The 59,689-nt window shown below is 36.5% G+C and overlaps 1 protein-coding gene across 1 annotated transcript; it reads left to right on the top strand.

Annotated features, from left to right (window-relative positions):
- The first annotated feature begins 6,041 nt into the window (after positions 1-6,041).
- Positions 6,042-55,336, top strand: TMEM30A (transmembrane protein 30A). The gene is made up of 7 exons (XM_027852942.1): positions 6,042-6,531; positions 32,142-32,252; positions 45,143-45,250; positions 46,767-46,854; positions 48,938-49,075; positions 50,383-50,589; positions 52,565-55,336. The coding sequence occupies exons 1-7, from the start codon at positions 6,256-6,258 to the stop codon at positions 52,756-52,758; spliced, it is 1,122 nt and encodes a 373-aa protein (XP_027708743.1). The 5' UTR covers positions 6,042-6,255; the 3' UTR covers positions 52,759-55,336.
- Positions 55,337-59,689: the final 4,353 nt, after the last annotated feature.

The following is a 59,689-nucleotide window of genomic DNA, read 5'->3' as shown; positions in this document are numbered from 1 at the left end:
TTTGTTTAGGGTTCTGTCATTGCTTCTACCAGGGACTGCATGTTGTATTCTTCAAGAAGATATGGGGAAGTTTGCGTCAGCAAGCTGTACCAGGATAATCCAGAGCTTGGTCTCATCTTTGTCTTCCTGATCTGAACCCAGCAGGTTCCTGACCTCCAGTCTGAGTTCCGAGCATCCCAGCTATAGGTTCTAGTTGTCCATGTTCTTATCTCCCTGCTCTTGGGTACTTAGCTGCATATTCCAGGCTTGGGTCTCCCCTGGTCCCTATGCTGGAAAGCTTCTGTGCAGTGTGCTTTTGGAGTGAACTTTTCTTGGTAAAATCCTTTACTTTTGGTTATCTCTTTTGTGTCAACCTAAGCTGTAAAATGCAATATAATTTTTCTTTAGATTTTTTTTATCATTATTTGGTATGGTGCTAATTTTTCATCCTTGCTGAAGTAGGAAAGCTGGGCTCTTCTGCTCTCATTCATTCTGCCATCTTGAGGTAATCTCTTGAATAGGCAATTTTCAAAAGACTAAATACAAACTACCATCAACTACATTAAAAAATGCCTTTTTGTTGTTGCTGAGTCGTTTTAGACTCTCTGTGACTCCATTTGGGGTTTTCTTGGCAGAGATAGTAGAGTGGTTTGCTATTTCCTTTGACAGTTCACTTTACAGATGAAGAATTGAGGCAAACAGTTAAGTGACTTGCACAGGGTCACATAGCTAGTAAGTGTCTGAGGGTGGATTTGAACTCAGGTTCTCCTGACTCCAGGGCCAGTGCTCCATTCACTGTGTCACCTAGCTGCCCTAAAAAAAAATGCTACATTATCACTAATAATAGAAGAAATGTATGTTAAACTTTGAGGTTTTATCTTGTACCATAAGACTGGTAAATATAACAAAAGAAGAAAATGTTGCTATGGGAAGATAGTGATACTTGAGCTGTGAATTGGTTCAACTATTTTGGATATCATTAGGAATTAGACTAAGAAAATCACTATACTGTACATAAATATCAAAGTGAAGTCTATATACCATGTAAGTCAAAGGCAAAAGGAAATCTCTCATATGTACAAAAATATTTATAGTAGCACTTTTGTGGTGGCAAAGAACTAGAAGGAAAATTACTGCCCATCAACTAGATAATGGCTAAACAAATTGTAATATATGAATTTAATAGAACAATGTTTTACTATAACAAATGACAAATATGAAGAATTCAGAGACACTTGAGAAGTCTTATATCAACTGACAGGGCAAAGGAAGTAGGACCAGGACACAATTTACACAGTGACAACACTGATAAAAAGGATAACCACACTGAAAACTTAAGGACTTTGATCAATATAGTAATTGCTTTTGACCTCAGGAATGATGGTGAAGTGTGTCTCTTGCCTTTTGGCAGAAAAATAGCAGTCCACAGGGGTAGAAAAAGGCATGAAATTTTAGATATGACCAATGTGATAATTTGTTTTTCTTAAATGTGCTTATTTCTTGCAAGTGATGGTCCTGGCATTGAGAGAATCTTTGGGAAGGGGCAGCAATGTTAGAAGAAAAAGGGGAAGGACCATCAATAAAACATAAAAAAAGAAATAATAACATAAAAGGGGGGGAAAAAAGACTGGTGTGTTGGTGTGGACAAAATATGTATCAACTTGCAGCTAACCTGGTGATTTACCTTTCAAAATTTACCTAGGCTGCTTGAAAGGTAGCAAAGAGTTTGTTACTGGTTATTGTTGTTGAATTGTGTCTGACCCTGTGGACCATACTGTCTATGGGGTTTTCTTGGCAAAGATATTGGAGTGGTTTGCCATTTCTTTCTCCAGTGGATTAAGGCAAACAGAAGTTAAGTGACTTGCCCAAGGTCACATAGCCAGTAAGTGTCTGGGGTAGGATTTAAACTTAGGTCTTCTTGACTCCAGGCCCAGCACTCTATACACTCACTGAGCTGCCTAGCTACCTCTTGTTATTGTCATTGGGACCATACTCAAAGTTTTTATAGCTGGAACAAAGTTTGTGTTCTATTGGTATAGCTTTTGAGAACCCAGGGTCATTTCTATAATTAACTAGAAAAATGACCCTGATCTTTTCTTGCAAATCAAGAACTACTCAAATATTTAATATTTCTAGGAGAATTTGTAGAGTTCTGGGCCAGTGTGAAAGGGCAAAGATAATAAAAGAGGTGACAGTATATTTGATAAATGCTTTTTTCATCATTTCTCCTGGAAATATCAGACTATGACTTGATTGATAGTTTGTTGAGGTCTTCATAGATGTGGTTTAAAGGGCCACACTCCTAAAACTATTTTTAAAAAAGGACAATTTTTATTTCATCTCTGAAAATAAAGAATACAAATAATAATAAAAATTACAGCTGGTATTTATACAGTGCTTCAAAGATTTGCAAAGCATTCTACATGTTATTTTGTTTGGTCCTCACAACAACCCTGTGAGGTAGAGGTGTTATTATTTATCCCCTTGTTTATGGATACACATAAATAGGTAGGATATTTCTCCTCTTTCTATACAGGCTTTTGACTCCCTGACAGGATTTGGTTAAACCTCCTCCCTACTTTGCCCCTCCCCTCATTCTACAAATGAAGAAATTGAGGCTCAAGAGGTAGAGTCACTTACCCAAGGTTACTGAGGAAGTGGTAGAAATCCTGGACTCAAAATCCAGGTCAGCCATTAGATCCAGCACTCAATGTAACAAGTTTGTCTAATTTTTTGTTATTGTTGTTGTTGTTTATTTGGAGGCAATCAGGGTGAAGTGACTTGCCCAGAGTCAAACAGGTAATAAGTGTCTGAGACTACATTTGAATTCAGGGCTTCAGGACTCCAGGGCTGGTGCTCTATCCACTTCAACACCTAACTGACCCAAGCTGGTCTAATCTTTAGCCTTCCAGTGGCCTCACTTTCCTTAAAGCAAGACTAGCAGTCCTCCAAACTATTGGTTTGTAACTCAGCTAGAAAGGAATTTTGTATTCAGGGTTGTTATAAAGCCAATGCCTCATTTTCTAGTGAGCCCTACACTTCCCCTAAGGTCCCATACCAAACCTAATGGGCTGAGATTCCCTCAAAGAGCAACCTTTCACTTTGGGGTTCCTGGAAAGCAACCATGACACTTGCATAGACCAACCAATTCTTGGTTGTAGGAACACAAAGTTCTGCTTCGCTTCTCAGTCTTTTTTGGCTGCTTCTCCAAGTCCAGTTACATGCTTGCTCTTTTTCTTTTAGGAGGTTGGATCTAGAAGCCCCCATTATTCCACAGATACCATCTTTGAGGTCAGGTGATTGTCTCCCTCCTTTCGGTAGGAAGGAGCCAGTCGACAGCTTTCCTTCTCTGTATCATGGATCAGTCTTGATCCTCCAGGATGTGTGCTTGCTCCTCTTCTCTCTAAGCAGTCTGGTTTAAGAACTCAGGGTTTCTAAAACTCCCATCTCTTCTAAGAGGCCAGGTCTCAGATTTTCAAAGTGGATCTCTGCCCTCCCCTTAGGCAATATGATTTCTTCTCTGGGGCCTCTACTCACGTTTCTTGAGTCATGTGGCTCCCCTCTACTACTGCCACTTCTAAGTCTTGAGAAGGGATATCAATTCTTAAATCTCTAGTCTGTGCAAAACACATTCTGAACCTCTGGAAGATAAGCTTGTCTTTTTTATACGCTCAGGTCTCAGGGTAAGGTTCTGCTCTAAAATAGACTGATTCAATCACTTTAATGATTGTTCAGAAAAAATATTTAGTCCAAAAGTCCCCAAAACTTCATTAAGATTTAGCATTGAGACAATAGCATCTAACAGGCAGACAAAAAAACCAGTCTTCAACAAACGCTTAAAAAAAAAATCTCATGTCTTCTGTTCATTAGAATGGTGACTGCAAGTAACCAGAGGCTCTAAATATGTATATTGGAAATGAGGGTCATTTTAAGAAAATATTTATACTCATCTCTTTAGAAAAGTTTCTGAAATCATAAAGAGAAGAAACCTTCTCATGCAGTCATGCAAATGTGTTATTTTTGATAATTAAATTAAAATATGAGAAAGTACTAATTTCAACTGTCCTCATTTTTTGGTTGTCCAGCAAAGCTGAACTCAACCCATTCTTCTTTTCATATGCTTGTAGAAGAGCTTAAAGGACAATCACAAAGTCACCTTGTAACCTTGCTAAAATATATATGTATGAAATTTGCCAGAATTTTTATTTTTTTAATTGTGAGTCCTCCTATTGTGGATGTGAATGCTGACATTGTGTAAAGACTAGGATTCTGTTAGCTAATCTTTAAACTTGAAGAATAGAAATAAAGTAAAACTAGTATTCAGGCACATCAGGATTACACAGCATACCCACACACACATCAGGCAATCTGTAGACAAAAATAACACCATTTAAACACATTCATCCAGCCATTTGCTAAGAGTCTTACACCCACAGATTTAGAGCTACAAGGGCCCTTAGAGGCCACTGAGTCTAGTCTGTAGTGAGGGTAAAAGAAACTTACTGATACCTGCTGGATGCTTTATAATTGTATGCATTGTTACCGATGTAAAATTTAACAAAAAGAAATAAATGGTTATTTGCTTCATGCCTCCTCCCTTTGACTTAGCTATGTCACAAGTTCTGAAAATAGATAGAAAATATCTATTTTTTATATATAAATAAATATAAATAAAAAACATATTTTTATATTTCTATATATTTTATATATATTATATATGTAATTTATATATAATATATAAATGTGTATTATATTTCTGTATATAGAAAATAGATCCTGCCACAGTACAACAAGCTTTTTAGGAAACACTAAAAATTACAAGGGCCAGAAATGTAAGCCTCAAATTGGTGTAGACAACCAATCCCACAAAAGTCTTGCAGGCTATCCTATTTTACTTAAATATCTAATAGCCAAGTATTTCACACATGCACTTCCTCCCATTTCCCTTTCTTGGCCTTCCTTATCCAAAGAAAACAAACAAAAATTCCTGTCTTCCTCAAAGTAGAAGTTTGAGCTCTCTCATCCAGAAGCTATGCCCCAAACAGGCTGATTCTATAATGGGAAGCAAACAAGGAAGATCCTAACTGGTTTTCAGGAAGAAATGTAGCAGACAGAAACGTTGATTAAAACTTTTGTTTTAAGTCCAGGTTCTGTTCAATACAAATGTTTTTTAACAATACGTCACTCAATGTTTGCTTGCTGGCAGTGAGTCAACTACAGCAAGTCAGTCACTTGTCAACTGAAGGTGCAAAAATAGACTGTTTTCCAGCCCAGGCATTTATGGGTTTCTGCTAACGGCCATTCCCACGATGAAGCAAGAGTAAGTGGGGTGGGGGTCTCCCAAGGAAGGTGGATTGTCTGAAGGCTTCCTGGCCGATTGTGAAACCCAAAACTTACACTTCCTTAACAAAGGCAGCTAAATGGCTCAGTGGGTGCAGTGCTGGGCCTGGAGCCATGAACACCTGAGTTCAAATGTGGCCTCAGACACTTACTAGCTGTGTGACCCTGGGCCAGTCACTTAACCTGTTTGCCTTCATCCACTGGAGAAGAAATGGCAAACCACTCCAGTTATCTCTGCCAAGAAAATCCCACCGACAGTACGGTACATGGGGTGACGACGGGTCGGACACGACTTAACAATACTCTTCCCTACAAGGTTCTCCAGGCCATCAGCAGAGGAAGGAGCTTTGAGGCCCTGAGTTCGAATTCCAGTTCTGTCACTGACTACTTGTGAGGCACTGGACGAGTCACTCTCTGGGCCTTCGTAAATGGAGTTGGGGTGGAATAGCTGACGGCTAAAGACCCTTTAGGCTCTAGATCTAGGACTCCATGATCTCAGGGTCCAGGGGGGCGACTCGAAGCCTAGAAGGTTGGGAAGCGCCTCCAAAAGAGTACGTTAACGTGTGAGGTCAAGCAGGCGCAGGGCGTCGCGCTCCACGCAGGCGCAGTGGCCTGTTCGCGGCGCATGCGCCACGCCAGGCCCGTCTGTTTTCCGGCGGGTACGAACGTCCCCCAGAGTCCCCGGGCTGACGGTTAGCCAGAGCCCGCAGCCGCCCCTCCCCTCCGCCTCTTCGCCCTTCCGCCTTCCCTTCCTCCGGCGCCCCCAGCTGACGCCAGTTTCCGGTCAGTGGTCACCGGCGCTAGGGCGTCCCGCCCCTTCCGCCCCGACAGCAGCGGCGGCTGTTTCTCCTCCTCCTGCCGGTCTCCTGTCACATTCGGCGGCTACGTCCCCTCGGAGGCTCCTCCGCGTGACCGGGAGCCGGGCCCCAGGGGCTGATGGCGATCAACTATAACGCTAAGGATGAGGTGGACGGCGGGCACGGGTCGAGCCTGGTGGTGGGCAGCCATGCGGGGCCCGGGAATGCCATTGGGGGCAGCGGGCCGAAGAGCCGGCGACCGGACAACACGGCCTTCAAGCAGCAGCGTCTCCCTGCGTGGCAGCCCATCCTGACCGCGGGCACCGTGCTGCCGGCCTTCTTCATCGTCGGCCTCATCTTCATCCCCATCGGCATCGGCGTCTTCGTCACCTCCAACAACATCCGTGAATTTGAGGTGAGGGGCTGAAGGACGGAGCGGGTGGGGGTGGGGGGGCTCGAGGGACCCCCACAGCCACCTCCCTTACCTGCCTGCATGTCTGTTTATCTGTCCTTCCTCTCGGTTCCGCTCTCCTGTCCAGCTTGGGCTGGTGTCTTCCGTGGTTGCCTCCTGTCTATGACTAATGAGGATAATGATTGGACGAGTGTGATAGTGGAGGTTTTTTGGTTTTGTTTTTGTTTTTAAAGGGGATGGGGGAGAAAGCCCCTTTATTATGGAAAGTGTATCTTAACACTTTGCTGGTGGCGGATTTCTGAAGCCTTTGACTTGACCCGGCGAATTTCTTCCCTTCTGTATGGCAGATGGATGTTAACTGTTAACAGGAAGTGAAGAAAAGAAACGATAGGACGTGCAGAGGGAATTTAAAATGTCATAGTATAATTACTTGGCTGTAAGTTTGTCGTAGACACCGGGGTTAACAACTGGACTGTGGGGAAAAGGAATCAAAAACACATAGATATTGGTGATCTTCATCTAAAACATAAAGATCAGCTGTTAAATCAAATGCTGGTTCATGAAAGAGCATTGCACAGATGACCTCTGGGTTTGGGTATAAACAAATCTTTTTAGTTATAAGGTATGAGATTAATAAAACGTTGAAACGTCACTTGTTTTAAGGTTTTTAACGTTTTATACTGTAATTTAGTTCTGTTATTACTAATCCTGTACATCATAATCTTCAGAGATAGGATCTAAGTAGTTCTGCAGATTAAAAGAAAAGAAGACTGGTATTGGAGTAGGGGGAGAGCATCATCTTAAAGCAATGAGATAATTACTGTACTTTTGCTGGTCGTTTAGTAGCAACCTTTTATTGCTAAAACTCAGGATTATTTTCAAACAGCCAAGAACCAATTTCCCACTAATGACTTCTTTGAAAACAGTAATCAACAAATTTTTATTAAGTGCCTACTATGTGCCAGGAGCTGGGGATACAAATAGAAGTGAGAGAGTCTCTGCCTTATAAATAAAGGATATATATTTTTGAAAATGTACAGTGATATCAGGGCCACTATCAATTGGGGGAATAAAGAGGGACCTTGTAGGAGGTGACAGCAGCTAAGCCTTGAGGGAAAGTAGGGGTTCCAAAAGGCATAGGTGAGATTGCTGCACATTCCATGGTGGGAGGAGGCCAACAGATAACCTGTAAATCAAAGAATTAAGATATGAAATGTTAGAAAGGGGAATGGCAAGTGGGCCAGTTTGGCTGGAAGATAGAATATTTGAAAGGGAGTAATCTGAATGATGCCAGAAAAATAGGTTGGAGCTAGATTGTGCAAGATTTTAAGTGCCTAGAGAAAAATTTATATTTTGACCTAAAGGCAGTGGAGTGTTACTGAAGCTTCTTGAACAGAGGAGTGGCTTGGTCAGACCTGTACTTTGGATGTATCAATTTGGCAGTTGAATGTAAAGAATGGTTTGGAAGAGGAGAGATTAGATGCCAGGAGATCAGAGCACTTGCTTGTGTCTTTACATCTAGCTCTCTGTGTTGGTAAAAATGGGTTTAAAGTGCCATTTTAGAATCTCCAGTCCACCAGTAAATAAATTGTGTAACTGCTCATGTCCTGTGCAACCATATATTTTCTTTTTGCCCATTTGAAATTATTTTGTTACTTTTAAAAGGACAGGGATAGGGGCAGGTAGGTGGCCCGGGAGATGGAGCACTGGCCCTGAAGTCAGGAGGACCTGAGTTTAAATTTGGCCTCAGACAGTTACTAGCTATGTGATCCTGGGGAAGTCACTTAACTTTGATTGCCTCCCCAAAACAAAACAAAACCAAACCAAACCCAAAAAATAAAAGGAGAGATGAATACTGAAGTTTTTTGATTTCTCTTTTATTTTTTGTGAACTGCTTTATCTTACCATCCAATTTTGTAAAATAGTACAAACAGCTTTATAGATCTTTTGGGCTTGTATGTGTATTCTAGTAGGACTTTTAGGGTTATTCCCTTTTTTTTTTTTATATTGGTACATGCCTTATCAAATAAGGGCACAGGTGTCTGTTTTTCTGTTTGTAATTTTTTCTTGTTTAGTTGCTACTGAATTAACTGCCGAAAGTAGGTTCCATATATGTGTGTGCACATATATTTAATGTTTATTTCCGTGTTTATAATGTTGTGTGTGTGTGTATGTGTGTATACACACATATATTTAATGCTTATTTCTGTTCTAGTAAGATCATTATAATATAGAGCAGTGGTCTGGAAGTCAGGAGCGCTGGGTTACAGTATGGGCCCTGACACTAACTGGCTTTGTGACTTTGGAAAGTTACTTAAGGTCAGTGTGCCTCAGTTGCTTCCTCTGTAAAATGAGGGATTATGTGATTGCAAAAGCCCCTTACAGCTTTAAAAGGATATTTGACAGTGTGGCTAAGTAATTTTTAAAATCTTTTTAAAAAATGATACAAGTTTTTTGATAATGACAAATAATCCTTACATTTCTGTAGTGCTTTTAATTTTTCCAAATGTTTTGCCTACGTTGTCTAATATACTTAAAATTGCCCTCTAAGATTAGTAGGTGAGATATATCCTTTCTTACAGATAGCAAACTGAAACCCACCAGAGGTAACACAGCAAGATTATGGTACACCTGAAACACAGTCCTAGATTTCTGGATTTCTAGTCTAAGGCTCTTTCTAGTATTTCAGGATTTTATCTGAAATAACAGCATTTGTCTAGAAAATAGCATTTCCTAAAATTTTCAAAGTCATTGATTTCAAGGTGATGGGCAGTGACTTTGTAAGAACATATATCAGTTATGTTTCCTAGTGGTATTAAAACTTTTGTTGAGAATTGTAGGGGACAGCTAGATGGTGACACTTACTAGCTGTGTGAACCTGGGCAAGTCACTTCACCCCACTGCCTCACCAAAAAAAAAAAGAGAGAGAGAGAGAGGGAAGTAATTGTAACTACCATGATTATGAAACTGAAGTTCTCTTCCTATTTCATAGTGGCTCTTGGAGGTGACTTGCATCCTAGAAGGCATGTGAGACCCCAGGGTCTATGTGTTTGGCTGAGAACTTGGTTAGATAAATTCAGAGAGGTCCTTTGTAGTTCCTAGAGTCAAAAAAATCATCGCCAGGTAGGCAAGATTCTGGTAATGAATATTTTTGGTCCCAGAAACTCATGAAATTTTTTGTTTCAGGGACAGAGGAAGTACTGACATTAGTGAAAATGGGTATTACAGACAGTGAGTAGCAGAGCTGGAATTTGAACTCAAATCTACTAACTTCAAATCTAGATCTCTCACTACAATATGAAAACCGTTACAATCTTAGCTTTGGTTTTGTAGAATGAGAAAGTTGAACTAAATGGTCTCTGACATTCCTTTTAATTTGAATATTCTGATTCTAATTTTGGCTCCCTTTTATAGATTCTTTATTTTAAAATTTTGTTACTTTTGGAGATTTGAAGAAATGACAATAATAAACCCTCTCCTATCTCTTTAACATATAAAAATCCATATAATTTCCCCAAACACTGCCCATTATAACCGGGGTTTTTAATTTGCTTAACCAAGTATGTAGCCCAAAGTATGTTGTGTTTCCATGCAGTTGTGTAACAGGAAGTTCTTATTATCACTTAGAAACTGTAATCCTCCCACACCTTTTAAGTTTATTTGCTTATTTCTCAATTTCTTTGTCTTCATTTTGTTGTACTATACCAGAGTATCAGGGCAAAATAAACTTGGCACTTTTATATAGAGTTTCATTTGAAGATCAGGATGTTCTTGAAGTCTACTTCAGATTTTCAAGTCTGAGATAAAGTCAGTTGATAATAATCTGCCACCAAGGAATGTTATGAAAAGGGTAATTAATTGTTTATAGATTACCTTGGACTCTCCTGAAAAAGGTGCTTGTTCTTTCCACATTCTAATGCTTGTAACTGACAGCCTGCTTTTTCATCCCATCAAATATATGTACCTATGTTTTGTGGGTTTTTTAGATTTGCCTAGTATAAATAAAATAAAATTAATAGGAATAGTGCAATTGTTGATTTATATGCTTGCATACTTTGAGGTATATTCGTAAATGGATCTGTGTTTTCATCAATGTGTAGATACTCTAAATAACCATGCAGATATGACCCTTGTTCATATCCTCCAGTAAATCCTTTGCTATCTCTTACTCTATTTCTCTTACACAATTATTGATTGGTGCTTTTTGTAGTCTACTTACACCTGCCACATGACTCTTCATAAGAGTGAGCCTCAACTTAATTTATGTAATTCTTTGAAAATATATGGGCATTTGGGGTTAAGTGACTTGCCCAGGGTTACACAGCTAGTAAGTATGAAGTGTTTGGTCTGAGGCTGGATTTGAACTCAGGTCTTCTTGACTTCAGGGCCAGTGCTCTATCCATTGCTCCACCTAGCTGCCCCTGAAAATATTTTTAATGTTTAATCATATCACAAAAATTTGAAATATATCAAAGAATAAATTAGTATTTTCTTGGTAATAGGTGGGAGATAGTTAAAATTTTCTAAAATAAAAGTAATTTTTTTTGTTTGTTTTTAGGCCATGGCCCTCAGTGTTAGTTATGGCTCAAGAATACTGAATTTATAATGTAAGTTATATTGAGCTAACTTGGAGGAGGCTAAGCGAGAGTATTCTTGAGTTTAATGTAGATGTTAACTGGGACGTGGTTATGTCCTTGAATGTAGTTCAGTTTTAAGTTACTGTCTGTAACAAGAGTAAGAAGACATCAAGCAAGATTATCTTTGTAAACTGTGGTATAGTGGAAAGAGTACCTAAATTGGATTCAGAGGACTTGGATTTGAATTGGAGCTTTGCCACTTGCTGCCTATTTCACTTTGTGCAAATCAGTTAACCTTTCTGGACTTCACTTTCTTCCTTGTGAGGAGATTGGACTAAATATCTAAGGTCACATACAGCTCTAAATCTCTGATCCTATAAAAACTTAAAATGTATTCCGAATTAAGATGCCTTTTGACAACCTGCATTGATCCTTTTCATCTTCAGAGCTGTTTAGCCTCAGAGGACTAGTTCTCCCTGATTCTAATAACTTTTGTAGACCTGCCTCCGTGATCTCAAACTAATCATATTCTTTCCTCTTGTAACACTCTTGTAACACACCCAGATGCTTATAATTGGTTCTTTTGTATCTTTTTGGTTATTTTATCACTTGTGTTTAACAACACTCTTTTACTGGTATATGTATATGTGTGACTGGTCCCCAAGAGTCTCTTTAAGTATCATAAAAACAGGTTTCTTTTCTAACTGGCTTAGTATTTTAAAACAGTGCTCTATGCATAAGTGACACTAAAGAAATGCTTTTGACTAGGTTTCAGAAAAAAGTTACTTAGTAAAAATTGATCCTTTAAAATTAGGCAAAATTATTTTAAAGTGAAAATTAAGGCCACAGAATTAGACTCTTGCATATGCAAGATAATTTTTGAATATAGTTCTGTGACAGGTCTGTGTTCTGATTTTTTTTTTTGCTTAAATCTAATACTTTTTAAAAAGAAATTTAAATCTTACATTGATTATAAATGAAATATAATTCTGAGTATTTTAATTTTTTAAAACTTTCTACATCTGTTTGAGTTCCATCACCTTGTTTATATGTAGGAGAAACTATAAGACTAAATTAGCACCTATTTGGGGTCAGGTAACTTAAAATCTAGTGTTCTGATGATTTCATATTCTTTTATCAATCAGAAATTGTTCATTCAAACAGAATAACATTTTTCCATTCATCACTAAAATATTTTCATGAGATTGTGTGTCTAAGATAGGACTTAGAATTCCATTTTGATATTAATGTACTTAATTCTACTGGTAGCATATTTTGTTACTCAGCATTTTGTTGAGTTACTTAATACAGACCTTATATTGATTTCCTTTAGAGCTGAGTTACATTCAGAAATAGAAGTTTTCCACTACTTCTGCGCAGTGTAAAAAGTGCATAGCCTTTAATTCTACCTTTTCCATAGCATTGGCCTTATACTCTTTTCCTTAAGAAATAAAATACGTTTTTAGAATTACCAAAGAGAAAAATTCAGTTTGATTTAGGGGAACAATTACAATGGTAGGAAAACAAAACTCAGAAACCTGATAACTCCCTAGCTAATGTATTCATCCACATCTGTTGTTCTGTTTTGCTTCTGGTTTATTGTCTTTAAGACTTAAGCCTGCCTGGCAGGTAACTATTCAGTCATTGTATGCTGCATTGTACCTTTCATTCTTTTGACATTTAATAAGCATGAATTTTTTAAAATAATGGAACCTAAGCAGCTCTTAGAACTCCTTGATACCTGTTATCGCTCTGAGTACTTTTTTCTACCTATAATAGAAAAGATCTGACTTCTTATCTTTAGTACAAAACTTGTTTCATTCACAGGTATTAGATCCAACAGATTTCCTTACAAAATGGACTTTAGAGAGAACCAGTCACCCTTGAAGTTTCAACTAATGAAGAGTCCTATCCACCACTTGAGTAAGGGTGTTGATCTCTTAAATTTGTAAAAGATTTTAATCAATTAGTAAATATGTAGTGAGCATCAGTGTGTGTAGGCACAGTAGATACTACAAAGTATAAGACATGGTCCTTGGTTCACGGCACATAAATCTATTTGGTGACATAAGATATATACACTTAAAATCAGAAAATTGTGGAAGGGATCTTATAAGTCATCTAGTCCGTGTTAGTCTAAGCCCCTCATTTTATAGATGAAGAAACAGTGATTCAGATAATTTAGATAATTTGCTCAAGGTGGTATGTTAGTACAGGTGAAACCAGAATACAGTCTAATGCTATTTCTAGTATAGCATACTATAGGCATTTTTTTTAGCTATCAGTTTTCTCCTCAGGATAGAAATAGACATGAAATTGGTGAGACACATTGTTTTGTAAATTATTTATTCATTATTTTAAATGACTCCTTGTAAATAGTTGCCTCTACCAGGAGGCAGATTTTCATGTTAGCAGTAATAGCTGTATAACTATAGGCCAATAGTGTTTGCTCTCAGTTCTTTCCTTCCCTTTCTCTTAAAGAGGGGTGGTAGGATTGAGTAAAGATTTCTTCAGGTGTGTTTATAGATTGACTTCCAACTTTATAGGCTTAAATTCGGTCAAATTTCATGCTTGTGGGTCTGCCACTAATATAGTATAAAGTGTTCAAACAGGCTTAGTGTTCACATATTAGGGATACTGAAGAAGTTTACGCATTAAAGATGGGAAATTGGATGAGATGATGTGTAAAATCCCTACTGGTAAAATTCTAAGAGTCTAAGGCAGAATGTAAATACCAAACGAGTAAGAATTCTGAAATTCAGAAAAGAGCAAGAACTTGCTTCTTTAAAAACAAAATCTTATTGGTAACTATTGCTTTTATATCATCTCTCCCATCCACCGATTAGCCTTCTCTTGTGTTAAGCAAAACCAGCTGACATGTTAATCAAATTTGACAGTGTATTCGAAATTATTAACCCATAGTTTCTCACCTCTCTGACAAAAGATTATTATAAAGGTCATAAGTCTAGAGCCAGGAGGGACCCCATAGGCCCTCTAGTCCAACACCTTTATTTTATGTGTGATGGAGCTGAAGTCCAGCGAAGTGAAGTGACTTTGAAGAGGTCTAGAGGTTTGGGGTGCTTGGACCCCAAGATCGCCATGCAGGCCCTGCCTGAATAAATTCAACTCAAATCTTCTTCTAGCCAGAGAAAAAGTTTGTTAGAGACAAATCGTATAGGCCCGACTCTTAAGGAATCTGAATATTAGTAAGGCATGAGAGAGTTTCAGCCTTTTGGGCATGAGAAAATCTCAGCGTTTGAATGGGGGCCAGGGTGGATCTTATATACACTAAAGTAACTTTGGGTGGCCAAAGGAAGGGGGGGTGGTGGTGGTTGGGAAAAGGGTCTAGGTGAGAATTCCGATTGGAAAGTCTAAGAGATTGAATAAACAATGGGAATAGATAATGAAGGGCAAAAGGTGGGGCTAGGGCTTTCAAACGGAGATAAGAGGAGTCGATAAGGAACCTAAAAGTTTAAGGGTTTTCTGGGACCAGTAGACAAATGGGAGCCAGATTCTTTTTAGGGATAGGAGCAAAGGTGCATCTGAATAAGATCAAAAGGCGAGGCTAGGGCTTTCAAAGGGAGATAAGGGGAGTCTATAAAGAATCTAAAAGTTTAAGGGTCTTCGGGGTCTGTAACCAAATGGGAGCCAAATTCCTTTTGGCGATCTGAAACTGAATGATGGACCCATACCCCATCAACTTTTTCAAGTCTCATAGTAAATTCAGTGCAGTTGTTTTTCAGTCATGTTGGGCTCTTTGTGACCCCATTTAGGATTTTGTTGGCAAAGATAGTGGAGTGGTTTGCTGCCTTCTCTAGCTCATTTTACAGATGAGGAACTGAGGCAAACAGTGTTTAAGTGGCTTGCTCAGGGTTACATAGCTAGTATCTGAGGCCATATTTGAACCCAGGAAGATGAGTCTTCTCGACTCCAGACCTAGCACTCTATCCACTGTGCCACCTAACTGCCCTGATAGTAATAGCAGTGGCAGAATTTGAACCCAAGTCCTCTGACTTCAGAGTCTGTACTCTTTCCATTGTATTATATTGTTGCTGCATCTCTTCTCTATGGCCTGCATTGGTGATTAATTACACAGCTATTCTTCTTTGTTTTACTTTTACATTTTTGTTTAATTTACATTTTTACATTTACATTGTTGTCATTGTGTCCATCATTATGTATATTGTTTTTCCTGTTTGTATTTACTTTAGTCTGTATCAGTTTGTATGCCATCCCATTTTTCTCAGAGTTCCTTGTATTCATCATGTCTTATAGGGCAATAATATTCCATTACATTCATCTACTACAATTTTTTAAGCCTTTCTACTAAAAAGATCATTTCTGTTCACAGATAATTCGATAGTTGAGCTAGTTGTAGAAAGTCATATTGGATTTTGATAAAAGGGGAAATTATTCTGTATCAAGAGGTAAGGATATTTGAGGGTGAGGAGATATGAGTAAAGACACAACAGAAATGTGTGTATTGAGGGGACCATTTGACTGGAGTCGAAATTTCATGTTAGAGAGTATATTGTAAGGTATTGTTGGAGAAATTGGTTGAGGTTAAAATTAGTAGGAAGTCTTGAATGTGAAGATGAAGTACTTGAATTTTGTTCTGTGGACTATGGTGGGTGGTGTGGGTGGGAAAGAAAGCTTTTTTTGGGGGGGGTGGTTGTTTTTTTCAATCTGAGAGTGAATTGCCCAGCAATGTTTCAGAAGCTGAATTTGATTGAAATGTGCAGTTTAGATTGCAGAGATAACTTAAGAAATTATTGAAATGGAGTACATTGATAAGATCTTGGATTACGGTAGTGGCTGTGAGAATGGAAAGGAATAGGATGGATACCATTGAGGTTACAAAAGAAGAGTTAATAAGACTTGGTGACTGGTTTGATTTGACTTGTGGGAGTAAGAGAGAGGAGAGAGGAGTAAAAAATTGAGCCTCTGTGATTAGGAGAATAATGGTACTAATAACAGAAATAGGGAATTAAGGAAGGGAAGCCTTTTAAAAAATTATTGGGGAAGTGAGAGGTAAGGTGTAGTTGACTGAGCATTGTACTAAAAGTCAGAAGACACGAGTTCTGGCTTAAGTTCTGGGACCGACTAGCCACGTGCCTTTAGACAGATCACTTAGCTGCTCTATGCTTTGGTTTCCATATCTTTAAAATGAAGGAACTTGACTACATATATTTAAGGTCCCTCTCCATCTAAAAATTAATGATCACCTTGGTTTATGGTTGAACTTAAGATGACAGTAGGACATTGATTAAAAAAATGTATAGAAAGCTGTTGGAAATGCAGAACTTGTGCTTGGAAGAGAGCTCAAGGCTAGAGAGATATTTCCATTGTGCTTTAAGATTTACAAACCACATTTCCCATAAAAACCTAGCAATATAGGTAGTACAAATATCATTAGTCTCATTTTACAGATTAGGGAATTGAGGCTCAGGCAAGTTGCTCTCAACATCACAAAGCTAGTGTTAAGGGCTGTTAACCCCTGAACTTGTCTTTTTTGAGTTGCCATATTTTCCAGAAACACTAGATCCAGAGCATGCAGGAAGCCCTGAATGTGTTAAGGATGAAGCTCTCTCTGAGCTGACATAATTTGTTGTTGCACCCCAAGCTGGACTCCCTGTATGCCCTTGGGAGGCAGGACAGGCGCCTGTCAGTCTGTGCCAGGCTGGGATAATGCTGGTGCATCTGGGGTCCTTTGTAGATAAACAAACCCTCCTATCTTCATAGTCTAGCAGTTCCCAAGGAAAAAGAATGAAGCTTTTGCCATCACCTTGCTCCTCCCTGTGGAGAGTGGTTTTGTTTTTTTTTTTTTTCTTCCCACCTGTGCTGGACTATTCCCCTTCCCATGTCATGCCTTTTTCTGGTATCCCCTCATCCCTTTGTCCTGCTGTTATAAAATTGTAAACTTCTATAAAGACTGGGAACTCTTTGGGTTCCACATGCATGTTCATTTCTCTTATAATAAACCTGGTTTTCACATAAGTCTCATGACATTGTGATTGCCGGTTGACACTAGTGGGTGTTGAGGTTGAAACTTGAATGCAGGTTTTCTGACTAAGTCTATCCTTGGTTCCACTACACCAACTTTGTCAGCCAACTTCACCAGGATAATAGTCAAGGACACAGAATTGAGTGAGATATCAGAGAAAAAAAGAGAAGAACAGAGTACAAGGCTAAACCTTGAAGGAAAAGAAATATTTCAGGACATAGGAGGTGAGAAACAGAGGAGAACTATGATAATATATGGCCTTAGAAATCAACGGAAGGAAGGATTTCAAGAAATGAGTGAGTGATAACACGATGTCAAAAGCTATAGGGTATTGGAAATTGGAAAAAGACTAGGAAAAAGCCTTGTTAGGCAATTATTAGAGAATTTTGAGTGCAGTGTGGTATAGTGGAAAGAGTGCTGGGCTTGAAGTGAAGTAGAGCTGGGTTTAAATCCTGACTCAGCACTAGCTGTGTGATCTCCGGCAGTCAATTCCTCAGTTTCAGTTTCTTCATTTGTAAAATGGGAATAATAATGAACTACTTACTTTATGGAACTTTTGTGAGGAAGTTACTTTGTAAACCTTAAAGTGTTATGGAAACATAAAAGTTTTCTTTTGATATTATAGTTTCAGTATTTGGAGAGAGCAAAAGCTGGCTTATAGGGGATTAAACAGCAAAAGTAAGTGATGAAGAAGTTGAGGCAGCAGATATATAGATCAGCTATTCTTGAAAGTCTTCTAGTGAAAGGGAAGAGTCAGGGTCAAGTGAAGAGCTATTTTTTCCCCCAAGATAAATGATATATTCGAATATTTGAAGGTAGATGGAATTCACTGTAAAGAGAAATGGAAGATGCTAGAGAGATTAATTATGAGAAGCAAGTTCTGGGTTAAGTGGGAGGACATAGGAGCAAGGGCATGAGTAAAAAGATGAATCTTGGAAGGGATACCTTTTCCTCTGACATAGGAAAGAAAAGAGAAATGACTCAGGGGTGGGGAACCTGTGACCTCGAGGCCACATGTGGCCTTCTAGGTCCTTGAGTGCTGCCTTTTGACTGAGTCCAAGTTTTACAGAACAAATTCCTTTTATTAAAGGAATTTGTTCTGTGAAGTTTGGATTGAGTTGAAGGGCTGCAGTTGTGAACCTAGAGGGCCACATGTGGCCTTGAGGCCACAGGTTCCCCACCCCTGGACAGATGTTTAGAGGTAAAATGGCTAGTATAGAGAATTCATTCTTGATAACCTCAGTTTTTTTTTTCCAGTAGAAAAGGGTGAAATAATTTAGTCAAAGTGGAGTGTTGATGGAGACTTGAGAATAGCAGCAAATTTTGTCATCATTATGAACTTATATTTTTAATTATCAAGGAAAGAATGGGGGTGGGGTGAGAGAAGAAGTATTTACATAGTGCCTACTATATGCTAGGCACTGTGCTAAGCACTTTAAAACTGTTACCTCATTTGATCCTCACAACAACCCTGTGAGGTAGGTGCTATTATTACGCACGTTTTACAGCTAAGGAAACTGAGGCAAATATAGTTAGGTGACTGGCTAAGGTGGTGAAGTAGTTTCAGTCAGAGGATCTGGGTTCAAATCTTGCTTCTGATTCTTACTGTGTGACCATAGGTAAGTCACTTCATCTGACTGGGCCTCAGTTTCTTCATCTGTAAAAAATGTGAGGGGATAGGGGCAGCTAGGTGTCGCAGTAGGTAGAGTGCTGGGCCTGAAGTCAGAAAGACTCATCTTCCTGAGTTCAGGTCTAGCTTCAGACACTTACTAGCTGTGTGACTCTGGGCATCTGTAAAATGAGTTGGAGAAGAAAATGGCAAACCACTCCAGTATCTTTGCCAGGAAAATCCGTAATTGTGATTTTTGAGGGTTGAAGAGTTGATTTAGTGGATATGGGAAAGTAAAATGTAAGATGGTGGTAACTGGAGGAGGGTAGTTCCAAGTTCAAGATTTAGTGATTTGTTTATAGGTTTAGCAAATCTTTTATCCATATTATAGATTATTAATATAAACATGGTGATGCCCTTTAAAATCCCTTTATGACTTAAAAATTGTTATACCAATTACATGTTATTCTTTTTTATTTTATTAATTTATTTATTTTGATTTATCAATAATCACTTCTATAAGCTTTTGAGTTTTAAATTTTTCTCCCCCACCTACCCCCTCCCTTCCCAAGACACCTTGCAATCTGATATAGGCTATACATATACATTCCTGTTAAACATATTTTCACATTAGTGATGTTATAAGGAAGAATTAAAACCAATAGGAGGAACCACCAGAAAGAGGAAGCAAAGCAAAACAGAAGGAAAAAAATAGCAAATAGTATGCTTCGATCTGTATTCGAACTCCATAGTTCTTTCTCTGGATGTGGATAACATTTTCCATCATGAGACCTTTGGAGAAGTCTCAGATCCTTGCATTGCTGAGAAGGGCTAAGTCTATCAACGTTAGTCATTGCACAATGTGTCTATTACTGTGTACAACATTCTCCTGGTTCTGCTCACTTCACTCAGCAATTCATAAAAGTCTTTCCAGGTTTTTCTGAAGTCTGCCTGCTCACCATTTCTTATAGCGCAATAGTATTCCATTACATTCATATACCACAATTTGTTCAGCCTTTCCCCAATTGATGGGCATCCCCTCAATTTCCAATTCTTTGCCACCACAGAAAGAGCTGCTATAAATATTTTTGTACATGTGGGTCCTTTTCCCATTTGTGTGATCTCTTTGGGATACAGCCCTAGAAGTGCTATTGCTGGGTCAAAGGGTATGCACATTTTTATAGCCCTTTGGGCATAGTTCCAAATTGTTCTTCAGAATGGTTGGATCATTTCACAGCTCCACCAGCAATGCATTAGTGTTCCAATTTTCCCACATCTTCTCCAATATTTATCGTTTTCCTGTTTTGTCATGTTGGCCAATCTGATAGGTGTGATGTGGTACCTCAGAGTTGTTTTAATTTGCATTTCTCTAATCAATAGTGATTTAGAGCTTTCTTTTCATATGACTATAGATGGCTTTAATTTCTTCATCTGAGAACTGCCTGTTCATATCCTTTGACCATTTATCAATTGGGGAATGACTTGTATTCTTATATATTTGACTTAATTCTCTATATATTTTAGAAATGAGGCCCTTATCAGAGACACTGGTTGTAAAAATTCTTTCCCAGTTTTCTACTTCCCTCCTAGTCTTGGTTGCATTGGCCTTGTTTTAAGTGTTATTCTTGCAAGAGGCCTTTTTTAGGTCTCTCCCTCCCCATTTTACTATCTATATCTTATATATACATAGTTGTTTGCATGTTGTGTCCATTAGATAGTGAGCTTTTTGAGAGCAGGGAATGTGTTTTTGTTTTTCTTTGTATCCCCAGCTTTTAGCATGGTGCTTGGTACATAGTAAGAACTTATTGTAAGTAAGAGCTTATTGAGTAATTATCCATTCATTACTCCAATGAATCTTTAGTCTCACCCATGTGGATATTCCTTCCAGTAGTATAGATGCCACCCATGAATACTTGTCCATTCTTTGTGACTCTTGTCCACGTATTTCCATAAGTTCACCATAGCAACTCTACCCATTGTGCTGGAGGCCTTTCTTCCTCATGGTGTGGATACCAGCGAAGCATGTAGGCTGCCCATCGGTTATCTCTTGCTCTTATTACATTACTGGACCATGAAAAGATTAAATTGATTCTGTATAATTTTTTTATTGATTCCGTTTGCAGTTAATTGATTTTATCCTGTAACTGCCCAAGTCATGATTCTTTGTCTCTGAACTTAGCTCAGAAATTCAGCTGGTCTGTAAGGAGTTAAATTTAGAAATCTAGTTCTTCTGCTAATTGCTGTTCTATTCTTGTCCCAAGGAAATCTGCTATCCTTGAGGGATGCAGGTAGACACAAGGGAGTCTAGTCTAGTATCTTTACACTACTAAGCTATGCTTCAAGGATGTATGATTTGCTATCCAGAGAAGTGTGGCCCACTATGTTTTAACCTTGCAGGTGGACTAAATGAACTTTTCTTAGTCACTGGGAGGGTAGGAGGAGGCTGTTGCTAGCCCCTCTTTTTCAACTCCCAACCAATCATATTGTCCCCCACATTTCAGCTGTGCAACTAATTATGTTATCCCCAACCATGATAACACCTACACGGTTCTGTTCTTTGTTGTAACTTTATTATGAGTTAAGTCTTCATCTTGGAGTCTTTGGCATAAATCAAAACAAACCACTGATCCTTTTATTAATAGGTTTGTGCCCTGTTAATAAAACATTATCTGCTCAGAGAAAATATGCCTCAGTCTACTTTTGTTGAATTTTACTCACGACAGCCATTATTCTTTTTCCATCATGTTTCCTTGCTCCTTTCCTTTACATTGTTTTTTCAGTTCCTTGTTTATATGGTGTTGCAGCCTGCTTCTTCCCATGTGTCTACTCAATTCCCTTTGAGTGATGTTTGACTTAAGTTTGTTTGGAAGAACATTGATATTAAAAAAGATGGTGTTTTGTTTTAAAGAGATTCTTGGGGTCATTAAAAGCATTTTATAGTGTCTGAGTGACAGTTCACCTCAGTGTCTGTCTCTTGTGTAGCATACTCTGGCCATAGGCATTTTTTTTTTCTCCACTTAGTTTTTCCTATGGGGAGAGTTGTTAAACTCTTTAAGTGATTATGGATCTCATTTAGGATTCAGAACGTTTTCTATCAAATCAAATACTTTTGTGTTCAATATATGTATTCTCTACATCTTTCAGTCAATTATAGGATAGAAAGATGTGGTCTACTATGGAATGTCTATTGCCAAAGCATATATATTCCCTGTACTGTCTTCATCAAGGATATCCTAGTTGTGTATGTAGATTATTTTCATAAAAATTTTATATAGCCAGGCAAGTAGATATATAAGCTAGGGGTTAATGATATTCTCTCAGTAATAAAGTTTGAGATTTTTCCCTACACCTTTGGTGTTTTTTTCTTTCTTTCAAATACCTTGAGTATCATTCCCTCACCACCCTCAGAATTATGTGGCCTACTGTATGAGCCTCTTCTTTATATACGTGGCCTAGACTAGTTGTTTTTCCCATCTTTTGTTTTCTTTGGGACCATGCCACTTCCTCAAAAGGTTTATCTGGGACTGTGAGGCTATATTTCAAATGTGATAGCTCCTCTGTCCTTGGTGATGAAAAGAATCATAAAAATCTTTACACCTTTTTTATGTCTTTTATAACTTTGGTGTCCTTTCAGTTTCATCCATAAATACCCTTGGATGACTTTGCTTATTTAGTTCTCTCAGAGATTTCTTTAAACTTGTTTTCCCCACACTGTTTCTTGGTGTTTTATGAAGTGATATTACTCAAAATCTTTCATCATCCTCTGATGTGAAATTTTACATGTGAAGTTATATTCCAGACTAGTGTTGAGGCAGCTGGTGGCACAGTAGATAGAGTGCTGGGCCTGAAGTCAGGAACACCTGAGTTCAAATCCAGCCTCAGACATTTACTAGCTGTGTGGCCCTTGGCAAGTCACTTAACTTGTATTTTCCTCAGTTTCCTCAGCTGTAAAATGGAGATAATAATTATTAGTACCTACTTCACAGGGTTGATGTGAGGGTAAAATGAGAATAATATTTGTAAAAAGCACTTAAAATGGTGCCTGGCACGTAGTAGGTGCTATAGAAATGCTTCTTTCCTTCTCTTGATCCATTTCACATTTTTGGGAGTAAATGAATGAAAAAGCATTTATTAAGTGCTTACTATATGCCTAGCACTGTGTTAACTGGGGATACAAATATAAAGCAGACAGCCCCTTCCATTAAAGAGCGTACAATCCAATAGAGGGAGACAAGCTGTGTAGGGGAATGGTGACCAGGGAAGGAAATTTTGGTTTGGAAAGTTATAGGATCTCTTACCTTTTTTTGTTCTCATTTTATATTCATATTTTTAAAGAAATCAGACTTTATCATTCAGTCTAGTGTTCTTTTAAGATATTTCATATTCATAAAGGGTATGTTATATAAGTAAAATATTATCAAAAGGGAACTTGTATTTACCACACTACCAATGAGAGAAATGATTATTAATGAACAATGATTTTGGGAGATCCAGAGTTCCCTTCTTTTTCTAAACCCCTGATTTCAAAAGTTCAGTCTCTTGAAGGATATTACTGATAATGAAATTGGATTAACTTTCTTGACAATCTTGTTCAGACCCCACCAAAGTGGGGAAGCCATTGTGCTCTACTCAGGTTTGGGTGGGATAAATTCTTTGAATAGATTGCCCAAAGGGTCTCTTTGAAGTGGTGTCACTCCAAGACCCTCATTGTAATATTCATTCTCTCATTAATTGTTAACCAATCTGAATTGATTGCCACCCTCGGGAACATCCTTTTCCAAGGTTACATAAGCTGTGAGCCCACCACCATAATTGTCTTTGGTTTAAAGAGAGATGGCCAAATGACCATACCTTTATTAACAAAACATGCCAGCGTTGTTAGTAAAATTATTAAATTACCTCGAAATTATGTCTCTTGAACTTTTTAAACTTCACACCTCAGTGGTAATATTACCTCTCCTACCCATTCAGTATGGTCTTCCCACCTGTTCTGGGCCTTGATGATCTCATCAGATTCCATGGGTTTAGTCTATGCAGATGACTGCCAGATTTGTTTATCTCTCCCAGGTCCTCTAGTCCCTCATTACCAACTATTTGCTTGCCATCTCTGCATGGATATTCCACAGGAATTTTAACATGTCCAGTTGTAATATGTCTTTTACCACTTTTTATATCCCCTGCACTTAGCACAGTGCCTGACACATAGTAAGAGCCAAATAAATGTTTGCTGATTGATTGAAAAAATGGAACTTACTATATTTCCTCACAAACCTAACCTTCCTCAAAACTTGTCTTTCCTTGAATCTTTCCTTTCACTCCCTCACCATATTCAGTAATTTACCAAGTCTTGTTGCTTCTCCAGCCATGCCATCATTTTCATCAGTCCTCTTCTCTCCAGTCACATACACATAGCTTTTACCTCTATTCCTTACAGAGAAAACTGTAGTAGCAGACCCCTTGCTTTAAGTTTTCTCCCCCTCCAATCCATCCTTCACATAGCTGCCAAATTAGTACTCTTAAAGCATAGATTTGGCTATAATGCCTGGTGTATAGTAAGCACTTAATAAATATTTATTGACCAATTGACCATATAATTCATCACCTCAAAATCTAGAGTGGCCTCCTGTTATTTCTAGGATAAAATATAAAAATCTTCAGCCTAATATTTATAACTCTTCCCAGTCTGGGTCCCACATGCTTTTGCAGACTTATTTCATGTTATTTCATTCCTCCCATTCTGGTCAAACTTGCATGCTGGCGATTTTCCATACATATTGCATTTCTCATTGTGCTTTTTTGCACAGCTAGTTAGTTCAGCAGTGTTTACAGTGAACTCTAGAATCTCTAGCTTCCTTTAATATACAACTCAGGTGTGTTTTTTCTACAGGAGGCTTTTCTTGACCTCCCCCCCAATTATTTTTACTTTGTATCTATATGTGTACAAGTTGTATTTCTCTAGTAGAATGTGAATAAACTTCTGAAATATCTTTTGTCTTAGTTTTCTCAGGCCTAGAAGTATTGCCTAGCTCATCAGGACACTTCAATCTAAGTGTCCTTTAAAGCTAGAATGAGGAGTCTGAAACAGGACCTTAGTGAAGGCTACTTGTGATGCTTAGCTCTTAATTGTGGGTTGGGGGTGGAGGGGTAGGGAGAGAGAACCAACTTTTATTTGAAATAATAAAATTTGTGGTTGTAGGGAGCCCCTCTCCATGAGGAAACTTCTACCAATGTATGCTGGCACCTTCTCTGCAATAATCAATCATAGAGAGTTGCCCCAAACCTAAGAGGTTATGTGGCTTGCACCGAGTCACATACCCTTTGTATGTCAAAGTGGGGACTTGAACCCTAGGTCTGAGTAGCTCTGAGGCTGGCTCTCTGTCCACTGCCACATTGCTTCTCATCTAACTGTAGAATCAGAAATTTAGAACTAGGAAGGGGCATCTAATCAAACCCACTCACTTTACAATTGAGGATGCATGGGGCCCAGAAAAATGAAATGACTTGTCTAGGGTCACACTAGTATTAGAGAGCAGAGGTTATCCCATTACCATAGAACTCTGGCTGACCCATATTAAGAATAGTCAAGATGTAGTATATTGGGAACAACACAGGATTAGGAGTCTTAGCCTTTCCTGGTCCTAAACTGTGGGCAAATCTCTTAACTATTTTGCTATTATTTGCTTGTCTTTCTCTATAAAATGGAAATAATAAGTACCTTGTCTGTCCTCCAGGAATGCTATGAGGATCAAAATAGATAAAGAATGTGAAAGCACTTTGGAAAGCTTTACAAATCTAAGATGGTATGATAACAAATAATGACATTTTATTAACACGTGCATAAACAACTTTCACTTGTTAAGAAGCATTCAATGTCTCTGCATTGCCTATAGGATAAAGTCTAACTTCCTAGCTTGGTAGGCAAGGACTTGTGTAGTCTGACTCCCAACTTTTCTAACTAATTTTATTAAGTACTTTACTTTATTAACTTACCATTTCAGCCAAACTGGTCTTAGGGGATCTAACACCTCTTTCCCGCTTCCCCCAAACAAAAGGAAAAGAAAACAAAACGAAAAGCAAACACCTAAACACACCTAAACGATCCAGTTCTCCTACCTTTGAATTTTTTTTTTTTTTTGATGGGGTAAGTGGGAGTCAGGACTTATGTATGAAAACTCCACTAGTGAAGGTCAGTCAATGACTCTCCATTCTTACGTTAGTTTTAGAGAGTTGCCTGGGGCACTGGGAATTAAGTGATTTGTCTTTGGTCTCACAACCACTACCTCCTTACACTTAGTAGCACTTGATAATTTCAAAATGCACTATTGATATGCACTATTCCATTTGATTCTTATAATCCTATTAAACATTTTTGAGAAGAGAAAACTTAAGCTATAAGTAATTAAGTCATAGAGGCAGCCCGTGGTACACTCATTGAACCAACTTTGGTTCTCTGAAGAGCAGTTCTGTTTCTACCACATCGTGATAAATGTTGTCCCTCCTGCTTGTCTTTTTCTCTCTACCTACCTGTATCTTTGAAGATACAGCTCAGATCCTATCCCTTCTGAAACTTAACTAGTCCCAATAGTCTATTTTCTGAGCTTCTTTAGTTAGCACTTACAGTTTCTACTAGCCATTTGGCATTCTGCTCCCTTATATTATTTAGCTTTGTCCTGTCTTGCCCAATTATCTTTTTGAGGGCGGGAGTCATATATAATAGTACCTGCACTGTGACTTACAAGTAAAGATGCTTAGATCTTTGTGATTGTACATTATGTACAGAGGTGTTTGACACCTCTGGTCTAGACCACCACAGTCCTTTTCTCTGACCTCCTTATTGTTTAACTTTAAAAAAAATTTTTTCTATTCCAAATTCTTTCTCCCTCCACCCTTCCCCTACCCATTGAAAAAGCAAGAAATGTGATAGCCATTATTCATATGAAATCATGCAAAAACATTATATTCTTTCTAAGTTTCTGCATCGCACTCCCTTTTAAGGCCAGTCCTCAGGCCAAATTTCTGTTTCCTGGAAACTTGGCTCCCAAGTCATTGGTTAATTATGAACACACCCTGGGAGCCCTAAATAAAAAAAGTAGAAACCTTTTCCTGATCTTTTTGATTATTCCTTATACCTTCCTGATGGCTTAGAATGAGTATAAAGAGCAGTTTTTTTGTGTTCTGGCCAGAAACTCTGAGGATCTTCCCCTCCCAGATGGATATCTTAAGTGGAGTCATTTTTTTGTCTCTACTTACCTATCCCTTAGTCATTGAATGGGCATGACCTCAGACAAATTGTGACCTGGGAAAGACCTTAATTTAAAAAGGCCAGCATCACCCATCACAGACTGGACCACTGTCAGTCATTTTGACCTTTGTCTTACCACTGGATTTTAGTGTCTCTGGAGGAGAGGGTGAAGCTGACAACTTTGCACAGTTTTGCCTCACTTGTACCCAATTCACCGAAGTCAAGAGATCACCCTCATGTTGTCATTGATTGTCTTTAAGAACGAAGGGACAAACAACAATAATTTACACAGGGAAAAAATGGATGAAAATAGTCTTAATGGTTAGACCAGGGGTGGGGAATCTTTTTAATAATTCCCTTAATAAAAGGATTTGTTCTGTGAAGTTTGGATTCAGTCAAAGGGCCACACTTGAGGACCTAGAGGGCTACATGTGGCCTTGAGGCCACAGGTTTCCCACCCCTGGCTAGACTTCTGATACACATTTGGAAGAACATTCAAATGTGTTAGCACTTCTGTATGTATTATAACCAGGCCAAGTACTTCACAATGAAGATAGGAAGTTTAGTTCAGTACTAAAAAGGGGAAGAAAGTAGGCTAGACTTTATTTGGGAAATGAAGCAGTACTTTTAACTACTTCAAGCTTCTACAAACATTTTTTACTACAGACATTTTCCTGGTGATGCTGTATGATTACAAATCTTGGAACATTATAATCTCTGAAGAATCCAAAGTTGTTAATCAGCAACTCACTTTGAAAATTATTTTGGAACTCTATCTGAAAAGTCACTAAACTCTGCATAGCTTTTTTAAAAAAATTAAACAATTAAAATTATTTTAAAAAATTTAGAGAATTAAAAAATTATTTTGATTTATCAACAATCACTTCCATAAGCTTTTGAGTTTTAAATTTTTCTCCCCCCCCCCAAGACGGCGGATAATCTGATATACATTCCTATTAAACATATTTTCTCATTAGTGATGTTGTAAGTAAGAATTAGAACCAATAGGAGGAACCACCAGAAAGAGGCAACAAAACACAACAGAAGAAAAAAAATAGCAAATAGTACTGCATAGCTTTTGATTCAGTGATTCTACTACTGGTCACATCTCTCAGAGAAGAAGGAGAAGGACCTCAGTGTACAAAAATGTTTTTAGTAGCATTTTTTTCTTATCACAAAGATAGAAAGTGGGTGTGAGTACCCTGCATCTTATTTATAATGACCTATATGCAAGCAGTGATTTAAGGGATACTCTGTACTAGAATACTCAAATATATCCCAGAGTTTATCCATGTTATTGTTTCTTGTAGTGAAGATTGCAAAACCTTTATGCCCACCTCATGGCAGTAGGCCTACCCAGTGTGTTAGGGGCCACCTTTGTTTTCTCTTAACATCACCAGCATTCCAGTGGATTACGTGAGCTTTCCTCCATGTTATCCCTTGCTCTTTGTTATATGAAGTCACATGACTCAATTTTCTATTAACTTTCTCCCTCAAATTTTACAGTTGGATTTATATTCTAGGCCAACATTGTCCTTGATTGCTGTATTTCTCCCCTTGCCAAGTCAGTCAAATGTGTACTGATTAATATACTTTTTTAGCTTTTTTGGTTTCCTTATTATGGTCATTGAGTTTATATTAGTTAAACTTTTATGTGAAATTATTATTCATATTGTCATTTCTTCCATTGATATTGTATGACTGGGAAAGGAAGTAAACTAGCCATGTAGCAAAAATGAGAGTTAATAGATGGATAATTGGAGTACTGTGATGGTGACCATGAAATATAATTAGATCTAGAGGATAAATTCTTAGCCTGGGGTCTGTAAACTTTTTTAAAAAATATTTTAGTAACTATTTCTATATATAATTGATTTCCTTTGTAATTATAGGTACTCAATATTATGCATTTAAAAATATTCAGAGAAGAGATCTATAGGTCACCATGTTTCCAAAGGGTCCCATTAAAAAATAGTTAAGAATACCTGATGGGAGAAAGGCCTTTTGCTAGTAGATCATCTGTATGAAAAAGAAGGGCATCAGTAAATGCCAACTATAATTTTTACAAGTTTGCTACTTTTATCTTGCAAAGGCAGTAATAAACATTGTTTCATAGGATATTTAATTATTTTAGGCTGAAGTGCTCATGATAAGCTTTGGCCACTTTTTACCTTTCTGATTTTCTTTCACTTTATTCACCTCCTTGCATTCTGTGATCTATTGGACTATTCACTGTGCTGCAAATACTACAGACACTCTTATCTCCCACCTTCATGACTTTGTACTTACTGTACCCTATGCCTGGGAGGCACTTCCTCCTCACCACTAGTCTTGGAATCCCTCTGGTTTCATTCAAGACTCACTCACCTCAAGGACCTACTTCTCCACGAAATCTTTCCTGGTTTTCCTCAACCATAGGTACACACTCTCCCAAAACAACCTTATATTCATTTTGTACATTCTTTGTCTACAGGTTGTATTTCCCACTAAATGTAAGCATCTTGAGAGCAAGAACTTGTTTTCCTTTGTTTTTGTATCTCCAGTACTTAAGCGTAGTGCCTGGTACACAGTATGCACTTAATAAATGTTTGTTGGTTAATAAACATTTGCAGTAATACTGATAAGAAAGTAATGACAGTTGCTATATCAATATATATATATTTTAGATGATGAGAAGGTAGAGAAATTCTGTGAAGTTCTATAAAGGGCTTAAGAGATCCTTGGAATGTAACAGTACACATAGAAGAGGTTGTTGAAAAATTCATTGGAAAACAGTCAAAATTAAGTAACAGATGAGATGTCAGTTAATTTATCAATAAGCATTGTTTTTTGTGCAAAAACTTTTAAATTTAATGTAATCAAAACTATCATTTTGCATTTCATAATGTTTTCTCTCTCTCTCGTTTGGTCACAAATTCTTCCCTTCTCCATAGATATGAAAGGTAAACTATCCCTTGCTCTTCTAGTTTGCTTGTAGTATCAGTCTTTATATCTAAATCATGTACCTATTTTGATTTTATCTTGGTATAGGGTATAAATGTTGGTCCATGCCCAGTTTCTGCCATACATTTTTCCAGTTTTCCTAGCAGTTTTTGCTAAATAGTGATTTCTTATCCCAGAAGCTGGAGTCTTTGGATTTATCAAGTAGTAGATTAGTATAGGCATCGACTGTTGTGTCTTGTATACCTAACCTATTCCACTGATCCACCACTCTATTTCTTAGCCAGTACCAAGTAGTTTTGATGATTGCTGCTTTATAATACAGTTTAAGATCTGGTATAGCTCGGCCACCTTCCCTTGCATTTCTTTTCATTAGTTCTCTTGATATTCTGGACTTTTTGTTCTTCCAGATGAATTTTGTTATTTTTTCTAGCTCTATAAGATAATTTTTTGGTAGTTTGATTGGTATGGCACTGAATAAGTAAATTAATTTAGCCAGAATTGTCATTTTTATTACATTAGTTCGGCCTTTCCATGAGCAACTGATATTTTTTCCAGTTATTTAGATCTGACTTTATTTGTGTGAAAAGTGTTTTCTAATTGTGTTCATATAGTTCCTGGTTTTGTTTTGGCAGGTAGATTCCCAAATATTTTACAGTATCTACAGTAATTTTAAGTAGAATTTCTCTTTTTATTTCTTGCTGCTGGGCTTTGTTGGTAATGTATAGAAATGCTGATGATTTGTGTGGGTTTATTTTATAGCCTGCAACTTTGCTAAATTTGTTTATTATTTCAAGTAATTTTTTACTTGATTCTCTAGGATTCTCTAAATATATCTTCTTTGCTTATTCTAATTTCTTCAATTTCTTTTTCTTCTCTAATTGCTACAGCTAACATTTCTAACACAATATTGAATAACAGTGGTGATAATGGACATCCTTGTTTCACCCCTGATCTTATTGGAATGCTTCCAGCTTATCCATCAATAGGCGTTTATTAAGCTACTTCTATTAGTCTACTACTTATTAGACTATACCTAGCTAGGGATAGGAGTGGATAGGAGCTGAACCTGCAGTCAGGAAGACCTGAGTGTGAATATGCCTCAGATATTTTACTAGATGTATGACCTTGGATATGTTATGTAACCACTCACAGACTCAGTTTCCTTATCTGTAAAATGGAGATGTTATTTGAACAAGATAGTTGTATCAAATGATATAACATGTACAGTGCTTTTCAAACTTTTAAGAGCTGTATAAGTGCTATTATTATACCTTCCCGAATTTATTCTGTTGACAAAAACACGTACACCTGAAAGTAAATTCAATGTAAGAAGCTACTAGCAGGCCAGGGAATTAGGAAAGAACTCATATAAGAGGTGGTTTTTGAGTTGAGCTGTAAAGGGAGCTAGGGATATTAAAAAGAGGGTTGTGAAGGGAGCACATTTTAGGGCTAAAGGATAAATTATGCAAAGGCACAGTCATGAGAGATGAGATGTTAGTGGAAAGAACAGCAGGTAGTCCAGTTGGCTTGGAGCATAGAGTGCGTGAAGAAGAAGAATGAAGAATAAGCCCAGGAAGATAGACTGGAGTTATATTGTAAAGGACTTTGAAATCCAGACAGAAGAATTTGTATTTTATTATAGAAGCAATAGGAAACAGTGGAGCTTTTTGACTGATGTGGTTTTATCTGTGCCTCAGTAAGAATACTTGGTCCAGCACATTTATAGAGGATATATGTGAGAGAGAGAGAGAGAGAGAGAGAGAGAGAGAGAGAAGAGGAAAGAAGAAAAAGGGAGTATGCCTGGAAAAGGAGTAACTTGTTCAAGGTACAAAAAGTATTAATATTATATAAGTAGCAACTGATTTATTACTTTCATGTATTCTAAAATTCAGACATCTTAACTTATACTTTGTGTTTTCTGTAAGTATTTATAAACTTGTACATCTTATCCATAAATATGTTTTCACTAGAAATATTGTGATGGAGATGTATACAAAGGTAAATGTGTTTAACAACAGAAGTTAGGATGTATAGAATGTTTTTAGAATTTTTAAAAGTTTAATATTCTTGTTACTGGGTTTTTTTTTTCTATTATTGTCTACATGTGACAATGTTAAAAATTAGCACAGTGCTTTAAATTACTTGGTGTGGACTAATTTTCTCTCTTTGTAGTAAGGTATTTCAGTATTTTAGCAGCTTTTCCTTATTGGGTAGTGATTATCATTTTTCTTCTTGCAGATTGACTATACTGGAACAGATGAAAAAGATCCCTGCAATAAGTGTTTGCTCCGGAATGATACAAAACCCTGCATTTGCAACATAAGCTTCACATTGGAACAGCCGTTTGAGGTCTGTATTTCAAAGGAGTTTGAATAGAAAAACAAACTTTAAATTTGTGGTTTTATAAGATAAGAAAATAATTTTATATTTCAGTAATTCTTCCTCTTGTGGGAAAAGTACCTCATCTTTTTTTTAGGAAGCTAAAAATATATGTGGACCATATATTTTACTTTTTTGTTTAGTTGTTTGTACATTTTAGTAATCAATAGATATTAAATCAGCCATGAAATAATATGCTCAAATCCTGTTTTCCAAATAATACAATTATTATATTTTTATATTTTTTATCTGAAATGTTGACTAAAGGCAGCTTACTTTATTTAGATTCTCCTGTGCAAAAACTCTTTGTACTTAAAGTTATATATAATTTCTACTTGAGCTTTTGTTCATAATTTCTGTACTTTGTACTTGGCATTGTGATAAAAGTTTTAATATCAATGCAAATTTTATTTTAGAAAGCATATTGCTGTCTTTATTTGTATTACTTTTTTTGTTAAAAGTTAAAGCATAAGAAAAGAAACAAACATTATTGCTCTCATCTGCTTTTATAAGCAGTTGCCACTTACTTGTCCTGTCTTTTTCCCTCTCTGCTTTTCAACTTCACATCCATTTTTCTGATGATGGAGTTAACAAAAACAACAACAACAACAACAAAAAACAGTCTTCTTTGCAATGTCAGTGTAAAGGTATGGAACTTACTGTGGGATTGGAGAGCCAGTATTACCAGTTCAGTCTCCCTAGTCGTTTGAAAATAGAGCTTCAGTTGATTGTTTCCCAGTAGATCAAATTATATTCATAGTTCACATTCTACATTTCTGAATATGCCTTCTTGATTTCTTTGACTTAGAAACAGAAGTCATTTTTCTGTTCTTTAGAATTCTGAGGCATCTGCCCTCTCGTGGCTATTGATGTTATTGTACCAAAATGAGAGATGGATAATAATAACATCTCAGGAAGCACTTGAAAAGTACAAACCTATAAAAATGGCAGAAATTTAAAGCTCTTACTATTTATCAACACTGATAACATGTAAACTCAACTAAAATGTTAATTTTTTCAAATGGTAGGCATATTGTTAAGGATTTTATATTCTTAGTATTGTTAGAGCAGCAAACCTAAGATGAAAGAGGATTGAATAGATTTTGAGGCTCTGGTTTCATATTTCTCCCCATTTAAAACACTTATTTCAGAACTTCTATTCTGCAAAGGTAATTATCTACAGATTCACTCTTGTGGGTTCTGTGTTCCATCACAAGCCCTAAGCAGACTTTGTGAATTGGACTAATGTACTGTCAGATCACCAAAACAATGCAAGTAAGTTATTTTGTCTCAGTATTCATTGGAAAGTGCTTGATTTTTTTCTTTTACTAGATTAAATTTACAGTGCTGTTTCTAAAATTGAATTTTTTAATAGTTTTTATTATATAATTTCATCACATCATAGTTTCATGAATATTTGTTATAAAATTTTACTATAAAAATTGCAAGGGTTCCTTTGAACATTTTTTTTTTCTCCAGAAAGCCAAGGCTTGTATAATTTGACAGTTTTAAGTGGAAAACTAAACATCTTTTTAAATATAGGAAAATGTTAGAGGAATAAGACCTCATATATGCAGTTAGAATTCCCCTTTTTATGGAATACAAGAATTTTGATAGTGCAGTAGGAACTAGAAAAGAGAAAGAGACTCAGTATTTTTATAAATATCTATTCTTTTAAGAGAGATTCTGGACAGTGCCTCAATAGTAATTTAAATAATTCACTTAAAAATTATTTTGTTTCAAAGTTGGCTTTACTGAATATATTAAAGTACTGTTTTATTTTGCTCATTGTTGAAGTATAATATTAATTTTTATACTTATAAATATTCTTATTTAGGAAATTTATCTACTATACATATAGATGTGGGAAGGAATGATAATAAGACTGATACTGAAATAAAGTAAAACTTTTCTGTTTGGGCCAATTGGGGAGAACACTCAGTTGAAATTAGAAAGAATCAGGAACTACATTATATATTTTTAAGATACAGTTTAAAAAGTTTGATTCAGGTGCTTCATTGTTACATGTATGGTAACCCTGGGTCATCAAAGATTCTGCTGGTAGAGCATAGGCTCTGGCGGGTTCTGCCATGCTGAGAAGGCTTTGAACATACTTCTAGGGACAGATTATATTTGCTTTTTAAGAAAGGGCCTAGCTTAATTACAGAAAATCTCAGTACCAGTAGCCCAACCAATTAAGGAACTTTTTAGCCATGGCAAATCATGAAACAAAAATACAAAATGGTCTTCTATCCTTTGTAGCTCCCTTTCAACTTGTGTAATAATAGTGGCAAAGTGGTGGATGAGGAGGCAATAGGTACTATGTCTTGTAGAACAAATATGTCAGACGCTTGGCTTATGGGCCAAATGTAGCCCACCATATACTTCAAAGTGCAGCCCAAACCATATTAAAATATAATTGGGAAATATTTAACAAAATAAATGAAAATACAATAAAACATAGATAATGATAGTATGTGGTTCTGTTAAGTCAATATGCAACCGTGGGGATCCTTAAGTATTGTTAATTTGAATTTATTTGTTTATATTGTTTATTTGAATTGGATATCACTATGGTAGAGCATCTGTAAACCATAACTTTAATGTTGGTATACTAAATGTGAGATTCTTATCCATTGATTGCAGAGTAGATAGATGTACTGTTTAAGGAATTGAATTATGTTGATCTTGATGTTCTTGCTAAAGATGAAACCAGAAGACAAAAGATAGTTGCAGGTATGTGAAAGGATGGCTTACAGGTTTTCTTTGGAGAGTCAATTAAAGGAATTGATAGAGTTGGTTTATTGTGCAATGAAATATATCATTTCATGGGACATTTACTCATCTAGTATTTCAGTGCTCCTAGTGAGCATTCTTTTTTTGTTTTAAATTTTTGTTGATCTCTCTTGTTTTTGTATCGCCTTTATTCCCAAATGTATTCCTCCCCTTTTCCTAGGCAGCACGTCATCTCTTGGAATAAAGAATAAAAAAGAAAGGGGGAAAGCAGTTGAACAAAACTAACATATCCGTCAACCAGCTGTGATTATATGTATAATGTTATATAACCTTAGCCTGTAACCTCTGTAAATAAAAGGATGCTGGTACATTTCCTCATCTTTGAGACCCAGCTTGGTTATGATAACTATACAACATTCAGTTATGGTTTTATATTGGTAATATTTATATCATTGTAGTCCTTGTGTATATTGTTTTCCTGGTTCTGCTAAGTTTACTTTGTATCAGTTCATATACATTTTCCTGTGCTTCTCCAGATTCTTCATATTCATCTTTTCCTAAGATAGAGCAATATTCTATTACATTCATGTAACCATAATTTGTTTAGCCATTCTTTACTTGATGAGCTTCTACATTGTTACATGATCAGGATTTACAAATTGTGATGAAGATAGTTGCTGCTCATGTCCCACCATCTTTTGCAGAGGATGAGGCAGAGAAAGGATATGAAGAATTCTACAAATCCTCCAAATTAAATCGACAAATTTGATAACCAGTGGTTTCAGTGCCAGGATAGGCATAAGGGAATGTAGCTAAACTATCTTGGAAAATATGCTTCTGGAGTAAAAAATGAAAGGCTAAAGGCTTTTTAAAGTCTTTATAGAAAACTCATGTCAAAGTATAGCATGCAGTTAAAACAGTTCTAACATATCAATTTAAATGAGTTGTTGATGCTAAAGTGTAGGCTGTGACACAGGAATGGACTTTGACACAGATTAAAAACATTTCCTAAATAGAAGTTTAATTGATGTAAATCAGTTGTCATAACAAGGAGATCACAAAGGCAGCTAGAAATTGCCTCAACTCATAAATATTTGATCTCCTTACCAACTGGGGAGATATGGCAACCAAAATCAACTCTAGTTTAGAATAATTTTTTATTTCTAAAAGCAAATAGTTGAAGATCTTGAGCACCATTGCCTCCTAAAACAATGAGAAACAATGGAGGAAGAAACAGGTTGAAGGAAAGCTGGGCAAAAAACTTAATAAAGTCATCCCGAGGACATTTAAAGATAAAGGTGGAAGAACAACAACAAATAGGTCAAAATGGAAAAGATCTGTATAGATTTTTATAACAAATTCTTTTAACTTTCAAGGATAATGGAACCAACACACATGGATTACAATGTTACATTCTTTATGTGCTGTATAGAGAAAGAAAAATGGCGCTGAAGAAAACAAAGATGTGAAGATCAGCTGGTCTAGACCAAGTAAAGATATGTGCTTAGAGGAGAAACAATTATTGAGGGACCTGAGAGATCAGTTGACAGGGAATGTCTGAAATAGGGGAGGGGTATCAAAAGCTTGGAAAACAACTTAGGGCTTTTATTCTCACTTTTCTGTCTTTACAACATTTTTATAAGGATAATTTACACATGCATTGATAGCATTCTTGATGAATAAGTGAGAATGTAATAGACAGGCTTTTGTGAACATATTCTACAGCAGACCACATCTTCATAGTTCCAGAGTTCACTGAAAGGGAGAGAGAATACATGATAACACTTTACTTATTGTATTTTGTCTCCAATTACTGTGCTAGGTATTGGGGATACAAATAATTAAATAAACCCTGCTCTTAAGAAGTTTACATTCTAATAGGAGAGACCACAAGTACAAATATGTAAATATAAACACATGAAGTGAATAAATTCAAATGTATACAAAATTAATGCAAGGTAGTTTGGGAAGTAGAGAATCTGCAGTTGGAGAAATCAGTAAAGGCTTTATGTAGAAGTCGCAACCAGAGCTGCCTTTTGAAGGAAGAGAGGGACTCTGTGAAGCATAGATGAGGAGGGAATGTATTCCAAACATGGTAGGTACCTCATGTAAAAGTGTGGAGATGGGAGATGGAGTCTTGTGTATGAGGAACAATCAGTCAACAAGAATTTCTTAAGTACTTACCGTGTGTCAGGCACTTTTGTAAGCCCTGTGGTGAGTAGGAAAATAAATCATTTAGGGAGATAAGAAAAGATTGCCTTGCCGCAGTGAGAGTCAGCTGAGATTATGTAACAAATTTGTAGTGAACCCAGTTACCACAGTTTTCATAACTTTCAACAGCTCTGTTCAGCAGCATGTAAATCAGATGGTGGGTTGGTTTGATAAGGCATGATCAGTGCAAGGGCAGGCAGATGAGGGTAATTGAGCATAGAGAATGGTGTGGAGTTGAACTGATTCACCAAGAAATTGAGTCAGGGAAGGAAGGAAAATTCAGAGAGAGCAGGGGTGATGGCCTGGGAAAGAACTGAGAAGTGGAAGGATTAGAGGTCATGGTGAGGACAAAAAATCCCAACCAACCAAACAAACCCAGTACTGTTGGGGGTTGTAAGGTAAGGGGAAAGAGTATATGAAAAAAAGGTTATGGTGAGATAAAGGAATTTGGAGAGGTTCATTGACAAAGAAGTGGAAAACTTGTAGGTGATGGCAAGATTAAGGGTGTGACTGTGTATAGCTGAGGTGGGGTAGAGAAGTAGATAATGGGAATTGAGTGGATTGAAGAATTGGGAATTTAGTGTATGTAAGGTAGATCATTATGTATGTTGAAGAGTCCTAATATGAGCAGTAAGCCAGGCTCTGAACTCAAATGAGGAAGGAAGGAGAATATTCTGGGGGTTAGAACAGAAAGAGAGGGCCCGTTTGTGAGGATCACGAAAGGCTGAAGGGGAGGTAATGTACGATGTGGTTGGATAGATTGAGGCAAGGTTGTAAAGTACTTTAAATGTCAAGGAGAGGAGTTTATATTTGATCTGAGAGGCAGTGAGGAGCCTTTGGAGTTTATCAAGTAAAGGAGTAACAGTCAGATGTGTGCCTGAGGACACTTCTCTGTCACAGATTCCAGACCCTTCACTATCTGCTCATGGTTACCCTCTTTTGGATGCTTTCCAGCATATCAATATCATCCTTAAATTTTGGCACCCAGAATTGAACACAGTACTCCAGATATTATTTGACCAAGTTAGCGGAACTCTTATGCCCTTATTCCTGGATGCTATGCCTCAATGCAGCCCAAGTCTGCACTAACTTTGACTCTCCATATCATTCTGCTCACTTGTTATTAAAACCATTAGATTTTTCTCATCCTGTGAAAAAATTTTTCGGATCACGACTGTCATCCAGTATGTTATCTGTTTCTCACAGGAGTGTGTGGGGTATTTAGGGATGATTAGCACCTCTGGTGTGAGTGCTTGCCAATCCTTTTTCAGGGCTGCTCATCCACTGTTGGTGTCCACCTGGCACTCAACTCTCACTTGTGGTGCCAAGAAGCTGTAGCATACATAGTGGCCACACCCCAGTAAAACAATCTTGGCAGACAGCTGAACTAGATTGATGGTAACTGACAGGCCTCAAACTTGTTGGTGAGTTATGGGGATGTCTACCCCAAGCATGTGAATGGTGGAATGGGTATAAGAAAACAATTCGTTCTAACGGCCATGAAGGCAGCTGAAGTTGCTGTGGATTTGAAGATCCCATGGTCATCCACTGCATCCTGGGCTATTGCCAGTTGTGTTTGACTTTTGTCTCGCCACTGGACTTCGATGACTCTGGAAGAGAGAGTAAGGCTGACAACTTTATGCAGCTCTGCCTCACTTAAATCCAATTCACAAGCAAGTCAAGACATCACCCTGTGATGTCATTGGTTCTTTTTGGAAATAGAGGATGAACAACAGTATTTCTCACACAACTGCAAATTTGATAAGCATGTTATCTACGCCTTTAACATTGATAACAGATATTAAATAGCTCACAGCCTATCACTCCCTGTAATACTCGACTGGAGGTACTTTCCAAGTGAAAATTGAACTAAATGGGTAAAGAATTGCTTATTGTTCAGAGTATGATATATATCTGGATGGATCACCCATAGCATTTATCCATCTGGATTATATATTTTCCACCCCCTGGCTTCTTTTGAATGACACTAAATCCCTAGCCATCTTTAAACTGTACTTAATGTGCTCTTATACGTCCAATCTTAGTGGGAGAGTCAGAATGCTTCTTTTTCCTCATTGCCATTACCAGACTCCTACCACCATCATTCAGTAACATCTTCTCCTTTGAAGTTCATTCTGTCCAAATTTATAACCCAATTCCGATCTTGATGTCTGTTTTCTACTAACCCCAGGTCATTGTTCTTCCTTTTTCAATGAGTTTGTTGTCTGGCTCTCAGTCCCAACTCTCTATCCTGGATTCTTCCCTCATACTAGGGGACTTCAATATACTTGATGATGTTTCTTCAGATACTCTTAACTTCCCAGTTCTTCAGTCTACTCAGCTCTCATTACTACATCTCTGTATATGAATCCCCACAATAATATACCAAACAAGTGGTCATCCAGCTTCTGCTTGAAGAGGTGCGAGGAGGGGAAACGTAACCATTTTTTTGAGGCAAGTCACTCCACTTTTACCCTGATCTAATTGCTTCCTGAAATTGAACCTAAATTTGCCTCTTTGCAATTTATTTCTATTTGTTCCTGGTTTTATCCTTTGGAGCCTGATGGAATAAATCTAACTCACCTTCCACAGGCCAGCCTTTCAAATATTTGAAGATAGCTGCCATGTTTCCTTCCCGAGTCTCATCTTCTTTCACCTAAATATGGCCAGTTCCTTCAATCCATCCTCATATGTCATGAAGTCAAGACCTTTCACCATACTGGTTACCCTTTTCAGGATAGTCTCCTATTTATTGTTGCCCATGCTTCTTGAACCAGTGTCCAGAACTGGACATTACTTTCCATACAAGATCTGATGAGAACAGAGTAAAGTGGGGTTATCACATGCCTATTCCTGGAAACTATGCACCCTCTTAATGGAACCCAAGACTGCATCACCTTTTGACTGTCACATCATATCACTGATTCAAATTGAATTTGTACTCCACCAGGACCTGCACTCCACCAGGACCGACATATCCTTTTCAGAAGGAGACAAGACTTTACTTTTATCCCTATTGAATTTTATCTCACTAGATCTTTAGTCACTCCATCTCTCACTGTACTTTATAACTCTTAAACCTATGCTTCATCCTCAGGTTGACCTCTAAACCCTCTATCTGTGAGAATTTTCCTAGGTTATTAACCCTACTTTGTTTACATTCTCTTCCCTTCCCAATCTCAACTCCTTGTGAATCACTTCAATTCTATGCTGTTTTCTGTTCATGAATACCTTGTTCTGCTAACCCATCTAATCATACCTTGCAAAACCCAAAACCTAGATTAATCCAGGTTTTGTCTGCCTTCATTGCTACTCAAAAGTAGGTAAAAGGACCTGGAAAAAGTCAAGCAACTGTACTGACTGAAGCCACCACAGGTTTGTTAACTGGGCCCTCACTAAAACAAGAAAATCTTTTTACTCCTCCCTAATTGATTCTCTATTCAGCTCACCACAGTGGCTATATTAAGCTTCTCCCTTCAAGCCTCTCATAGCACCACATCCTCTCTCCTTAGATGAGGACCTTGCCCCATATTTTACCATGCAGGTCACATCCATTCACCATGAACTTCCTCTTTTCTCATCATCTCATATCCATCTGACACTATCCATCTGACACCATCCCCTTTATCTATTCTCTTACTTCAGTCTCTAAAGAGTTGTCCCTTCTTGGAAGCCTCGCTGTATGTACCCTTCTTTTTTCTCCTGCATAATGCTTTCTATTCTCATCCACTATCTAACTTCGGGCTTCTTTCTGACACCTTCAAACATGCCTGACTTCCCCCCAATCCTTAAAAAAGTACCCAGTAGTTAATCTTAGCTCTCTCCTCCTTTTCTTAGCTAAACTCCTTGTGGAGTGGGGAAGAGAGCCCACACTTGGTGCCTCTGCTTCCTGTCTTCTCATTGTCCTCTAAACCTCATGCTGTTTTGACTTCTGGTCTCAATACTCAGCTGCTCTTTCGAAAGCTATTAATGATATCTTAATTGTCAAAACTAATGGCCTTTTCTCAGTCCTTATCTTTCTTGACCTCTTTGGAGTATTTGGCATTGTTATACATCCTATCCTTGATATTTGCCTCTCTGGATTTTCTTGGGTTTCTTCCATCCTGTCTATCCATTCCTTCTCATTCTCCTTTGCTGAATCTTCATCTATGATTCAGTCCTTCTTAAATTGTGGGTTGCAACTCCATGTGGGGTCATGACCCGTGGTTTAAGAAGCACTGAAGGGGTTGCAAATGGAAAAAGTTTAAGAAGCACTGAGTAATGTTCACTGATTATGTGTGCTCCCAAGGCTTTGTCCTGAGTCCTTTTCTCTCTTCTTTCTAAACTGTCTCATTTGCTCATCTTCTGTCACTTCAATCATCATCTCTATGTCAGTGACTTCCAGATGTATATATCTAGCCTTACTCTGTCTCCTGAGCCCTAGTCCCATATTACCAGTTGGCTTGGATATATCACACTGAATGTCACAGGGTCATCTAAAACTAAACATGTCTAAAAAGGAATTTATTATCTTTCTTCCCAAATGTACCCATCTTCTAAACTTCTCTCTCTCTCTCTTTTTTTTTTTCCCCAAAGTCACTACCATGGTTCTAAGTACCCAGGTTTACAGCCTTGGCATCTTCAACTCTTCACTCAGCCCATATATTCAGTCAGTTGCCACATCACATCTTGTCATTTCTATTCCACAACATCTCAGACATTTATGTTCCCTTCTCTTTACTTACACAAACACTACCCTAAGTTTTGGCCCTCATCAACCCTTGCCTGAACTAGTATAGTTGACTAATTGGTGTCCCTCCTTGCCTCCTTCCCTCCCTTCTTCCCTCTCCAGTCCATCTCATACTGCCACCAAATGTACAGTTCTGACAGTATCACCTACCTACTCAGTAAGCTTCAATGATCCAATCACCTCTAGGATCAAATCTAATCTGGATTGTCATTTGTAGTCATATGAAACTTAACATGTTTTGATTCATCAACATTCAAAGCTCAATTTGACTACTTTCTGCTTTTCTAGTTTTCTTATACATTCCTCCTGTGACTGGTGAAAGAGGAAATGACTGGGGGCAGCTAGGTGGCGCAGTGGATAGAACACCGGAGTCAGGAGGACCTGAGTTCAAATCCAACCTCAGACACTTGACACTAGCTGTGTGACCCTGGGCAAGTCGCTTAACCCCATTGCCTAGCCAAAAAAAAAAAGATGAAATGATTGAGGAACCAAAGATTTGAGCTTCCAAGCATATATTGATTTATTAAACAATGTATGCCAAACAGATTGGGACCAGCTCCCTCAGCTTTGTCACTGAATCCAGAAAATGGGGAGACAGATTTTTATGGGAGGGAAAAAGAAGTGTCCTCTTACCTGTATTTAATCAGAGGAACACAGAAACAATAATTGATTGACCATAACAGGGCCAATTTTCATAGAAGACACATGGGTTGCTTGAGATGTATAATTGTGAGAAAACTCCGTGCATCAGTGTTTGGATCTGACCAGGTTTCTGGTCAGCATAACCTAGGTCCTTAGATAAGGATCTCTGGGCAGAAGGTAGAAGTTGTCCAAGCTTCCCAATCTCAGAGGGCTAGGTTCAAACAATGTAATAAAGTTTTCTCACATTCCCATAATTGAATAAAGTTTTCTCACGAGACAGAAACTGGACTAGATCCATAATTGAATAGGAAGAGAACTGAGCTAGCTCCAGAATTGAGTCACAAGATGGAGTTAGTATGGTTCACTCAATTTCCATTTCCACTTGTTCTAATTTCCTTACTTTTCTGCATGCACTATAAGGTCCAGTCAAACTGGCTTATTTGCTATGTTTTTCATACACAATGCTTCATGTCCCATCTCTGTGCCTTTGGACTGGCTATCCCCATGTCTGTAATGGTCTCTCCCCTCACTTCCACTCTTTGAAATCTCTGGTTTCCTTTAAGATTCATCTCAAGATCTACCTGCCTTCAGTGGGAGGCCTGTCCATGTTCTTTAAGCTATTAGTCCTTTTTATTAAGGAACTAATGTGTTATGCTAACAATTATTAAAATTATTAAATTATGTAAAGTTATATTTACATTTTATATGAATTTTGTATATACTTTAACTTTTAAACCTTAACAACATAAAACTACACTAAGACTTTTGGGACATCCTGTATATCTGCATATCTCTCCAGGTGGAATGTGTGCTCCTTGAGATTAGGTACTGTTTCATTTTTGTCTTTGCATCCCCTGTGCCTCGTACATAGTAGACACTTAAAAATGCTTTTTGTTTGATTGCACAGATTCTGAAAATGAACTAGGATTATGGTCCAGAATTGCATAGGAGGAGAGTAGATTAGTTTGTCTTTAAGAAATGGTGCAGTTCTTTTAATGGCTCCAAGTTTCTTCCTGAAACAAAGACCCATCTTTTTTAATATTAATATTTTCCTTGCATTATATGTCCTCAAAGAATTGTTGAAGCTGGAGATTACTCAAAGATCAGTAGTCACATGGTGATTATGAACAGGCTGCAACACATTACAAATGAGTAGTTTTGCAGGAGATTAGGTAAAAAGGATATTGCCAAAGAGATGTGTGGCCAGAAGATAGATGGGTCAGTTGTATGGTGAGACTGAACAGGCCACATGCTCCATTCATATCCATGCACTATCAAGATGTGTAGAAGAATATTCCTCAGCTTGCTGGGTGGATCCCTTGTGGTGAATTTCTGGGAGGATATGGATTAGAGTTGCATAGGATAGTAAGGCATGAATGGATTGCAATCAGCATCACTGGAGGGACTACCCACATAAGGAAGTCATAGATCTGTCAAATTGCAGGATTTTAAAATTTAATTAGTTAGTAACACAAACTAAGATAACAAAGTTTTCCCTGTTAGGACTCTTCAGGAGGGGTGATTTAGTGAACAGATGATTAATTTCTTTAATATCAGTGGATCTGTGAGCTCATCAATGTGGGTATTCCTTCCATCAGTGTTGATAGCAACTCATCCACACTTTCTCATCCTGTGTATTTCTTGTCCATATTCTATCATAGATCCTCCACAGAAGATCCATCCAATGTGCTGGAGGCCTTTCTCTAGGTCTTATACCATTTCGTGAGTACCAATGTAGCACTCAGGCTGTCCATCTTGTTATCTCTTTCATTGTATGACCGCTTCACCTCTTTTTCCAATCATGTATTCACCCAGTATCATCATTTATGTCACTTCTTGTACATAAGTCATCACTGGAAATAAACTGAAGCCTTCTTATGCCCATTTTCTTTCCATTAACCTTTGGGTCAACTCAACCCATGAAACAAAGATCAGTTGCTTACTGATGGCCCTTCTAATCTGTTAAAGGTTACTTTAAAACAGTTTTCTTTAAAATATTGCAAACATTTCTTTTCAGTCTTGTTTACTTGGTTAATTTGCACTATCTTCAAGGAAATAACTTGCTAAATAAAAGGTGAATTCAGCCCAGAACCTAATTAAATTATCTCAGATTCTGAATTAAATTGGAAGTGAGTGAAGTATGCATATTAAAAGTCATCTTTTGCTAACTACTTATTCAATGCTTCATTATGTGGAGGTGATCCTGACTTCTCAAAGCGATACCAGTGGTACAAAAGCCTTAGCAGGTCCTCCTGCACTGAAAGGGCTTCAAGTCTAGTATAAGTTTGGAGAGATGTCACCAGGTTTGGCTGTAGGATGATGAATTTTTCAGTCACAGCAACTCGTGAAGACCATATAGTAAAGAATAGGTGGTTTGCAGTCTGCATCAGTGGAGGCAATAACCATAATGACAAAATCATGGATCCTTGAAGTACAAAAAGTCATGCTAAACATAAGGGATCATTCATACTGAAATACGTATTTTGCTTCAAAATTTTCAGTCTTTGAAATAAAATCTTTTTTCTCCCTCCGATCTCCACAGGGATATGTGTTTATGTATTATGGACTATCTAATTTCTATCAGAATCATCGTCGCTATGTGAAATCTCGAGATGATAGTCAACTAAATGGAGATCTTAATTCCTTAGAAGTAAGTAAAAATAATGAAATACAAGCTAGTGACATTAGTGATATTACCACTTACAATTTAACAACCAAGAAAATATATAACAGTTTTTGTAATTAAATTTTCTAGAATTTGTGCAGATTAATGTTTTCTTCCAGGAAAGAATATTCACATTGTGGCTAGTACACTTTTGGGGGCTTTAACTGTTTCTTGTCATATTTTGTCCTATAATGTTGAAACCTGGAATTTGGAGTGAACCAGAATTCATTCTTAGTCTTAGGTTAGATTTAATGGTTACATTTTGGATGTTACCATCTATTTTAAAAGGTTTATGTAAATAAACTTGCAGTGATATTGGAAATTTTTATTAGAATTATACATGTACATGTGCTTTGTTTTCCAACTCAAGTGCAAATCAGGAGACCCTATATTTCTCACTATTCAACTTGCTTTAGTGATGTTTTGTGCCCTTTATATCCTATTCTTGACAGTTTCATTAGTGTCCAGAATACTGGGCATCTTGGGATGCTCTTATTGACCATGAGTTGAGACTTGAGAATATGAATTGGGAAGTTTGTTTTGGTCTTCTACCGGATCCTCATCTATAGAAAACCAAGAAGGGCTTGATTTAAGACCCTTTCTATATATTCAGGGTCCTGATTCAGTTTAGAACATTGAAGGCCCAGAGGATACTCCAGGGGATCCTTGCATCTCTTAGTTTGATGTAGGAGTGAAGAAGTCTTCTTAAGATACTGTGGGCAAAGTTCCCAGGTCCGTATATGACTTGATGGGTTTCATTTGAAGATTGATTATCCTTGCTTCTAAAAGTGGGTAGAAGGGATCTTGCCTTCTGACACTTTGCAGTAAGCAGATATTCCTCCTGTAAAAAGAAAAAATATCTTTTATTGATGTCTTTTTCATATCACATTTTTTTCTGATTGTGATGCTGAGAAACAGCATGGTGTGGTAAAGGACAGGAGAAGTTTGGTGATTAAGAGCAAAGATGAGAGGTGAGTGGTCCCAGAAAGCATCACAGATTTAGGGATTGCAGAAACCATCTTTTCCAGTCCCACTGTTTTACAAATGAAAAAACTGAGGCCCTGCAAAGTTAAGTGACTTTCTCAGGGTTATGCCAGTATTAAGTAGTAATGCTAAGATTCAAACCCAGTTCCTCTGATTATAAAGTTATGTCAATTCTTAATTCTTCTTGTTGCATAGATAAAATAAAAAACAATATTCAAGTGAAAGATATGAATGAAAAATTAGTGCATATTAGTGCATTTTTCATATTGTTTCAATTATTTTATAATAGTACCATACCTACTTTTTTGGGGGGAGTACTTAAAGGTAAACATGTTTACAAGCTCTTACCTAACTAGTATGTTAAAATTGGAATTATTTGGGAGTAATAATTACATGGTGGTATTAACTACCTACTTATTAATATTTTCTAGACAGATTTAGAGAATTTAGACCATGGTGTAGTCGATAATGTTTGTCTTTACATTTTTCTTTGCTCTTCTTTCTTTATAAAAATCAGAACCCCAGTAAGGAGTGTGAGCCCTATCTCAAGTATCAAGATAAGAAAATTGCTCCTTGTGGAGCTATTGCCAACAGCATGTTTAATGGTATGATCTTTTAAATTGCAACTTGTTTTGAAATCTTAGGACATTTTATATAGTCTGTTACAAATTTAATGGTCCAGTAACATGGATAGAACTGATAAATTTTAAGTTTTAAGTATAAAAATCTCCAAGGCTTTCTTAAATAGAAAATAACAATAATTTGTGTCTTTTCTTTTTGAGACTCAGAGAATTTTGAATGCTGTTGACTTTTAGCAAATTTTATATATGTGTGTGTGTGAGTGTGTGTGTGTGTGTATGTGTGTGTATATGAAGAGAGAGAGAGAGGAGTTGATGAATCTTTGCCTTCTTGTTGTATTTCTCAAAATATTGTAAAAACTTTAGTATTTTGTGACTTGTTCAGTAACATATTTCTCTATCCTGCTGGGAAGCCTTTTATCCATAGGGAAGGAGAGAAAGAAGGATAACCAGAACTTAGCAAAGAAAACACTTTGTTAGCCTTCTGTCCTATGGTAAATATAATTAAATGGCCTACTGACCATTAATACTACTAAATGAGAGGAGCAATGGATAATATAAATGCCATTTAACTTAGCAATCCATTATTGATTTTTTTAGGTGGTTTGGTGTGGGTGGGTGGATGTGGGTGTGAGTGTGTATTTACCTTGTTAATTTTCCTTTTATTTGGGTATTTAAAAAACAAAACAAAACACTTGAATTCTCTTTTTTTATCAACTAGTAATGTGAAGAAGTGTCCAGAAGTATACTTGTAATTGTGGGAAATTAATGTACAATAAAAAATGTATTACATAATATACTCCAAGAAAATACCTAAAAAGAAGAAAACAACTTTTTATATACTGATCTTTATAGTGGTATTATATGTAGTAGTGAAAAACTTGAAATGACTTAAGTGCGTAGTGGTTGGAAAGTGACTAAAAAGACTGTATTTTGTCAGAGTAATGTCTTATGTGTGTCATTTTTCAAAAATGATAAAATATCTTAACAGGTCAGAAATAGAGACAGTACTATATGAAACAAGCCACATTGTCAAAAAGAAGAACTAAGAAAACTGTAAATATTGACAGCAATGTTGTGTCAAAGAATATTATCAAGGATCTGTGATTTTGTAAATTCACTGTAATCTAGGATTTGCAATCTTAGAGAGTTACCCAAGGCTCAGGGAATTTCACTGACCTGCCTGAGAGGCAGAATGTTCCTACCAAAGATCCAGGTCTTTCAATCTTCAAGCACCACACTTTATCCACTATATCATATTGCCTTTCTCTTGAAAACTTTCTTGAAGGGTAGATTTGGGGATCAGAAAGGCATGTGTGTGTGTGTGTGAGTACTTATTGATAAGTTGCCATTGTAGGTTGTATATTTGTACTTTTATGATAAGATTAATTGAATACAAAATAAAAGGGCATTTATCTGATGTACCAGAGGTCAGAAACATTTTTTTTGTAATATTCTTAGAATATAGTTTTTAAAAATAAAGCACATATTAAATCAAGTGAACTGGATAAGAAAAAAAAATGCATCTATATTTTCGCTAGCCTTGAACTAAAATTTAACATTTCCTTTAATTTTGAGTGTAGATAGTAAAACATATACTGAGGAGTCCGTAGGCTTCAACCAGAATGTCAAAGGAGTCCATAACACAAAAAAGGTTAAGAACTCCTGTATTTAATATATTTGTTGTATGTCTGTCCTAATTGATTCCAGAGAGATTTTTACAACAACCTTATCTGTACCAATTTATAAATTTTAGTATTTCATTTAATAAAATACAACAGAAATAGCAGATTATTATTATTATTATTATTATTATTATTATCATCATCATTATTTCTCCCCATATTGTCTTTGTAAAAATCCATGGCCTGAAACTAGAGGAAGTTCCTTAAGGAGCTCCTACATCTTTCTTTTATTAGTTTAATGAGTTTAGCAAATTAGCTGAGTGTCTTCTTGAATGTTTGGGAGAACCTGACCCTAGGAGTATGAAGCATAGGACAAGAGAGCATAGAGAGAAAGGAAGCACAAGAACAATAATCCATGATGGGTTTAAAATGGGGTACTATCAAGTAAGAGCATAAAGTAGTTATCTTTTTTGTCTCATTTTTAGATACATTAGAGTTGTTTCAAAAGAATGAAAGTTCACTTATACCTGTTCATCTCCATAAGAAGGGTATTGCTTGGTGGACAGATAAAAATGTGAAATTCAGAAATCCACCTGGAGGTAACCTGTCTGAAGTTTTTAAAGGTAAGGTTAAAAAAAAAAAACCAACTTGAGGTTATTTTAAGATATAAATATTAAAATTTGTAAAACGAAAAACAACAGCAACAAAAAAAAAACCGCATTACCTGAGGAATGTTAGAAGAGTCATTTGCATTTTCTTATCTTGCCTGTTAAAGCTTAAATATCTATGATTTAGTAACAGTTTTGGTAACATAGAGAACTGGCCTTGGGCTAGGAAGACCTGGGTTCAGGTACTGCCTCTGATACCTACCTAATAGCTTTGTGATCCTGGGCAATTCAACTAATTTCTCAGTGCCCCAGATGATTTGGTAAGACTTTGTAAGGTTGCAGAGAAGTTACCAGCCTGCGCAGCTAGGAGTTCCTCACCATGAACTCCCTGTACACCCAGTCCCTGTCCCTGTTGTTAAAGGAATTTTTTTTTAATCCTGAAATTATAGTTATCCCTTCCACATTGCGACTTTCCCCATTGTGGTTTGATATATTGTGGGTTGACATAAGAAATTAAATGGGAATGTTTTGGGAGTTTTGCGGAAGCTGGAGATGACGCGCAAAGGCCAGCAGATGACAGAAAAAGTTTAGAGACACCGAAATGCATAAAATATATGTATAGTATTATATAATGCCAACATTAATACCATAATAATTCAGATTTCTTCTCTGGTATGAAGGGAGGGCCAAAAAATTTTACACGGATTTTCCGAATCGAGGGTGTGCTGCACCCCTAAAATCCCCACGATGTGGAAGGGATAACTATAGTTACTACTGTTCCATGATTATTCTGTGTTTTAAAGTTTAGATAAGTCTTTATACATTTGCTTTAGAGTTCACAGAATATTTTCCTCATAACAACTCTTGAGGTGTGGGTAGCATGACTATTATTATCTGGATATCACAAATAAAAAGCCAAAAATAAATTAAAAGACTTGTCCAAGTTCACACAGTTAGTTGATGTTGGAGTTGGAATTCAAACTCAGGTCTTCTTACACTTAAATTTAGTGAGGTTACTATTATATCATGCTGTGGCTAAGTCTTCTGCTAAAAATAAGGTACTCTAGTGTTTAATTTGCTTATTTTAGTGTTTTATATATCTGCTGTATAATTGGCTAAATGTCCATTCTTTTTTATTAAATTATTAATGTAGTCAATTTGTGTCTTGCAAAACAGGAAATTATGAATTATTTGGTATATGATTACATTTAAATCTTCAAGATTTAGAAAAAATATTTTAAATTAAGTATTTTAATTCTTTATATAATTTTTTGGATGAAACTTTTCTGATGGAATGAAAGTTTTACTCTTTTTTTTTCCAGATACTACAAAGCCTATAAATTGGCCTAAACCAGTGTATGAATTGGATGAAGATGAAGAAAACAATGGATTCATAAATGAGGATTTTATCGTGTGGATGCGTACTGCAGCATTACCTACTTTTCGTAAGCTTTATCGTCTGATAGAGAAAAAGGGTGGATTGCATCCAACTTTACCTGTTGGAGAGTACCTTTTGAAAATCACATACAGTATCCTTTTTTGCTACATTTATGGAATCCAGATCTATAAAAATACATTCTTGGCTAAACAAGCAACTTTGATTTTTAGTTTGTGTCACTGTAATATTATTTATTGGCTTTTGTTTTTATTTTGCTATTTGTTTTTATATAGATAAGATTATGTTTTTGTTTAAATTGTACAAATTTTAGCTTTCAGAAAAATTCCTTGAAAACCACATGAATGTATTCCCAGTGCTAACTTAGGGCTTCATGCATATTGCATGGCAAAAATACTTAAAATTTATCCACTCATAAACCAGCATGCTGCAAAGATCAGATATCTTAAATGTGTTGAAAATACTAGACTAGTTATGGTTCACAAGAACTATGAATGAGTTATGGATAGGGACTAGACTTGTGATTTCATTGATATAGGGAACTCTCAGGTGAGGAAACTTCCACCAGCAATGTAGGTTGGCACCTTCTCTACAATTTAGAGTTGTTCACAGTGTGAATAGGTCATGCTCAAGGTCACAGAGCCAATATATGTTAAGTATAGGACTTAACCCAGGTCTTTCTGATTCTCTATCCACTATATACTACATTGCTTCTTTGGATGGGTCATTTCATTTGAATGTATTTAACCTATTTCATATGTGCTTTGTTTAAATTTAAATTTTAAGAAACCTAATTTTTATTCTTGTATTGGTAACCATTACATCTCTAAAGTTTAAAATTTTAAGTTTAAAAATGTTAATTCATCCAAAGGATATAGATGATCCCTCAGTATTATCTTATATTCCTTACTAGTAAAGACATCTAGGTGGCACAGTGGAGAGATGGGCTTGGAATCAGGAAGACTGAGTTCAAATTTGTCCTCAGACACTTACTAGCTGTGTGACCCTGGGCAAGTCACTTAACTCTGTTTGCCTCAATTCCTAATCTGTAAAATGAACTGGAGAAGGAAATGGCAAACTACTCCAGTATCTTTGCCAAGAAAACCCCAACTGGAGTTGACTGAAATGACTGAACAACAACAAAATTTTAGAACGATTGTTCTCATTTAATTAATGCTTAGCAAAAAAAAAATTAACATTGTCAACAAAAACAATTACAATTCCTTATTTCACTAAGTACTAGCCCATTATTTAAATATATTTTTAGAGATTAAAAATATTTTTAAATGATTTCTACCCAAATTTACTGTTGGGCTGTCACATGAATCATAATATATATATGTGTATTTATACATAGATATATATAATTTTCATCAAGGACCATATGCTAAATGAATATATTAATGCTTTCAAGTGAAGTGCTTGCTTGAGTCCTTTATAGCCGGAGTGACTGGTGGAACACCATAAATCAAATATATTTTGTTGTAGAAATATATATGTGTGTGTGTGTGTGTGTGTGTGTGTGTGTGTGTGTGTGTGTGTGTGTGTGTATATATTCCTATATATAGAGACTGCATATTTGTTCAAAATTTCCTTGTTTTTTTTAAACTGAACAGTAAGTCCTCATTTAATATTAAATGCAGAAATTAATTTCTGAATATCAACCATATCCCCATGTTACAACCATCTTAAATCACAAAAATTAATATATTAAAGATGATAAACAGAAAATCTATATGAAAAAATTAAAAATAAGATATCTGCAGTATTGAAAGAATGTCATTGTTTTTACATGTAAATATTTTAGTAGTTACTGCTGAGACAGTCTCATTTCTTAAATCATTGTGTCAGAGTATAATCCTTGTGGTTATTGAAAATACCACAAGCTTGTTCATTTATATCCTTCCCCAGTCCCATAATCTAGCATGGCTGATAATTTTTTAGGAATCTCAGAATTTATTTTCCCTTAGATATTTGTTACATCATAGGGCCAAAGTGCAACAAGTTAATTGTGCTAATAAATTGTCAAAATGTAAAATGCCACTTTAAATAATGTTTTCAAAATAAGTTAACTGGTCATAGAAAAAATATTCCTATACTATCTTCAGATTATCCAGTACATTCTTTTGATGGACGGAAACGGATGATTTTGAGCACCATTTCATGGATGGGAGGAAAAAACCCATTTTTGGGAATTGCTTATATCGCTGTTGGATCCATCTGCTTCCTTTTGGGAGTTGTACTGCTAGTAATTCATCATAAATATGGAAACAGAAATAATAGTGCTGATATTCCCAATTAATTTTGTATTCTGAAAAGAAATCTGCATGTGCATCAAGGCCAGTCCAACTCAGCCTCGCTGTTGAATGCTAAATGTCTTCTTAGTATGTCATTTCTGAAGCTGGCTGCATAACTCTTTTTTTCCTTTAATTTTTTAAGAGCCTTGTCCCATGCTTTTTCACTGTGGATGACTTGTGAAAATATGACGGGTATATCAACTGAAATTAGCTATAGCTATATTGATCATATCAACACTGTGACTGCTGAAATGGCTTTTTATGTTTGCTTTTTATTGGATAGGCCACATGATATATACAACCTCTTTCCAATGTAATGTTATCTGCTGCTTTAATGTTTGTGCTCTGTGGGTAATATTATATGCACATATAATACTGTATAATGTATGCTTATTGTATGAAGAAAAGGATAACAAGATGTATAGGGATATATTATAACTTGGTATCCTTTCAGGAATCGAAAGGTTATGAGAAGGTAAAGAAAGCTAGATCTAAATAAAACATTTTTTCTTTTTCATATGTTGTGTGTATAGGCTTTAAGTACCATCTTTGTTAAGGTCGTTAATATATTAAATTTATCCAGTAGAGACCTATGTCAAGCCTATTTTTGATGTAGTAGGACATGTTTAACATATGTAGCATAGGAATAAGTTATTAGTCAAGCCTAAGATTAGGCCACTTACCTTCTGGATAGAATTTTAGAATTCTTACTTCCATTTCTTTAAGTCAGCAAAGCCAGGTATCCCAGCTAACTTTAAATGTTTCACATCTTAGTCATTTATTTCCCTTGGAGCTTCCTCTTCACAAGAGAAGAAAGAAGAGAAGCTGAAATGGGAAAATGGTACTATTTGGTGACAGAGCTATACCTTCTGCCTAAGGGTAAACCAGGTTTAAATCCTCAAAGGCTGTTAATATTTCATTATGGGAGATGTTTAGCATTGAGAAATTTGCCTAACCATTGGAAGTATCTCAGACTAAGTTTATTTTTACAGGTAAGTGTTTTGAGTTGTGTACTAAAGCTGTAGTTGAGAATACATTAAGAATATTAATCTTTTTCCCTAGGAATGATTCCATTTTCATAGATGTGAAGTATGAGTGTATGTTCAACCTCTTGTATAATTAAGATGCCAATTTCTTTGGTTGGTTTTCCTAGGAGTTAATTTTAAACAAAATTCTTTAAAACTTACTGATTAAATTCAGAGGAAGATTATGCATATAATAAATTATAATATATATGGTAGAAGTTATTTTATATGCAGTTACCTTGGTAAATTATACATATTCAATATTAAATAAGTGCTGTAATTTGTTAATGAAACTTATTCTTGAAGTGAATGTAAAGTTATTTTTTACATGCATGAAAAATGTGTTTCAATTAATAAGATGGCTTAATTGAATTCAAACTCTGTTTTTGTTTACTAAATTTAATCGTCAGTATATGTATCTGTACATTTACATAGAAAAAGATATGTTTATTCTGAATTTGTGGTTTAATCTCATGTTACGTTTTAAATCAAAAGTTTGGGTATTGTATTAATTTTCATTAGATATATGTTCATTAAAAATATAGTGGTTAATAGTATAAAAGGTGCCACACATCTGAATATTTTATATAAATATACAACTAGATTATGTGAGTCATACACTGACCTTATTCCTTCATAAGAAAATGACTTGCATGGCATCCTTAACATGTGACTATCACAGAAACTTTCAAAAATCTGACTCTACAGCTGTTTAATGTGTTCTTTCTATGGAAGCCTTCTTAAAAAAAAAAAAAAGCTCCCCAGATTTTGTCACTTGTTTTTAACATTTAGAATATCCTCCTCTACAAGTTATTTCTTTAGCAATTATATTAATAGGGGTTCTCTCTTTCTCACTTGTACAAATTGACATCAAGGATTGTAAGGAGAAATATCTTCAGTCTTTTAGTCTAATCTGAGGGACTTAGGGGTGTCATTAAAAGAACAAATGAAGAGCTTTTCCATGTCTAATGTGTATTGAAGATGGAATCCTAAAATGGCTTTTAAGTTTATTCATCTTACAAATATATTTCAGGCCTAAATCATCTTGTCTCCCCTTACTTGAGCCATATAACAATTTCTGTTGCCTAAATCTATTGAATATGGAATATTTATTTGATCTTTGTGAAGGATGAGGGAAGAGAAATATTTTTACCTTACAGGCTTTATGCCAACTTTGGGCTATATAGGTGGCATTCTACTTTCAAAAAAAACTTAGTTTTAAGGCACCTAATTTATAGGCTGGAGAAGATTAGTAAATACATTAAAGATTGTGTGTTAACTTGCAGGAAACATTTTGAGGTGTTAAAAGGTTTCCCATTTTAAGTAGTTATGCAGTAAATAAAGGCTTAAGAAATTTCATTGAAATCATAAGGCAGGTTTTTTTTTAATTGGAAAATTATTGTATATTACTTAGTAGAGGAATACCTAACCAAAGGGAGAGTTAAGTTGGAATATAATTTGTTTATTGACTGGTGATGAAATTTCTTTATATTTTTGAGCGATTACTTTGTTAGCATCTGTTACAGCTTAATAAAAATGAACTGGATTTACTTTGGTATATTGGCCGTGTCTTGTTAATAACATATTGGTTTTATTGATGAAATTCAAATTCAACTGCAGCCTAAGCTCAATGAATAAATGTTAATAATTCCTTGCTTATATTTCATTTAATATTTCCAGTACTGTCATCTTCATTTTTTAAAATTATAGATATTTCAAATCATAGGATACTAATATGCATTAACTTTAGGTACTACAAACTGAATCATAATTGCTGAGATTGGGGTGGGGGTGGGGAATGTATTAGGATTTCTATATTTGAAAACTGTTAAAGTCTAAGGAGACGTTTTTCTTACCTATTTAAGAATTTATTAGATTCTCACCTGAACTCTAGTCAAACTGTTTAAGGCTGGTATTATGTAGAAGTGAAAACATGCCAATAGTGAGATAAAGAAAATATGACGTGGTTATTTGGGATTGAGAAGTGTGCTGATTGTTCTGAATGAATAGGAAGAAATTGTTAGTGAATGGGCACCCAATTTGGTCATTCTTTTCTTTGTGATCTCCTGGACCTTTTAATGTCCAGTTTGGAAACATTGCTTTAGCATTATTATGTAATGCTATGTTATTTGTTAAGTAACTGTAAATGGAAGTTCCTGAGACTTCTGAAAGCAAGATACAGTTTTTTCCTCCACCAATTCCTAGTCTAGTGCCTTACCCTTGTGTGGAGATGATCCTCATTATTTAAGACTCTATTAGGGGAGAATGAGCTCAATGGGCCATTAGGTGATGAATCTTTTAGCCATGACAATGCGTGAAACTGATGAAAATGCAAAAGAGCCCCTGGTGCTGTACACTTCCAGAGGTAGTGACAGAATGACATAAAAATTGACAAAGGGTACAAAAAAATTGCATAGTTCTTAGTCCACTACATGATTTTAATTATTGGCACTCTAAATATGATTTTTAGAAAAAACCATTAAGTTGCAAAACTACTAGAGGAATCAAACTATATACATACAGATATTCTTGCTAGAAATGAAAATATGAGGAAAAGTTTATTTTAGTTTTATTGTACATCCATGTATAATTTGAGATATAAATAAAATATTTCATGCAACATTTGATCATCTCACATTACTTTGCACACACTGAACATTAGCAAATAGATTCCCATGAACATAACTGTAGCTTATGTGTCAGCATCTATTGCAAAGGATGAAGTAGAAAATACTTAGTGACTTCAAAGCCAAGTTGGGCACAGGGAAGAATAATATGTTGGAAAATGGATAAGAATCAAGAAATGAAAGGACACTTTAAAAAGAAAACCTTGCACACTTTTACATCATGAATACTTTTAAGAAACAGCTAGAGCCACTTTCATATTAAAATATATATTTTAAAGTAGCAATCATCAAAAAACATTTGGCATTGCTTAAAAAATAGAAAAGTGCATCAATAGAACAGACTAGGAAAGGGATAAACAGAAATGATAAAACTTAATAACCCAGTATTTGCTAACTGCCAAAATATAAATTACTTGAAGAATACACTATCTGATCAGAATTTCTGGAAGCACTGGAGAGAAGTCTGGTAGAAATTAGGCTTACGTTGATATCATATACCATATTGTACAATAAATTCAAAATGGAAACATGACCTGCATGTTAAAAGATCATGCCATGTAAAAAATTGGAAGAGATGTAAGTATATCATGACTTTTCACATCCATGGGTAAGAAATTCTTAACCAAAGATAATCACTTTAATAGTGGACTGGAGTATGGACTGGAGTGGGAAGAGGCTTGAGACAGAGAGACCAACCAGCAGGCTATTAAAAGGCTAGGCATGAAGTAATGAGGGCCTGTACTAGGGTGATAATGTCAGAAGAGAAAAGAGCATATATGATGTTACAAGAGTAGAATTGACTGGGCTTGGCAATAAGTTGGATATTGGGGGGAGTAGTATGACTGAAGCATTGAGGATGACACCTATGTTGTGAGGTTGGATCTCTAGGGGGATGGTGGTGCCCATTAAGGGAGAACTTAGGAAGAGGGGAGGGTTTGGGGAGAAAGAAAATGAGTTCAATTTTGAACATTTGGATTTAAGATAGCTACAGGACATCCAGTTTGAGATGCCCAATCTCAATCCAGTAGGAGATTTGAATTTATAAGTTAGGAGAGAGATTAGAACTGGATAAATAGATCTGAAAATCATCAGCATACAGATGATAATTAAATCCATGGGAGCTCATGAGATTATTGAATGAAATAGTATGGATGAAGAACAGAAGAGCACCCAGTAATGAGCCCTGGGGGGACATCCACAAATAGCAGGTATGAGCTGGAAGAAGATCCAGCAAAGGAGACTGGGAAGGAATAGTAAGACAGGCATGAGAACCAGGATAGAGTGGTGCTAGGAAAACCAAAGGAGAAGAGTATAAAAGAGAAGAAGTTGATTAACAGTGTCAGACTGCATAGAGGTCAAGAAGGATAAGAATTGAGAAGAGGCCATTAGATTTGGCAATTAAAACCATTTGTAACTTTGGCGCAAGCAATTTCAGTTCAATGGTGAGACTGAACTAGAAGCCAGACTAGCAAGTTAAGAGTGAGAGGAAAGGAAGTGTAGTCAACTTTCTCAAGTTTAGCCACAAAGGAGAGGAAAGAGATAATTCAGCTTTATAGATCAACTGAGGGAATGGGTGGTGGGGGTGCATGGGAGACACATGGACATGTCTGTATACAATACAGAAGCATCCCACAGAGATTGGAAATTAGTGAAAAGATGGGGAAATAGAGGGGGCAATCTGATGGAGAAGACAGGATGTAATGGGAACACTTGTGCATATGGAAGATTTACCTTGGCGAGAAGGATCACCTCTTCAGGCAAGACAGGGGAAACATTTGAGTGATGTGAGATGGTGAGAAAAGAGCTATCTGCATATGGCCCCTATTATTTTTAGTGAAATAATAGGGAATATTCTCAGTTGAGGGGGAGATCTGAAGAGAGATCAAAAGGTTTGGAAAAGCCACCAGTTTGTGGACGGTGAATTAATTAGGGAGGTGTAAAAGGACTATTGCCTCAGTGAAGACAGTTGAAATTATGTAACAAATTTTAGTGACCCAGGCAGCATAGTTTCATGATAAAGGTTTGGTATGCAAGATATACAGACATTAAACAAATACTGTATTTAAGATCAAAATCTGTAAGACCAAAAGCAGTTCTTCAAGTAGGCAAAGGATATGAGTATACAGTTTTCAAAATAATTGCAAACTATTAACTGGATGAAAGAAAGCTCCAACCTAATACTATAAGATGAATTCAAATTTAAAAAAAATTTAGATTCACATGTTCAGCAAATTGGCAAAGATGACAAAAGGCGGGAGGGGCTATGGAAAGACAAGCATAATAATGCATTGTTGGTGGAGCTGTAAATTGGTACAACCATTCTGGAAAGCAGTTTGGAATTATGCAAACAAAGTAGCTAAGATGTCCATACCCTTTGAGCCAGAGATCAGAAAACCAAGGAGGTTATCAACAACAAAAAAAAACAAAACAAACAAAAAAGGTCTCATAGACACCAAAACATTTATATTTGCTGCACTTTTCTGGCAGCAAAGAACTGGAAACATATTTGTTCAAAAACTGTGGTACATGTTATGGAATATTACTGTCTTATAAGAAATGATGTTTATAATGAATAAAGAATCAGGGAAAGGCATGAGTGGATGCAAAGTAAAGTATGCTGAGCCAAGAAAGCACTATACATAATGACAATTAAATGGAAAGAGCAACCACAAAACAATTGAAAATGAATCTTGCAAAATTACAAAGAATGAGCTTGGCCTCAGGAGAGAGATGAAATGCCACCTCCCCATGTGTGGAATATTGCATGTATTGTAATTTTTTTTGACATATTGATGGTCTTTGCTGATTTTTTTATTCTTTCTAAAAAATTCTTTGTTATACAGGATGGCTTTTCCGAGTGGAAGGAAGAGGGGGATACAGGTAAATGGGAAAATGAAAGATCAATAAAACTTCATTAAAAAAAAAGAGTTGGAACATGCCATACATGATGCACACTAAATAGCACTGCACACAAAAAATTGAAACCAATTATATTTTAACAGACAGGAAATTACTGGATACAGATGTGAGATATTTCAGAATGTGTAGTCAGCTCACAAAGATAAAACTCAACACCAAATTATAAGATAGGGCAATCTATTCTGCTCAGTGACTAAAGTGGAACTATTGCATTTAACCTTAGTGACCTCTTTACCCAATGTACTCTGTGAGTAAGGGACAGTGGTACTTAGATGTAATGGGACAATGTTTGGATATAAACAAATGCATATAGAAAAAATCCATGCCAGAGACAACATCTTCATAGGTATGCAAAGACAAATTTT

The sequence above is a fragment of the Vombatus ursinus genome, unplaced genomic scaffold, assembly GCF_900497805.2.
Source record: "Vombatus ursinus unplaced genomic scaffold, bare-nosed wombat genome assembly UNPS02009835.1, whole genome shotgun sequence".
Classification (NCBI taxonomy): domain Eukaryota; kingdom Metazoa; phylum Chordata; class Mammalia; order Diprotodontia; family Vombatidae; genus Vombatus; species Vombatus ursinus.
The sequence above is the reverse complement of the archived record's forward strand: the minus strand, read 5'-3'. Positions and strand labels throughout refer to the sequence as shown.

Bases quoted from the DNA above. Each gene is read 5' to 3' on its own strand.
- TMEM30A (XM_027852942.1), top strand. From the start codon at position 6,256: ATGGCGATCAACTATAACGCTAAGGATGAGGTGGACGGCGGGCACGGG. The intron at 32,253-45,142 runs GTCTGTATTTCA...CGATCTCCACAG, and splicing joins CATTGGAACAGCCGTTTGAG to GGATATGTGTTTATGTATTA. The intron at 45,251-46,766 runs GTAAGTAAAAAT...TATAAAAATCAG, and splicing joins GAGATCTTAATTCCTTAGAA to AACCCCAGTAAGGAGTGTGA.